At 38.7% G+C, this 72,089-nt stretch overlaps 1 protein-coding gene across 1 annotated transcript; it reads right to left on the bottom strand.

Moving 5' to 3' along the window:
• Positions 1 to 37,097: 37,097 nt before the first annotated feature.
• On the bottom strand, positions 37,098 to 68,241 carry efnb1 (ephrin-B1). The gene is made up of 5 exons (XM_079474780.1): positions 67,161 to 68,241; positions 53,157 to 53,434; positions 41,694 to 41,786; positions 41,144 to 41,293; positions 37,098 to 38,909 (listed from the first exon to the last, which is right to left on the bottom strand). The coding sequence occupies exons 1-5, from the start codon at positions 67,277 to 67,279 to the stop codon at positions 38,524 to 38,526; spliced, it is 1,026 nt and encodes a 341-aa protein (XP_079330906.1). The 5' UTR covers positions 67,280 to 68,241; the 3' UTR covers positions 37,098 to 38,523.
• Between the last annotated feature and the right edge of the window lie 3,848 nt (positions 68,242 to 72,089).

Genomic DNA, 72,089 nt, shown 5'->3' with positions numbered 1-72,089 from the left:
AAGCAGGCGCACGCAGTCTCGACTAGCCCGGCCGGCAGACCGCTCAATTTTGCCAGCATCCTGACTGAGATGTTTGAAGTTTGGGAATTGGTCCAGAAGCAACGAATCAAACGGCAAGGGCCATGCTTCGCATATTTTCTTGTTTGTGTCACTCCTGCGACTGGAAAACGCTGGATACATTCTTAAATGAATCACATCCCTCTTTTAATGTTTTACAGATTTCTGTCACTTTAATTAAACTGTTGCGAGTGATTACTCAAAAGAATCAGTCTTGTTCTCCGTCACCACGGCAACTTCAGTATGTCAAGCTGCCACTCACATTTGAAACTGTCATTTCAAGCTCAAATAAGAGTTTGATGTTCCAGAGATTCTCTCTCTCTCTCGCTTCTCGTTCTCTCTTTTTTCTCATGGTGTGTTTTCTCTTCTCCTGCAGATCAACTCATTGACAAAATTGAAGAATTTCTCTCACTGGCCTGAATTAAGAGGTAAACAGACTGAAGGTGGCATCTGTTAGCTTCTAAAACTCTGTGCTTAGGAATGACATACTCATGAATATGCAAAAAAAACTGAAATTAATTATTAAATGAGCGATGCCATATTGGGTCCCACTCAGGCACGCAAATGAGTGTATTAATATTAATGGGATATGCATTCACCTACAACTGAATGAGCAAAAATGCTCCTGATGGGAAAGTGAGGTAACACACACACATATTTGCACACCTGTATACATACACTGTTGTTTGCCAGGATGCCCAGTAATTAAGGTCTAATGATATGTCCCGGCTGAACGATCTCGCATAAGCAATGACTGGTGAAAAAGAGGTCTGTTTGGTGTGTGTGTGTGTGTGTGTGTGTATGCGTGTGCATGTGCATGTGTGTGTGTATATGTGTGATGTCCCAGCGTCCCTCTAGAGAAAAAGATCAGACTTTGCAAAAGTGTGTCAACTATTCTTACCTCCTCATCATTGCTGCAGGCACAGTATAACATTCCACCAGCACTAATAATGGGGGAGAAACATTTAATTGTTGCAATATATTTAACATATTTAACAAGGTTAAACATATACTTAAAAATATGAAATTCAGAAATACATTTTCAGATGCTCTCTGCAGCTGTATACAGTATATATATATGAATATATGAATAATTATGTTTTTTATTATGTTAACATGTTTTTATTGTGTTTTATTGTTTTATTTAGCTGTATTTTTTTAGTTATTATGGCTCAAAACAAACCAACTGCTGTTTGATTGATATTAATTGGACTGCACAATAAAAAAACTGGATTTTAGAATTTTTTTTATCTCATTTTGGATCCAAACTCTTCATATATAGATTTACATTTTATTATATATTTTAAGAAATAGGCATAAAAAGATGCATTATCTCCTGCGAGCGTTTTATATGTATGTTTTTATTCCCTTTTGCATATTTTGTTCAATATACGGTATGTTAAAATGTTTTGTTTTGTCCATTTTGTGCCATACACTTTTCTTATTTGAGGAATGTATGTACATTTATCTAATACTTTCTGTGCGACTCCGGAAGTTGTTTTAAGTTACACATATTTATCAGTATGTCTGTGTTTTACATATTATTTTCAAATTACATTCAAGAGTTCTAGTGGAAGCTCTTTTTGTCACAAAACGTAAGATTTCTCAGTTCCCAGATCAAAGATATTGGCAGATCTAGTGTAATATTCAACTGAGTTTTGTACAGACTTGACACAGCACGGGCTCCTGTCTGGGGAGCCACATGACAGTGGGTATTTTGTCCTCGTGTCTTTTTCTGGGCTTATTTGTATACTTGTGTGTATTTTGTATTTTGGGCCTAGCGCGTTTGAAGTGAACAGTGGCTCTGGGGTGCAGACAGAAAACTGACACACTCTGCCGACAACACAGTGATGAATATCAAAGCGAACTGTTCCCACATCAGTGAGAGTTCACTTCAGCCCTGACAGGTTCAAATAAAAGACAACAAGGTTTAAATGCTCTGATGAATTCAATGGGTGGCAATGGGTGCAGTCAGTTCACAACTCAAAATGAAATATTCATATCGCGGCACCAGTATAATTACCTGAGGGAGGTCTGGGTGCACTTATTGCACATACTGCAACCTATCGTAAAACTGCCCCACCGATGGAGCTTAACACAGAAAGAGGAAGTCTTTTAACAAAACGGGGTGTTTAGGAATGTCCTTACACGTGTTAGTCCTCTCTGGCCCTGATTAGAAGATGATTTTCGGAAGCTCTGTGTTGGTGAACAACTCTCCGCGCTCATAGTCTGATTTGCTGTGTTTGTGACGTGCTAAAACTGAGCAATTGCAGACTGAACTGAAGCAGGTGTTTGAAAGCCTTTGAATTCTTTATCTCTCTCAGTGGGATACGATGTTTTTGAGCCATCTGCTCGCAGGGTTTTGTGGTTCTCATTACCCACCGTGGCCTTTCATGTGAATTTATTAATGGCTGACTGGGTTAATTCTCTGAGGCAATCTTGCTATCGTCACTTTTCAGCAAAAAAACGGCGTCTTGCTTACTAAGCCACCACAATTTGGGTTAACCAGGCGCTAAATAGCCTTACGATTTACATAAATGCAGTCATTATAATTTTTCCAGTGCCAACATGCCTCCTTTCTATATAAATGAGTCACTGCTACAGTAAGACGATATGGCAGATCGCTGTAGTCTCTGGTATCTTCTATAAGTGAATAGACAGGATGTCCAACAAAAAATCCCAGACGAAAGCACAGATTTTGTGTCGGGGTTTGTGAACCTTAACTTTTGCATTCCTCTAGTAAATTGTTGAAGTTTCATTTTAGGCTACTTTTAATTTGAGATATGAGTGAAGAGACTGAAACTGGGATTCAAAAAAGAGGAATAATGTTCTAGAGTGACAAACCGCTCAATCTGAATGTCATGTGTTGTCATTCGTCACACCACACACAAAAACACATTTCTGCAGTGATGTAAACAAAGTGAAATCTGTAGCAGGCTGAAGTGATGTAAACGGAATTTTGATCAAATCTCTAGCAAGGCCGCAGCATGAATAAAGTAACATGTAAGCGAATTTTACATCACTTCAGCTTGCTACATATTTTATTAAAAGGCTGTAGGAAAATTGGTATCCTCTAAATAAACATTTCCTTTAATAGACTTGTTGAAGTTTAATAACCACATTTAACGAATAACAATTCAAATACTTTAAACTAATTTTCAAAGTAAATGAAGGATTCAAGCTATTTCATACCTTCCCTTGTGTATGTTAGTTCTGCTGTTTCACTAACAGTAAAAACATTGTATTGGTTAGGTCTTCTTCATGCCACAGATGTTTCTAACTTATGCCAGTCTGATTTACACAGAGAATTCATCAAGACGACCTCCTGTGTGTGTGTAAAGTGAGAACCCACTTGTGGGGTGTATCACGTACAGACACACCCCAGGTGTCTTCAGCCGTCACTGCTGTTCTTTAATTTTGCTCACTGTAACTAAGCGGAAACAGATAACCTAGATTTGGATTCGGCTGGCACTTTCAAAGAATTTAAATGCAAATAAAGGGGGCTCGGACAGTTGATTCAAATGTTAGCTCATATAAGGGTTAACAGCTTTAGAGTGTTTTTCAGTTTTTGTGGTACATTTAAGTGTATAACTCCGTCTATTATAAATTGCTTTGGTCGAACAGCTAGTGGCAAATGAAAATGCCAGTAAAAGGCATTACAGATGGAGAAAACATTAACGTTCCTTACAGGGACATCACGCACCTGTATTGTTTTAAGAAGCAGCTAGCTCACTCTCTTTTTTTACTCACAGTAATTATAAATAACCCTTCAGAATGAGGATGATGCTTGTGGTTGTTGACAGGTGTTGACTGGTTGGCAGCCGTTCACTGTTTCATGATAATGCTTGTGCTCTATAGACACAATCAACACCAAACCAAACAAAAGGGCAGCTCAGGTTCGGAATTTCAAACAAGTCATTACAAAGCACAGGGCCGACTTCATCTCTTCTGTTCTCTTTAGAGAACTAATTAGTTAATTGCAGGTTCAGTTAAGACATGTCTGATTAAGAGTCTGAGCGACAAAATGAGCTGTGAGCAATACGATGAGTAATTCATTCCTCTTCACACACACACACACACACACACACCACAAACTCAAACTAAAGACATAATTGTCTCTTCTGACCTGATTTCACTGTTAAAAAAAGTGGTGGCAGCTAGTCTGATCGGTAGAAAATCCCCCTTTTTCAAGGAAGTCACATTAATTCTGAAATAATCATCATCATCATCATCATTAATGAATTGTTTTCGGCGGTCGTGGCCTAATGGTTACAGAGTCAGACTCGTGACAAGAAGGTTGCCGGTTTGATTGTTAGAGCAGGTAACGGCAAGATAGCTGCCCACTGCTCCGGGTGTACGTGTGTTCACTACTTGCTGTATGTGTGTTCACTACTCACTGGATGGGTTAAATTCAGAGGTCACATTTAGGGCATGGGTCACCATATTTGACAAATGGGTCACTTTCTCATATTATTTAATATGCTGTAGATGTTACTATATGAAGCCAATTTATGATGTATCTGATTTTTTACAGGATAATATTTAATAAAACTAATAAATATTTTAACACCAACTTGTGTGTATTTGACACAAACCAACATGTTTTTTTACATGAAAGAGGGCCTGAGTTCAAATTCTTACATGCTGAAAAAATGGATTAACATTCATATGAACAGCTTCAAGGAACATGTTTTACTAAATCAACCTGAATACATAATGGTACACAAAGAAAATGAATTTTTAATTTCAGGATGGCCGGGTTAGTAGAAATATAGCCTCAGGGAAACGATTTTATGTTCATTTAAAAATATATCTATATATAATTTTCATTTTAATAATTTTAATAAACCAAGCAACCACTCGACTTAACCAGTGATCAGAATGCACCCTACGACCTGAGAAAGTTGTTGGTCAGATTTCAAATCACTGGTTGAGCTTGACTGTTCTGCACACAAACGTTGTTCACACGCTTTATTGGACAGAAAACGAAAAGTAAAACATTGAGGTGGCTGGCAAAGCGCTTCAGTATTTCTTAAAAAGAAAAATGAAAATAGCTGACTCGACATACATATGCACAGAGCCTTAGTATCTCTCTCTCTCTCTCTCTCTCTCTTTCTCTTTCTTTCTTTCTCTTGCTCTGTTGATGTTTAAATAACCTCTTCCTCCCTTCTTCTTGTGATATCTAGGAAGATACAAACTGTTGAAGATGAAACGCAAGTGCACACTCTGAGCCCACCAGGCAGGTCAGAGCTGATTGATGTGGTCCTAAAAGAGAGCAGAACATCTCTGAACTCCTATCACACTCACAGAAGGAGAGAGAGAGGTGATGTATTTGATGATGGAGAATGATGAGGGGCATTTATTTTAATTTAGTCTTAACTTATTTCTGCAACGGGTTCTGCGTAGTGTCTGGCAAACAGATGGGTTAAGGTGTGTGTTACACACGCTCATACACAGAACTATGTGACAGTGAAGAGAGCTTCCAGACTTTTTATGTGTGTTTAGAAGCAAAGACTGATATTTCTCACTGCTGTCTCTGCCGGCTGTAGTCAAGGCCAGATCAGTGTGTTTATGTGTGTATGTGAGGCACTGTTAAACTCGGTAAGAGCTCATTATACCGCCACCTCTGCTGCTTTCTACTTGGAAGAGATTAAGATCGAGAGAGAGAGAGAGAGGTGTGATGATTTTGTGCAATGGAGCTCATTTTCTCATTTATTGCCTCTGAGAGTTTCCTCAAATATCGTCACTTTGTCATACTTGTCACCTTGTGTGAGTGAGTGTGTGTGTGAATCATTTCAGAACAGTTCATCTTAAGGTAATCTAAGGTGTATATATACTATATATATATATATATATATATATATATATATATATATATATATATATATATATGTAATAAATTAGCTCATATCTCCATATCTCATAAAACAGCACTGCTGGCCATGCTTCTTGTTTGTTTGTGTACAGAGTAGTACATTCAACATTTAAGAGATCTTGTCAACTTTGACAACAAATTATTCTATTATTTAAAACAAATCCATTATCTGAAAAGAGAAGATTTCTGCCTCTCTCTCTCTATAAAATAAAAATGTTATATGATTTTATTTAATTCTGCTAATCCTTACAAATAAATGTATGAAGATTATTTACAACATTTATTTATTTTTTATATATTTATTCAGTAACAAAGTGTAAAGTAGTGATGTGTCTGTTTGTGTAGTTGATGAATTAATCTTGCCCCATGTGAAAACAGAGATAAAGTACAGTACATTTATATATGCACTAGAAAAAATATTTATTTACACAAAATTGTCATGATTCTGCTGCATCATGTCATGTTTCTCTTAGTATAGTGGCAGGATCATGACAGAACCTCATGTTTGATGTGGAGAGAAGCAATTATTGTTCTTATGGCCTTTGTTCCCATCCTCTCGTTACCCTGTTACTGATTAATGCCCTTCACCTGTTTCCCTCTTGATTTGCTCCCTTAATTAATGCCCTTGTGTCTTCTGTCTTGTGCTGGTTCATTGTGGTTTGTGTGGTGAGTTCACGTGTCTAGTCTAGTCTAGTCTAGTCTAGTCTAGTCTAGTCTAGTCTAGTCTAGTCTAGTCTAGTCTAGTCTTGATGTTCATCTTTAAAGTTTATTTTAGACTTGTTTAAGTGTATTTAGGATTAGTCCTGTCATGTTATTGTATCCCTGTTTTGTTCTGTTACCCCCACGTGGGTCTTTGTTTTATTATTGATTAAATATGTTAACCCCTTACCCGCTGTCTGCACCTGGGTCCTCTGTCTTTGTCTCACCACTCGAGAACCATGACACAAAAAAGCGTGTACCTAGTTGCTAACTTTTGTTACCAAGAGATCCTAAGCGTGTTAAAACAGAGCACAGTTTATGTAGTAAAAGCTCCAGTAATCCAGGTGGCACAGTCATAGTCTTTTGTGGTGATCTTAGTGTTTCCGTCCAAATCATGACTTTGTTTTTATAATTTTTTTCCCACCATACCAGCTTGACGTGACATAATTGTTTTTATTATTTTGTCTCCTCCCAAAGTTGCTCCCCTCATCTATTTAATTATTGTTGGGAGTTTTTCCTTTGGCACGCTCACCGCCGCTATTTTTTCTAAAGCTGCTTTGGAACAAGATGTATTGTGAAAAGCGCTATACAAATAAAATGGAATTGAAAATACAGTTAGATTATAAAAATGGAAGGAAGTAAACGTGGCCATTCGTGATAACATTTCTGTTTGTTGATGTTTTAGACCAGTATAATTACAGTATTAATAAAGTACTGTTGTTTGGTCCATAAACTGCTTACATTAAATGGAAAGCAGTTTTAATAATATTATCATAAAGCCATTTTTCATCCTTTGCCCGTTTTCTTCTAGATGAACAATGACTCACTTGAGACATGAATAATGATTCACTTGAGACGGCTTTGTCTTTTCTCCACTTAGCGCAGGTTTATTGAGATGTTTTTATTCTCATTTTGGAGACACGCACACTTCACAGACAGAAAGGAGTGGATCTTTTGCAATGATCTCCAACAGCTCTGTGGCATGGAGGCCGTGCACTGATGGATGGTGCCCACCGTGGGGTAAACACAACGTTTAGCATCTGTGTCAGATGCACAATCACTGGGTGCCAGCTAGAGTCTTGCCGGCCCTCTCCTGCCTCTCTGATCCTTTGATATGAGCGAAATGCGTCTTTCCCACGTGGGTGTAGTCCGGTATATCAGCCCTTTGTTTAACGATGAATCTATTAAACAAACCCATTGGTAGCTGTTGTATTTTTACACCGAGGGTTACGTCACACCACAGACCCGGTCGGCCTCTCCGTTCTTCTTGTAATCCCGTACAGCTGCATGTTTTGAACTGGGAGAGTGTGAAATCTGTGGAAGATTTAACTGCAGAGGTCTTATGCTATCAAGGCTATGAATCATTGACCCATCTGGAGAACACAAATAAGCAGTTACACCCGTTATGACACCAAATCGAGTGGGGGCTGTAAAGCAGCTAAAGACGCCGCATGAATTTTTCTGTTAGTGCTGAACCGTGCAGACTATAACCGTGGTAGAAAAATAACGAAGAACTCCCCAGACTGTAAGTTTGTGATTTATGGTGTGAGACATGGGGTATGTTCATCTTTTTTGTGGATTGTTGCATTAAAGGTGTTATGACACCTAAGGGCTGATTCACACGATTCAACACGTTTTTATGAGCATCTCGTTTTATATTAAAAAAAGGTAATACTAAACTCTCAGCCAGAGATTTGTCAAGCAAGACATCTGTTGAAGATTCGTATTTATTGCTGACTTGTGAATGAGATATTTGAGTTGTGCTTATTAATCTCATTAAAGATCTTTAATAAACAGATAATAAAAGTATGTGTGATTAGCTTATATAACTTATATAAAAAACTGTAAATACAGTAAAGTATACATAAAATACAGTAATTATATACTTAAAATTAAATAAAAGAGTATGGGCAACTAGGGTGCCAGAATATTACTGTTAAATAACATAACAAATATTTTTGTAAAGTAAAATTATGTTTTTCATGTTATTTTATGCCCAACTTGTAAGTTTGCAGTCTATTTCTGTAATTTGACATATTTGACCATGTTTTAAAAATATAAATAACTCGGTAACAAAAGGTAAAGATATGTAAAGTCACACTTTAATTCAGTGTATAGGTTTAATTACTTGACTTAACGTATACTTTTATTGTTTTTAAATACTGTACAAACAAACACATGTAATTACTAGAAAGCATTCTGGGTTTTTGGTAAAAGAGAAATTTTCAAATCTTTTTATGACTTTGTGGACTAAATTCATCTCTGAAATAGATTCAAGTTATGTTGTTTTATATATGGTTGTATAGTTATTTATATACACTCACCTAAAGGATTATTAGGAACACCATACTAATACTGTGTTTGACCCCCTTTCGCCTTCAGAACTGCCTTAATTCTACTTGGCATTGATTCAACAAGGTGCTGAAAGCATTCTTTAGAAATGTTGGCCCATATTGATAGGATAGCATCTTGCAGTTGATGGAGATTTGTGGGATGCACATCCAGTGCACGAAGCTCCCGTTTCACCACATCCCAAAGATGCTCTACTGGGTTGAGATCTGGTGACTGTGGGGGGGCATTTTAGTTCAGTGAACTCATTGTCATGTTCAAGAAACCAATTTGAAATGATTCGAGCTTTGTGACATGGTGCATTATCCTGCTGGAAGTAGCCATCAGAGGATGGGTACATGGTGGTCATAAAGGGATGGACATGGTCAGAAACAATGCTCAGGTAGGCCGTGGCATTTAAACGGTGCCCAATTGGCACTAAGGGGCCTAAAGTGTGCCAAGAAAACATCCCCCCACACCACTACACCACCACCACCAGCCTGAGCTTGTGCAAATTGTAGCCTCTTTTTCCTATTTGTAGTGGAGATGAGTGGTACCTGGTGGGGTCTTCTGCTGTTGTAGCCCATCTGCCTCAAGGTTGTGCGTGTCGTGGCTTCACAAATGCTTTGCTGCATACCTCGGTTGTAACGAGTGGATATTTCAGTCAAAGTTGCTCTTCTATCAGCTTGAATCAGTCGATCCATTCTCCTCTGACCTCTAGCATCAACAAGGCATTTTCGCCCACAGGACTGCCGCATTACTGGATGTTTTTCCCTTTTCACACCATTCTTTGTAAACCCTAGAAATGGTTGTGCATGAAAATCCCAGTAACTGAGCAGATTGTGAAATACTCAGACCGGCCCGTCTGGCACCAGCAACCATGCCACGCTCAAAATTGCTTAAATCACCTTTCTTTCCCATTCTTCCATTCTGAGTTCAGGAGATTGTCTTGACCAGGACCACACCCCTAAATGCATTGAAGCAACTGCCATGTGATTGGTTGATTAGATAATTGCATTAATGAGAAATTGAACAGGTGTTCCTAATAATCCTTTAGGTGAGTGTATATATCCATAGGCTATATAGGCCTAACGCAAAAGTGAAATGTTATTCTGGTATTTTCTGTAAACTGTTCTAAAATGTAACTTATTTAACAAAATACACAAACTAAAATATACAATTAAACAAAAAATCAAAAATGAAAATATAGACTGAAGATGAAATTATTAAAATTAAAATTATAGATATTAATTAAGATAACAATCCGATTAAAGAAATCTAAAACTGAATTTAAACTTGAATATTGAAATTAGACTGAAAATGTTAGGTTATGTGACAACAGAGTAACAAAACACAACATGGAGTGTGCCTGTGAATAACACTACACCATCAGAGTGCTAAAAGTCGAGGGATGTTCTTGTAATAAGGTTATTCCTTTAAAAAAGGTGAATTATAATTACTTCATCCTCGATTCGTTTTCAAGTACCATATTTTTAAACAAACTATAACCGCAATATAATCGGCTCACATTTCAATTCCATATTTATCTTCATGACTGCACCCCATCAGACACAGGTCAACAAAAGGCACTGTATACCTACCTCCTGCACCCTCCCCCCTGCACATGTGTGTGTAAATGTGTCAGCATACGTGTGTTGGTGGCCATTATTTCCATTACCCTGTTGAAATAACCTCACTGCTTTCAGTAACAGGCTACAGATGTGAGTGTGTCTGTGTCCAGCATTAAACTCGCGCCGAATTCCTGCAGTTTCATGACCGTGCGAGTCCGGATTAAAATTGCGTCTTTCTGTAGTCGAGCATGAAAGAGGGGAAAAATGGCTCTGTTTGTTTTTCATTGGTGTGACACACGTACAGTCACACAGATGTGAACGCTATTAAATCCACTTCTACTGCTTATTTTGGTCAGAAATGATGTAAAAGACTTTCTAAATGATTTCTGGAGGCCAGCAATTGTTCCGCTTGCTTGGACTTTGGCCCCTGAGTGTGTCTATGCTTGTGTGTGTGTGTGTGTCGATGGGTTAGACCAGCAGGGGCTGGTCATGCTGCTGTGTTTGATTTAAGACTGACACATTTAAATATAGTCACATGTGAATATAGGCCGGTGAAGAGATAGACATGTGCCTGGAAGACATCTTAAACTGTTTAAGAAAGTAATCGGAATTGCTCCAACAAACCCAGTATAGACTGTTTCATCGGACAAGTCAACTTCCGGTCTGTGTTTGTTTATCGTTCTGGCTAGTGGCAAATAATTTAACTATTTATATTTTAATTGATTTATATTAACATTAATTTGTATCAATGTTTTATTGTATAATCATTGTTTTAAAATAAACAATTTATTGATGATGGTTGAATGGGTCCTGTAACTTTGTCGCATTTAAGTTTAGCCAAGTGACAGTTCTTCCACTGGTAACCCAAAATAAAGCTGGCTAGACATGCTTTGAACTTGCTAGTTAATTTAATTTACTTATTTCTTTAGCTTGTTGTTCAGAAATAATCTACAGGGACTCTATTCTTTGCGGAGGTGTACCGGAAGTTAAGTTTGTGCTACAAAAAACCGCACATGTGCAGTAACGTGTGTTTATGTTGTTGCTAAATATTGCAAAATGTTTAGCCACTGCAAAGTGAGTAGGCAGTAGAGAAAGCGAGATGCCACTTTGAAACTGTATTTAAAAAAGTTAATAATAAATAATAAAAATAAACAATAAAAATCTGTGCCGTATCGTGAATAAGTCACGGCTGAAGGTCGTGATATAGCTCAATAGAAATATAAAATGCTAAAAATAAGTATCAATGCAACTTTCACAAAGTAAAATCCCCAAAAGCCTTCCTTCCGCTGGAAAAAGCAGTACCTGATCGACTGTAAGCAGGAACAGAATGTTTACATTGTTAAGTGTGGTGGCTTTGAGTGCTGTGTGAAGTGGTCATAGCTGTGCTTTATTGTGAATTATTGTGATTATTGACCTATCCGAATCAATGGCTGGAACTAACTGTTTGTCCTTTAGAAGAGGCATGATCGACCATATAAAAGATCCTCAAGCCACTTTACCAACAGGTGCAAATATTCTGCAGTCAATTCCCTACCTTCGGTTTGTGTGTGTGTGTGTGTGTGTGTGTGTGTGTGTGATAGTAATCTTTGGATACAGAAGAAGAATTTCTGTCTTATCTGGACCGCTAAAATCGTTAAATTTGTGTCTCTGTCTGTTTTCATTTGGTAAAAGGTTTTTCACATTTAAAACAGATTAGATCAAAACACTTTAGCAAGTATTGGTGTACTGGCCAAATTGATTTAGAGTTAGTGCAAACAGAGACGCAGACAAAGTGACAGAACAAATGCACTCGTTACTTGTAATAGAAAAAAGAACAAAAGTGAATAAAAACAGGCAGAGTTACAGAAACTTATGAAAAATTCCCTTCATTAAAGCATATATGACACATATGTGTTTATATAGGTCTGGCTATACTAGTGAGGCAATTTCTCCACAAATATAATAAAACATGTAAAAAAACAGCTTTTAAAGACATTTGAGTTTCTCCTCACTACTTTACTTTAAATCAAATCATCTCAACAGGTTTGTGTGAGGAGTAAAGAACAGAACATATCATTTGCTTGGTATGAAAAACAATGAAAAGTCTATGAGTTATCCTCACAAATACAGTGAAACAAACCCATGTGTGTTTGACTGCCACTTTCATAAAAGCACCGGGCTGTGAAGGGCCTGCTGCGCGCAGGCAGGTTTTCCATTCGGGAGGTGTCTCCATGTCATTAAAGCTGCTTAAATGCGAAACCCCATTAGCAAAATAAAAGGCGAAATTACAGCAGAACCGTAATCTATGAAAGCTAGATTTCATCCACCTACGTGCACACACACATGCACCTCTTTTCACTTACAGCGGTTTATGAGGTGCCAACCTGACCTGGCGCTCTGCCACCCTAACAGTTTAAACGTACCTCGCCGCCAACCTAAAAGAGTTGCTGTGATTCAGATCTGCCTTAAATGGGTCCGGTCTAAAACCGAAAGCCAGATAAACAGCGTGCGTGTGTTCTCTTATCTAAACCCAGGATGTGTTTTGTTATATAAATAGGGTAACAATACTCTTAGTGATCTGCCCTCTGGATCCATTTAAGAGTTTAATCAGAGCAATCGTTTCACACCTCCCCCTTGTTCTCCGCCAGCCAAACCCATATTTTACCCCGCAGACGTGCGCATACGTCTGTACGTGCTCGAGTGTGTGAGTGTTCGTTTTAAAGTTGGTGACTGTGTGTTCTTTTTCGATATGATCCAGATTTTCTCCCCTAGAGCATAGTTCTAGCAGTAGAGCAACAATAGTCTGAACACAGTGCATGACCCGAAGTAATTTCGCCTTCACATTTGCATATCTGCAGAAAATTGCAAACGTATGCGTGATGCTGTGTGTCATCACCTTTTTTAGTTCTGCCTTGAGTAAAGTGTGTAATGATAATGTGCGAGATGCATTTGTGTATGTGTGCATGTACGTGCTTTTCTATACAGTGGGGACTAATTTGTCCACAGAAGTGAGCTAAATCTGAGAAAGATTTTCCTTTAGAGACATTCGGGTTGTCTTCATTTGCAAAAACAGCATGTAAGTAAAAAACATTTTCTCTTGTGGCAATGGTCTAAAACTGGTCCAATAATAAATAGCTGTAGGTAAAAAGACAGTACATTAAAAATCTATGCCACATCGCCATTTACATTGCCTTGCAAAAGTACGTTTCACGATCTAAGCGCAATGGTTTAAGGTGCACTCAGGGTGTGTCCGAATCCACTTTTGTTTAATGGCGGGAAAACGGTCGGTGCGCCTGGGTGCATGTTCTAAACGGGTTGTCCCGATTCTCTTAGTCAGTAATGAGTTGTTTGGGCGTTACGTGCAATAAACCAATCAGAGTGTCATCTTCCATTCCCTTTAAGAGCCAGTTGTGCTTGCGTCATGGTGGAATCGCTATTTACACGGTGGAATTCCTAAGAGCAGATACTTCTCCAGAAAGGAAAGCGCGTCTGCTTGTATGAGAGGTTAAAGAGCACAAGCAGACCATCAATAGGACAAGCCAGATTTGTAACATTATGTCCACAATAATAATCTTTTACAATTATAATTGATTTTTATAAATATTTGGCATTATTGTGTGCTTCTGTGCATCCCTCTGTGTGTAATAAGCAGAATGTACGAGTGCTGTGCACCCGCCTATAGGCGCATATTGCTAACGCGCTCTTTAAATAACAAAAAAACAATATTGCACATTGACTTTAGACCAGGTTTGAGTTGGTCTAGTACAGTCTATTTTCAGTTCCTCAAAATGGCAACGCGCCAACAATGCGCCTGGGCACACCTCTTTTTTAGACCAATGAGTGCACAAATGAGCGCAAATGCATTTGCTATTTAAATAACGCAGATCATGAAGGGAAAATTAGATCTGTGTTGGGCTGAAACTAGCAAAAACACTTGCTCTGCGCCTTACGCCGCATCGCGCCCGGTGTACGATAGGGTCCTTCGAGTGGAGTTAACCTGTGGCAAATCATGTCTGGAGAAAACCAGGCACTGCTCAACACCTGTACAATACCATCCCAACAGTTAAGTGTGGTGGAAACAGCATCATGATGTGGGGGTCTTTCAGCTGCAGGGACTGGGGCATTTGTCAGAGTATAAAAAAGCTCAACGGCACAAAATACAGAGTTTATGATCATGAAGACCTAGCCCAGAACATTCAGAACCTCGGACGGGCAGAGGGTTCATTCTCCAACGTGACAATGATCCTAAGCACACTGCTAAAAGAATGCAAGAGTGGCTTGTGGACAACTCTGTCAATGTCCTTGAGTGGCCCAGCTAGCGCTTGGGCTTGAACCCAATTGAACATCTCTGTAGAAACCTGAAAATGTCTACTGATGATCTCTATCCAACCTGACTAAGATTGAGAGGATCTGAGGAGAAGAATGGCAGAAAATTGCCAAATGCAGATGTGTAAAGCTTGTCACATCATACCCAAAAAGATTTGAGTCTGAAAAGGTGATTTAACCAACTACTGAGTTAAGGGTATGAATACTTATGTAATGATTTTTTATTATTAATAAATTAGTAAAGCTGTCACAAATCTGTTTTTTGTTTTGTCATTATTATGCATGGAGTATAGATTCATGTAAAATATGTATTATTTAAAGTACTTCAAGATAAGGCAGCAGCATAACAAAATGTGAATAAAATAAAGGGGGATGAATACTTTTGCAAGGCACTGTATATAGTTTAGCAATTATGTGTGTGTGTTTGCGTGAGTGTTTGTGTTTTGTGCGGGAGGATGCCAAATGCAGGTCTGTTGTGGGGTTGCACCAGGAGGTAAGTGTAATGGGACTGATCTGTTTCTAAGCTAAAAGTTATTTCCATAAGAAATGCCGTCCACCGTCCCAACGTCGAGAGAGATCTACCATAAAATACACACACTCATCATATCTCTGCTTCTTACACCGTTGAGACGTTCTGCAGTCTCAAGTGTTTTTCCCTCCCTCTCGTACCCACGCAGGCCACAGATAAAGATGTAAAGGGACAAACTCCAGCACGCTCCTCTCCATCATAAAGCCCCACTTCCGTCTTACCATCACAAACCTCGCTCTGATCATTTCCATATGCTCTCTTCCTCTCCTGTGAATGTGTTTTCTGTGAAGGTTTTACAAAGAAGAACATAAATGCACGTCTCGCTGACATTCGCCTCACTTAAACGTGATGGATTTGATTAGTTATTAGCGGAGGCTGTGAAACATTACTACTGCTGTTTATAATAATAAAAGTGCATAGCCCTTTTTTCATTCTGTCATCATTTACTTGCCCTCTTGTAATTTTAAACCTGTATGACTTTTGTTCTTCTGCAGAACACAAAAGAAGATATTTTGAAGAATGTGAGTAACTAAAAAACTTTCGTTGTGTGGACAGAAAACCAAGTCAAAATAATCTCCTTTTGTTTTCTGCAGAAGAAATAAAGTCATACAGGTTTGAAATGACAAACGGGTGCAAACGATGACAGAATTTTTATTTTTGGATGAACTATCCCTTCCTGCAAACCGACTTGCGATTTTGGTTGATGGATGAAAAAAGATAAAAATCCACAAGTCTGAACATTGAATAGAGGCAGCACTTATACTTAAGCACCATAAGCCGTTTTTGACTTGGGCATTAAGCAACTACCGAGTACCAACGCCCTAACAACTGCTCAAAATCTCACAGAAATCAGTCAGCATTGCCCTAACTGCCACCCAGAATACTGTTCAGACAGTTTGGTCCATTTTACAGACAAATGTCTCCATCCTGCAGGTATGTTTTGCATAGATAAGCGCCCTTCCCATCTCTCTAGTTCATATATACTGTAATTGCTCATGTTGATTTTGTTCACAATTATTCTCTGTGCCGTTTCAGTCATGATGTGGCATGCCAGTTACACTTGCATTGGTTCGCACAATAAGAGCAGTCAGCTCAAAAGCATTTAAAAGAAATATTTATGCATCTGACCGAAACTTGTTTGTTCACTGCAGTCACAGAGGTGATTATTTATCTTCCATGTTGGCAGTCTTTCTACTCAGGTTAAAGGAAAGAAAGATACACTCCTCAGATTACATGTCGAAACAGGAACAACCGGAGAAATATTTCACAGAGTTTTAAGTTAAAGGTGTTTCTCGTTTTTAATTACGAAGACTAGACTATGCTCCGGGGGCTTTGTGTATATATACTGTATATGTCTGCTTGTGTATGTGTTGGTTACTGAAAAAAAATGTCCCCTGGGCATTTTTAGAAAAACTGATGGGAACTTTTTGTATGCACAGAGAAGAAATATTTAAAAGAACACTTAGCAGCTTTGCTAATGAGCAGCTAAGCATTTCAGCCTTTAGAGAGCTGTTTCTAAAACATGATTTCTGAATGTCTTAGAGTGAGTTCATGACTACTCTTAGCTGCTGGGAGTTCAGAGATTTTTCATGTGTATACAAGATGGTGACCTAAAACTGTACGTTTGAATTAAAGTAATGTCTGGAGGCTTGCATGTGCTCGCTGCATGGTGACTTTGTGTCATGCACAGTACCACAGTCTGTCTGAATATATCTTTGTTCACAATGGTATTCTGTACTCTATATATTTTTTGAGTATGAAAGCTTCTGTTTAGTGCACATTTTTTTAATAGCTGTTCTTCCGAACGACAACACATATATGAGTTTTTATGATGTTTTGAAAGGTCAGACATGTGTCTTTGGTCTTTATAGGGTCTATGGATTTATGGTGACCACCTCTTCGCTGTAAATAAAAAATTAGAAATCGTCCTCCGAAGTATTGCGAAATCTGACCAAACCACCTTGTGAGGTGTTTCCCCTATGCATAAAGGTTCATAAAAGGTCTAAATTATGTCCTAATTCATATTTTAAAATACTAAAAGTTATTGGTAGGTTAAGTATGTAACTATAATATGCTTATGATTAATGACAATACATATGAATAGATTAAATACATAAAGGAGATAAGACAAATGTGCATGTTTCCCTAAACATGCCCCCATCTGCCATTGGTTGGACAAATTCAATTGTTCCACCTCAAAGTCACCCCATTGGTAAAGCTAGTATTGCTGTGTGGAGATCCGAAGTCCTTAAAAATTGAAGCAGACAGAGTAATTTACTAAATCTGCCTACCTATACTGTAGATTGGGGATTGCAATGGATTAGTCATCTCTGGGTTTTTAACATTGATAAGGTTACACAATTCAGTTTTGTATTTGAAAAACACACATACAATGGCTTTTCCCCTCCACAAGTAATTACAAAAATCTTATTGAATTCTGTTTTAAATCCGGAGTGAATTCAATTGAACATGTGCACGTACTGTCTTTCTAAATTGATATGTTGGGAAAATCCCCTTCCGTTTCCAGGATGTGCATGTGTGTGTGATATCAGCAGTGTCATGGCTTCTACTAATGTGAGTTCTGGTAAAGTCATCACAGCTGATACATGATATCACTTAATCTCAGCCACATGTGTGTGTGTCACCCTCCATAAACTTGAGTCTTACGTGTGTATGTGTGTTTGAATGTACCAAAGAGATTTATCAAAGTGTTCTTCCTTCTGTGTGAGCTTGAGATGCTCTTCGTGGTGTTTAGGCTTTAGGTTCCCCTGCAGAGTGGAAAGATCTCTAATGAAGATACTGTGCCAGAGGGGGCCAAATATGGGGTGGACCTGGGGTACGTGTCCAACGTTGTTAAACGTCATTGTTTGGAAATATTTGAAACATTTAAAAAGTATAGTAAGATAATGTTTTCTATGTGTATTTGTGTGTGTGTGTGCTTTACTCTTCGGGAACAAATTTGTCCCTTGCAAGTTATCTAAACCAAACTCACCCCTTTGGGAAGATTTAGAAAGTCCTGTTTTTCACTTTGTAAATAATGTAATTTTAAAAATTCTTACTCTGCAAATAGTTTCTGTAAAGGTGTGTTTATATTGATTATTATCAGCTGTGTATAAAAATTATAGTCCCTAACTTGTTCATGTTTGACCATTCTTGTACATTCTTGTTTTACCTGATTTGGGTATCATCATTTCAGTATGAAAGCAATACAGTATAAGTGGTCCTCGCTTATAGCTCCTATGGTCTGTGTGTGTTTGTACAGCTTCTGTAGCATAAAGTTGGTTTTACACACGCATGCTGTGAGCATAGTAATAAAAAAATGAAGATGTGGATGGAAAAAGAGAAAAAAATGAAATGGGTTAAACCATAAATCAGACTCCACATTTCACTTTCTCCCTTTCTGTCTTCCTTTCCATTCACAAACGTAATCTTTTTCTTTCTCTTTTGAAGCCTGTGAAGTCTGGACATCATCCATGCACCCATGCCTTCTCACTGCCTACACGTGTTCTCTTTTGATTCTGATCTCTCATGAGTGTGTGTGTTTGCGCGTATTTGTGTGTGCATGTGTTTGTAATTCATAAGGTCAGAGGGTAGCCCATAAATTCGCAGTGTGACTTTGAAAGTGGATTATGGCAGACTAGTTAAACCGCTGTGAACTTTAAAACAGAACAACTGATTCATTTTTAAATTCCACACATTGAACTTCAGCAGATAGCAGATGATGTTATAATGACTTTAACAATACAAGCTGTTATGAAAACTCTCATGAAGTAAAAATATTGAAAGAGTGATGCACAGAGACATCTTCTTTGACCTTGTATTATTTATTATACTAAAATTGTTTATGTATATATTATGGATGGTTAAGATTGATGTTTTGTTCCAAAAGCCACCTTAAACATAATGCAGATCATGGTCTAATTCTTAGCCAATCAAAACACTTTTAGGTGATTTCAATCATTGTGCATTCCCAAAGATCTCCATTCATGGTAAACAGGAAATTGAAAGCATAATATTATCATAAGAGAATGCATTTTTTCTACACAATACCTATACAAGTGTTAATTTGATTATAGGTTGTTTTATTTTTACGTATTTCACTAAGATGACATGCTTCTGGTGTTTTATTATTGCAGTCTCTGTGCATGCATGATATTAGAGGGTGTGGTTTTAGAAATGGGGGGCGTGTCTAATTCAGCAGTTAAGAAAGTCTACGATGGCTAAGATCATTTACGGCACTTTTATTATGAATGTTTGGGAAACTGAACAGTCGAAGCAGAAATGTATGGAGCAATGGATATAGAAATCCTGTTTTTGATTAATGATACCTCTTTATTTTCATCAGCCAGTTAAAAAAATAGTTTTTCTGTTTTGGATCTGTGTTTGTGTGCATATGTCTAAGTGTGTATAACAGCAGTACTCAACCTTAGCCAGTTCAGGAACCGAGTTGACAAACATATTTTAAAATGCCCTCTAAACATGCTCTGAATGTTGGGTGTTTGGTTTCATGGTGTTGCTTTGAATTCAATCTTTTAAATTGCTACATTACGCCACCACAAATCAGACGCATACACTTTCCCACCCATTCAAAATAGAAGCAAAAATCAAGCTCTCACCCCTTGATGAAAAGAAGGCCTAGGATAAAAACAAATGGAAAAGGATGCATAGACAGTGTTCGACATGGAGTATGGTATTTTTACTGAATAATTGAAATGAAGAAAATGATTTATATAATTTGCAAATTAATTAATAATACACACACAGTGTATTTTCCATATTTCCATATTTTACAAAAAGATACAGGATGTGGGCAAAACACACACTGTGGTTTGCTCTCCCATGGTGTTCATGGACAGTTTAATTACAGATGTCATTGTGATAAAATGTTCTGATGTCACTTTTTATGCCTGTTTGTCAACAAAATATTTATGCTTCTCTGCTCTCAGCAGGAATTTTGTTCCTCAAAGACTGTTTATCTTACCAGGGTTCCAGAATCTCAATTCTGCAATACTTACTGTTCACTGACTCATATTTTAGTTTGTAAATCATCATTTCCAGATCTTTTTTTGGGCAAAATAAATTAAACAGATTTATGCCAGGCGATGGACTTTCATTTATATGTGAGGTAGTTTAAGGTCAATGATTTTATATAAACCTCGACTGTCTCAGCGATAGAAAAAGTAAATCCTGCTCTTTGGACAACAGCTGCCCATAGGAAAGGACAGATGGAGGGGACATAGTAGGTGTTTGTGATTGATGCAAAAGGATGAGACACGAATGACATTTTAGTCTTACAGCCATTCGGCCAGTGCGTGTGTATGTGTGCAATAGATACATGGTCTAGTTTATTATAAAATATTATAACAGAAAGTTAACAATGTAGCTAAATTACATCAAATAAATGACAGAGTTTTAGTATTATAAACGACTAACTCACTTATCAAAGTGAAGCAAACTTGTGACCTTGACAATGTTAAATTCTTTGTACAAAATATTGGATTATCTATTTTATATCACTTTAATAATAGCAAGGATCTCAGTCTTTTTTCCACATACATCTGTGTCAGTCTAGAGCATTGCTATTAAAGCAAAATGAGTTTACTACGAAAATTTTACATTTTTAAAATATGTTATTAATCTCTACATTTTTTATTAAATAGCTAAGTATGTCTCAAACTAAATTACAACTGAATTAAAAAAGTTAAATGGACGCTTTGGCATGCTTTCTTGACCTTTACTGTACACAATTTACTAGAAAAATGTTTTTCTCCCTGCACCGCTCTTTCACTTTCTCGCTCTTTCTGTCTTTTTCTTTCTCTCTGTTTGTTTGAGGGGCAATATGCCCTTTGCCGAGGCTATTTGGTTCCTATCAACAGCTTTAGCAGTAGCAGAACTGACAATCCACAGCCCAAATGTAACATCCTATACACAAGCAGTACCCATATGTCTGTGTGTGAGTATGTATTAGAGGTGAGAAAGACACTTCTGGAGCTTGTCATTTATATTTTACAACTGAGTCTTTGACATAAATACTTTTGTGTTATATCGATGGACAGACCTTTCTGTGACTGTTTCCCATATATTGTAAGCAGCTAGTAAGCTGAATGTCACAACATCTCTTGCATTAGTGTGTGAAGTGAAAAGGCAGTAGCAAGTAGTGTTAAGCCATCAAAATATAATATAATATTTGAAGCACTAAAATTTCCTTTCGAGGGCATTAAACTGTAATCACAAAAGAGACCAAAACACTCTATGAGAAAAAAAGCACCTCGGTAGCTGCTCCATTAAGGCCATAAAAACCTGGTCTGTGGGGAACACAGTAGGGGTATCTAATTGTGAACCAGCATCTACTCAGCATCTAGTGCCCATAACCTCTCAGGCTGTTAAAATGAGGCAGAGAATTTTAAGGAGAACAAAGACGGAGGACAAGAGGGATGTTGGTAAAAGAAAAGTGCTTCGGAAATTGTGCCCTGTGGCCTGTATCACGAAGCCGGTTTGGGTGGTAAGTTCATGTTTAGTCTGAACATACTCAAGGAGGTGGATTGGTTTTGATCGTGTTTCGTCGCCATGGTAACCTACGCTACATGGCTAACCTGCTCCGGAGCAGGTTTCATTAAAGATCGCAAACCAAAACTAGACCAATCAGCTCTGAGAAAAGTGACTTCTGACGCAGTGAACCCACCCCCGATGTATCTCTGGCTCCAAATTTTAAAATACTTTGCTGCTTAGTGTTTATTTGTATTGTATATTTACATTTATTGATTATAATAAAAAACATTCATGTAATTATTATATGAGTTGGTAATTATTAATCAGTCTTAAAGATAGCATTTCAATTATTATAACTATATTCATATAAAAACAAACCTTAAAATATAAAGTACTTTTAAGTATTCAAGCATACATATTATCTTTTGATCTTATTGTAAACCTTTATAAATCATTAAATTCAGTTGATTCTGTATTGATATAGTCAGTAGCTGCCTTCTCAATCTTTGACAACAGGAGTTTATTCTTGCCTTATAAATGTGTTTCAATTCATGACATTCTTTCAATATTATCTCTGCATCTTCAACAGAAAAGTGAATTGCGCTGATGAGGCTTTCCATGTTCCGTGTGATTGGCTGTTTGCCGCACGTGTCACACTTTCAGGTGCACGTGCCTCACGAACTCTTGATCAAACCTGAGTTGACAGAGAACATTTACCCAGCGTTGTGCTACAGCTGAACCTGATCTAAACCTGGTTGGGGTTGTCTGGTTTTGTCAACTCAAAACTTTGCAACTCAGTGATTCTTCAGCTCGCTTCGTGAAACAGAGTTAGTGCCCTGGTAATATAATAGTTATAATTTAGTATAAAAGAGTTTATTCGTTTTTCAATGTTTTTGATAAACCGTTTATTGGGAACATTATCTGAATCATTTCTTTGTCCTCATTGCTTTGTCCTCAAATTTCAACTGACATCCTGTTGTCTTTTGTGTTTTTTTGTCAGCATTTGGAGAATTCTGCAATGTGTTGCAATAGTCTTCATTGCCAAGTAACAAGTACCATGAGTTTACAAGGAACTGGTCTTGGTGTACTGATGCATAACAATAACATTAAAAATACAATAAATACTCAAACAAAAAATCTTAATGAGAACATTAATAAAGCTGTAAGTATAAACATAGAAGATATTAAAAAGAGGAAAAATGTTAAAAGTTCTGTAGCTGTAATTGATATCTTGTGATATCTGTAAGCTAACTTTCAGTTTTTCGCTCTCCATCCTGTTAATGTTCCGCCCTGTTAGGCATCCTGTTAATGTTCTTGCTTTTGGGTAAATAAGCTAGTCGAAATTACAGACGAAACTATAATTACACAAGCCTAAGTGCCTGAGCTCGACCACAGTGTATTTCCGGTGTACCCTTATAGAAATACTTCTCTAAATTACAAAACTTTTTTTTAAGTCGAAGAGCACAAATGGTGCTGTATAACGGGCATGACCCACCATTTTCTGTAACAAGGAGTCCCAGACTTTACATTCTTTCCCTCTTTTTCTCAAAATGGCAGCCCCAAACATCTGCCATTTAAAACCCTCTGTGCTAGCCCCCAAACAAGAGCCAAGGGAAAATGTTCTCTGAGGAATCAGTTCTGTAATGTATGTGTCTGGGTTGATTAAAGTAATCAGTTATCGTAAGTCTGTTATGATTATGCAAGCGAAATTATGATTTGTGCGTAATGAGCATTGCATGTTGATTGTGTGTTGAATTGAAATGCCATGTGTTTCCTGTAGGGTTTAGCAGAACGCTGTCACAGCGGGAGTGCTTTGTATTGTTGGAGGACATGTTAAAGATTAAATGTTAACGGTCAGATCAAAGTGGGAGAGCTGTGGCAGAACATGTACCGAGTCTAAATTACATGAAACAAAAGGATAAAAGGATCAGTTGAGGTTTTCTAAAGAGACGCTTTTAACATGTGAGCAGCATTATGCGGCGGACAGCGTCATCATCTTTCTCATGAGCGCCGCTTGTTTTATGTTGTAGCGGATCAGAGCTCATGCATGAGAGCTGCCATGTGTCCTCAGGATAGAAGAGACACAATCAACACATTCACTATATAAAACACTCTCACAGTTTTAATGGGGAGAGCTGTATGTGACTATACAGTCTAAAGCAGTGGTCACCATCGTTTTTAAGCCCATGATCCCCGACCTCAGAATAGATGAAATGCTAGTTCTACCAGGCAAAAAGTTGAAAATAAAAACAACCCAGATTGAAACTGCAGCTTGAGGCCTTTTATTTAGCCTATAAATGTAGTCCTATTTTAATTATCTGAAATTCTTTGTTCCACTTTTCAGATGCAAACTCTGTAACATGTAGAGTAGCCAAAATGAGGTGACAAACACCAGTTCAAGGACTTTAATTCACACATGACAGCTTGACATTAAAGCACGTGGACAAGAAGTGTTTAACAAGACCCTAAATATTTAGATATTTGCTGCATAAAGATTTTGTTTATTTTTATTAAGTAAAGACAGTAGGCCTACATAGATGGAAATGTTATAAATAGGCCCTAATACTAACAACAATGTCAATCATTCATTTTAAATCATCTATCTATTTATTTGTATCCGTCTAGTGCCTGTTTCACAGAATCATAGGCGTAATTTGCGGGTGGGACATGTGGAACATGTTCCCACCACTTTTTGGAAGAAATTAAGAAATGCTTGCAGAAGGAGTGTATTGTTTAGGGGCCATTCAAATCTAAAACTCGTGGAAAACACAGCATGCGCAAATTTCTCGCCATCTCACATTGCTCACCCACGTAAGTTACATTTGGAGAAGACTTCAGAAATACGGCCTGTATAAAAATGCGTGCATCATACGTTCTCACGGTGCTTGCTTGTGCATCCATTGTCCAAACACAAAAACACGTAAACCAATATACAAGTTGCATTTTTTGTCATAGGAATAAACTTTCAAACCAGCTCAACATTAAAATACATGCACGAGTCATTTTACGTGTGATCACCGACATAAGAGAAACACTGAAGAGCGATCACGCACAGTCGTGCATCACACTGAAATGTGATTAATGAGAACGGTCGCATTAAAAACTCACGCAGGGAATCATTATTTACACAGCCATGAAAAGATTAATGCAAAACTGAAAAACATACAACGGCTGAATGAAGAGAAAGAAAGATGCCCTTGGAAAACTGTACATTATTCATGCACAATATATTGTCTATTCATTCTTCTGTTAACCTACTTTCGCGATCAACGGGTTGGTGACAACTGATCTAAAGGCACAAGGCCTGACACTAGATCGAATGGCAAATTAGAAGAAAATGTTATTCCTGAATTAAAGTGTAATGGATGTGCCGATGTTGTTTAATGGCAATGCATATTCCTGCATAGAAACCGTCCTAAGTTTGATTTTACCATCATTTCTCAAAGTGCCCAGGCTATGTGTGATTCATAGATTGAAGGGACGCACAGAAAACGTGTGAACGCCTCTCTATCAGATGTGAAACTGTAAATAGCAAATGATCTTGAAATGGGGCGCAAATCTCTGCCTTTTAATGGCGTCTAATGTCATTGATATATAAAAAGCGCCTGTCAAAGTCCAAATCCTATACAAGTAGCAAGAATGGCTAACATTTCCCAAAACCTGCAGCACTGGGACAAGTAAAAATGCGGACGTCTACTCGGACCCTGACGTCAAAGACTGTTTTTATAAATATGAACATTACCATGGATTTACGAGCAATTCTGTGCATACGCATGGTTTATTAGGCCCCAGGTTTGGTGAAAGCATTTTATATTGTGTTTGATTAAATATTAAAATTGTATATTTGTATTATTATAATTAGTATTGATAATAATATTGTTTATTTATGTATCTTTTATAATAAAGACAATATATATTGTGCTATATTTTATTGACATAATTTCTTTGTGGGTGGATTGGTTTAGCTTACAATATTGCTAACAATGCTTGATTTCTTACAATATTCTCTGCTGGTTAGACTATGATTAACAGGGTAGATAATTTATCACAAAATGAAGCATTAAAAAAACATGATATGGTTTATGGGCTCAAAAATTCTGCTCCAAAAAATTGCGCAATTCATCACATTTCACAGTGGAACTTTAGTAACCTTGTCTCATTTACAGCAGCAGCTTCTCTTGTAGTGAGACACACATTAACAGGACACAGTGGTGACACCTAAACGTTACAGGTCAAAATGCCTGGAAGGTTAATGTCATGGCACCCTGACCTCTTATTAAGTTTATTAGAAGTCGTACCAGCGCTACAACTTCTTACAACCTCCCATAACGTTCATGAGTGTTCAAGATTGTTCAAACATTATCTGCTGGACAGATGATTTGTACCTGAGTGAGACACTAAAGTAACACACTGGCCAAGTTAGCATTAGCAACTCTTTGGCTAAATTGCCTAAAACACAACTTTAAAAAGCTTGGCACATGCTAATGCTATTTATCTCCGCAGATAGGGCTAACACACATGTACCATTCATCATCTTAATTATGATTAATATTCTAATATCCTGGAGTGCTAAATGAGCTCCTCAGTGCAGAGTTTCTGCTTTAAATAAATTCAGCTAGTTTGCCAATTAAAATAATACATAGGATGAGAATAAGGAAAGAGGAAATTTGTGAGGTTTGTAGCCCACAAGGAACTAAAGGTTTGCTAAAATAATAAAAGTGAGTCTGTGTATAGTGCCTTTACCCATAACAAACATCACCAAAGCCAAGAATGCATAACTGTTTGTTTGTTGTAACTTGTGAACAGTGTTTTAATGGTTAAAACATTGTAGTCTGCAAGTTCTGTGTATAAAGGGGTATTGCCAGAGGTTTATTTGGCAGGGTTACAAAAAAATGTTAATTTCATATATCATCATTACGTTTACATTTTCCTGGCAGAGGCTTTCTCGCCAGAAAGACTGAAGAAAGGCCAAATATTTCGATGATTTCATCAGCCTGTAAGAATGGATGAAATTGAAAGACTAAACCATGACGTGCAGACAGGAACTCATGCAGTATGATCATTGTGCTATCAGTGGATTAAATGAAGTGTCAGATTTTCCTTTGTCAACTCCTTGAATTGTCTGTTGTGGACACAAAATCTTTCAAACAAAAACTCTGGAGTGTTTTTTTCCAACAGTGACTTGTGTGTGCGTAAAGGTCTTTGCTAGTTCAACAGCGAAGGAAGTATGTACTGCACTGTAAATTTTGTCGTTTTAGATACTGATTAAATAATCAAATATTTGATATTTTGTCTAGCAAGTTGCTTTTCACTTTGCCATGACATCCGTTTGTCGTTTACTGTTTTCTTGATGGGTGCGTTGAGAGAGAGATAGAATTTGTTTTAGTCAGAACAGATCTGTGTGACAGTTTCAAGCTATCCCAGGAAAAACAAGAAATGTGTTAATTTGGTTAAAACACGTACACAAACATACAAAAATCATGGAATGGCAAGCAATGCGTATTTTAAGAATATAATATCAGGTTTTTCCAAACCTGAAGCAGTGATTCAGTTTGACACGCCCAGGCCACCAGTCCACAGAGAATATGTGTGTGTGTGACACAACTGTGAGATAGATTATATATAAATAATCTTATCTTACTTCATCAAAACTCTAAACACACACGCTCAGCCAAGAAGACCTTATACGTTTCGTCTTATAAGCTTTATAAGTATCATCAACTTATAAGTCTGGTAGTCAGCAGTGCTGCCAAGGTCTCCAGAAACTTGGGTCCCTTAAGAGCTTTAATAACAGCATTAGCATAAATTGGCTGGTGATTGGTGTATTTCAGGATGCATTTTTATTGCTCTTTATTGCGTCCATAGAAAACAGCATTGTTTCATGGTTCATGAACTCATATGTTTAAGGGCACTATTTCAGAAATGAAATCTTCATGACATCAGTTCATTGGCCTTTACAAATTTGAAATTAGTTTTGCCACAACATGGCAATCGCAATAAAAAGACTGACCCTTGAAGAACCTCTCTGAAAGAGAAACAAAGATTAGTTGTTAATGGGGTTTGGTTGCATTTCACATCTTCAATAAATCTGGGATCGCTGAGGGTATGACAAAATTGAACAAATCTGGTTGATTTATAAGGATGTCATTCTCTTGCTTGTTTTTAGGCCCCTTGCACCATGAGAGTTGTTTTTCAAATCGGTCAAACGGGATAGCTCATCCAAAAAAGAAAATGATGTCATTTACTAACCCTCTTTCTTGCTTCTGTGGAACACAAAAGAAGATATTTTGAAGAAACTTGGTAACCAAACAGCGCCGCCACATGGGTACCGTTGCTGTTCAGTTAACATTCCTCTTCAAAATATGACAGCATTTTCTTTTTTCACATTCAACTTAAAAAATTTACATCTGTTGTATTTTTAGTCCAAATAATATATGTATTTATACATTTCAAAAGAGCTAGTTCAATGAAAAATAAACATCTCGTTCTTAATCTGTATGATTTACTTTCTTCTGTGACAACAAGAGTAGACATTTTGAAGAATGTTGATGCTGTTTGTTGCCGTCAATCAATAACATCGGGCCTTACATCTTCTTTTTTGTCCATTCTAGTGTTTTATGAGAACTAGCCCTTTAATGTAATTTAAAATTCTGCGCCAGTGGTTTTTTTGAGGATAAATCCTGATTTAGAGTTTCGAGTTCGCCACCATTATAAAGTGCAGTCAGCAGAACCTCAGGTCTTGCCAAGCCTTTAGTCTGCCAGGCTCTGAGTAAATTATAAGTCACGCAATTTTGGCCTTTTATTTTTGGATAAGAAATGTTAATATTTATGTGTATTTGTGTGTGCTTGTTTTAATCCCATAAGAAGGAAAAATCCTCTAATTATCAGACACACCTTTTTCCAATCTCATAAAGAGAGCAGTCCAGATGGTTGCTGGTTAGATCCATTGCAACTTTAACAGTTTGAGGATCCCCACCACTAATGCAGAGAAACACACACACATGCTTATTAGAGAGATTCTCTGGAAAGTTCACGTGCTCTTTTGTGTTATAAATGTTGTTGGAGCTGAGGGAAGAGCAGGCAGTGTGTATGCGCACAGAGACGCGTTAGTGTGTGTGTGTGTGTGTGTGTGTGACTGTGAGCATGTGGTGAGGTATTTAGGTCACATTTCCAGCAGGCTGGTTTTCCAGTGTCAGACAGAATTTAAGAGAAATATTCTGTGAGTTGTGGATGAGCGTTTCAAGTCTCAGCGTGAGCTACTAAAGCAGGTTCCTCAGTTTCACTATCTTGCAACTTCATCATAAATAAATTAATTTAATGGGCAGAAAAAAATGGCAGCCCCAGACGAACCTTGGTCACTACAGACCCTTCTTTTTCTTACTTTTTCCTAAGAAAATGTTACGCTGCATACATGCTTATTGCGTATTAGTTCTCAGATACACACCCTCCAGATAATTATTAGGAATTACAATTTTGCAATTCATTTTTGCCTGATATCAAGTTTCAGACACTTCTGTGTTTTATTGCTTTACTTCTAAAATGGTAACAGAACAAAATTTTCCTTTTTTTGAGACAAATACAAATTCTTACCAACAATAGAAAATATAGAAATAGTCATATATTCTATACATATACATATATTCATTTAGCAGATGCTTTTATCAAAGCTACTTACAAATGAGATAAACAATGGAAGGAATTGGAACAACATAAGGACAACAAAGAGCATAAGTGCAATAAATCTGGTCTCAGTAGGGTTGTCACGGTACCATAAACATGTCTTACGATACTATACCAGCTGAAGTACCTATGTATGTTCATAATTCAAATCTATACAAAACACAGATTTACATGAAACATTTCGTATTTACTACAGTAAACTGTATTATACTTCGCCCTAGCATATGTTGTTGTATTAACTGTAATTGGATAAATTGTAAAATACTCAAAATGGTAATACTCAAAAACACTAGTGTCTATGAGTTTTAGTTGTTCGCTGTAAATACTAAAGTACACTAGATCATTTTTCACGTGGGAAGTAATTCAAATGTGGGACAAATTTAATTGATACAGCAGTCTTTATAAATTGAAATATTAGGCTTACTTTAAATGCAAAACTAAGACAGCCAGTAGGTGGTGTCAATTTAGTGAATCATTTAACCAACTCATTCAAAACGCTAATGTGAATCATTATCTCGTCCGAGTCATTCAAAACACACATTCATTTAAGTGATAAACACAGCAAAAAGGCAGATGTACGTGTTCAAAAAATATTAATGCGCATATGCAAGATTAACTACGGTACTACGATACAACGTTAAAAAAATAGAGGTATCGCAAAATTTTTGAAGCTTTAGCATCATGATACTACAGTAGCACAGGTACACCCTAATACGGAGCTAAGTTTTTTTTTAGAAAGAGTAGAAAAGAGATAGAAGTCAGAACTGATTGGTCAGATGCTGACGGAAGAGATGTGTTTTCAGCACATTCTTAAAGATGGCTACAGATTCTGCTGTTTGCAGCAGGCATATCATTCCACAAATGTGGAACCGATCCAGAGAAGGTACGTGAGAGCGATTTTTTACCTTTTTGGGATGGCACCACAAGACGTTGTTCGTTTGCATAGGGATCTGGCGGTTACATAAGTCTGCATCTAAGCGAATTAAGATAAGAGGGTGCCGAACCAGTGGTGGTCTTGTAGGCCAGGAATAGAGTCTTGAATTTAATGTGAGCTAATACAGGGAGCCAGTGTAACTTAATGAAGAGAGGAGTGACGTGTGCTATCTTTGGTTCATTGAAGACCACTCTTGGCACTACATTCTGGATCATCTGTAGAGTTTTTTTTGTGCAAGCAGGAAGTCCAACTAGAAGCGCATTGCAATAGACCAGTTTGGAAAAAACAACAGCCTGGACTTGGATTTGCGTAGCATGCTCGGATAGGAAAGGTTTAATTTTCCTATTTTTGTTAAGGATGAATCTACAGGACCGATTGGTGCTGGCAACCTGATCTGTGAAGTTGAGCTGATCATCGATCACCCCTCCCAGGTTTCTGGCCGTTCTGGAAGATGTGATGGTTGATTAGCACAGTTGAATGGAAAAGTTGTGATGAATCTTTGTGTCTGCCGGGATTACAAGCAGTTCGATTTTTGCATGGTTCAGCTGCAGGTGATGGTCCTTCATCCAGAGCGAAATGTTGCTCAGGCATGCTGAATTGGATGAAGAAACAGTTGGATCGTCAGGCTGAAATGATAGGTGGAGTGGTGTATAACCCGCATAGCAGTGATAGGAAAAGCCATGTTTCCGAATGACAGAGTGTAGGGATGTCATGTATACAGAAAATAGCAACGGTCCAAGCAGTAAGCCCTGAGGCACCCCTGTATCAAGATATTGGAACTCAGAGACCTCACCTCTCCAGGATACTCTAAATGACCTACATTAAAGGTAAGACCTGAACCACTGTATCACCATTCCAGAGACACCCATAGCTTTAGGGGTCGACAGGAGGATGTGGTGGTTAACGATCCAATTGCATAAGCACAGATGAGTAAGAGCGGCCCTTGCCAGTCTCAGGTCTCCAATGACAGTCAACAGTGCAGTCTCGGTGAAATGCCCGCTCTTGAAACCAGACTGGTTGCTGTCCAAGAGATTGTTCTGCGTAAGAAAGGAGGAAAGCTGGTTACATACAAAATGCTCAAGAGTTTAAGCAATGAAGGGGAGGAGTGATTCCGATCTGTAGTTATCTAACAGTTCCGGATAAAGAGTGGGTTTCTTCAGTGGGGTAATACGGGCCTCTTTGATGATTGTGGGAAATGTACCAGTGGTGAGAGACGAGTTGATAATTTCGGTCAGAGCGGGAACGACCGATGGACAGATGGCCTGGAGGAGATGAGTTGGGATGGGATCTAATGGGCAGGTAGACATGACCTTGGAAATATCATCTTCAGATTGGAGAGAGTAAGAGGGAAGCGAGTATGTGTCTTGGGTTTGGGCGTGTTCAAGAGGTGGCAGCGTCGAGAACTGACTGCTGATGGTGGTCGTTTAGAAAGAAAGATGCAAAATCATCAGCTGTTAAGTCCAATGGAGGTGAGGGGGCAGGTGGGCAGAGAAGGTTTTAAAGAGAGTACAAGAGTCAGGTGAGATGTTGATTTTAGCGTGGTAGTACTTAGTACTGAGGAGACATCAGCAGAGAAAGAAGAGATGAGAGATTGATAGAGACAGAGGTCACTAGGTTCTTTAGATTTGCACCACTTCCTCTCAGCAGACCTGAGCGTGGCCGATTCTTACAGAGAACATCAGATAACCAGGGGGCAGAAGGGGATGTACGAGATGGCCTAGATGTAAGAGGGCATAAACTGTATAAGCAGGAGTTTAGGGTGGAGCAAAGAGTGTCGGTGTGCTGTTAGTATCCAAGAGAGAGAGCTGTTCAGAGGGAGGGAGCGGGGCAGAGACCGCAGAGGATAAGCGGGAGGGAGAGAATGTTAGTAGGTTGCGCTGGAATGTGACCAGTGGGGAAGCATGTGTAGTGTCTGGAGAAGTGAGGTCGAGATCAAGAGTGCTGAGGAAATGATCCGATGTGTGCAGCAGGGTTACCTGGAAGTGATGAGTGGAGCAGTAGCGTGTGTAGATCAGATCTAGTTGATTACTAGACTTATGGGTTGCTGAAGTGGGAACTCGCTTGAGGCCAAATGACGCAGTCAGGTTGTTGAAGATGGCTGTATAATTCGGCTTTTACCAAATTTAATTCACATTTTAAAACTTCCACCTTAAAGGCAGAGTCTGGCCAAAAATAAAAATTATCATGAATTACTCATCCTCAAATTGTTTCAAACCTGTATAAATTGTATTGTTGTGTATTGTTGAACACACGAAAAATATTTGGACGAATGTTAACAACGGAGATGTCCGGGGCACCATTGAATAGCATAGTATAATTTTTTTATATATATTGTTTAGTTCTGTTAAACACAAAAGAAGAAATTTTGAAGAATTTCGGAAAACAAACAGTTCTGGGGAACCTGTCTACCATTTTTTGACTACCTCAGAAATCTCAGTTTCTAACATTCTTCCAAATGTCTTCTGAAATGTATACAGGCTTGGAAAAGCTTGAGTTTGAGTAATTCATGGCAGAAGTTTCATTTTTGGGTTGAGTATCCCTTTAAAAACACCTAAAAACAGATGTAGCTAAAAACAATTGGTGCAATAGATTATCAAGTGCAGTCCAAAATATGTTACCCCAAAAAGCAATTTTCCTATATTAAGGTGAAAAGGGACAGAGGGAGAACTGCTCCTACTCTATTGACACAGACAAATGAGAAGACATGAATGAAACCACCTAGAACCCCCCCATGGATCATTGGGAATTAAAGTGAGTTAAGGGTTTGAATGAGCATGGAGACAGAGCGAAAGAGACTTCTGCTTCTCCTGCTGGGATCACTGCTAAAAGTGTCCTGCACAGAGACAAGAGTGAAGGAAACAGTGATTTAGGAGGAAAGAATTGTTTCCACAGAGCTCATTAAAACATAATTAACAATTAAACACAAACTAAGAAAGCAAATAGAGGAAGAGAGTGAAATAACTGTTTAATCTGTGAGCCTCCATCTGTCTCTCTCTCACGCTCTATACATTCATCTCTTGCTCTCTCGCTCTTTTACAAGGTAGCAAATGTTCTGGCTTAATATTAATAGTATTCCCTGACTGCAGCTCTTAGCTCTTACAGCGACATATGAACTTTTCCGCATGTGGTCCCGAGTTAACACTTATCCCCTGTAAGAACAATGGTAGGTCACAGTATGTATTTATGTACAAATGTAAGGAATGTGTAGGTGGGTTTAGCTATAGTTTGGTTGGGACACAACTGGTCTTACATGTCACAAGTTGTCATCATTTGTAGAGATACATGAAAAACATTGAGTTTTGCTTTGATCAGTGTACTGGCATTTTTCTAAATTAGCATTCACATCTGCCTAATCGTTTACATTTAAGTTTCACTTAATATGCCTAAAAAATGTCTTCTTTCTTAAATTAAAGTATCATATCAGTTCACTACAGTTGCCTGAATCACATTCTCACCATTTTAAGTAAAGGCATTTTAATTTGTGTTCAACTCAAGTTACATGCATCTGGGATGGAATTAAAGGAGAAGTTTACGTTATGGTGAACTATCCCTTTAATTTATCCCCTCACGTGTGTTCGTAAAATGTTTTTTAACATTTCAAAATTTCAACCTTTTGTTCAAAGTATTTAAAATACAAGGATACATGAACTTTCTTTTTAAATAGTAATTTCTCATGATAATAATCAAGTGCGATCTGCTGGCAGCTGCAGGGAGCAGTTCAGTAGTCTTGAGTCTGATTGGATTACTGATGAGACAAGAGATTTCAGTGCCTGCACTCACAACTCAGCCTTGATTCTTTTTCCATCTAACGCTGAATCATCAAACAGTTGATAAAATAAAATCAATCTTTCACAGATTTGCGTATAATTTTTTCCTTTCACTGTTTCAATTATTTCTACTTATCTGTAATGTTACCCATTTAACTCCCTCCTCTGGTTTTCACTAGATTCTTTTTCCCTCCCTCTGGGTGCCGTAATAGTAGCAGATAGAAGCTCACGGAGCCCACGGCATTTACCCAGAATGCACCGAGGCTGAGTGGGCAGTAAATCTAATATCAGTCTTGTGCAGATTGATCACCTGTCACATGACTTGCTTAATGCTTTCTAAGTCTCTCATTGTCTTTCCTGCACACAAAAAGTCTACGCATTCTTAAATATTAGTGAATATAGTAAATTGTGTGTCACTCCTAAATACAATTATGTCTGCTGTTGTTCATGATCATCTGTAAGCTTGGAACAGCAGAACTACTCAACTCAATCCCAATGGACAAAATAGATTTAAAGAAAAACATAGACGTTTGGATGTGTCCGGATTTCTGTTTTCTGTTGGCATTGTCTTTCTGATGGTGCCTTCTAAAACTTTAAAAGTTCAACCGAATATGTATTTTTTCATTGATAGCCATTGTATGGAAGAGTAAACTACACCTTTAAGGGATAGTTCGCCTAAAAGTATAAATTCTAACTCTCTAGTTGTTCTGAATGTAACCAAACAGTTATTGAACCCCATTGACTAGCATAGTAGTATGTGCCCCAGAACTGTTTGATGTCCTACATTCTTCCAAATATCTTCTTTTGTGTTCAACAGAACAAATAAATTGTAGAGGAATTTTTCAACTCGAAGGTGAGTAAATAAGTGAGTGAATTATCCCTTTAAAATGTCTAAAAAGAGAAATATTTTCAATGAGTTAAAATGAGTAATGCACCATTCCGCACGTATACGACGGAAAACATGACACACATCTTCCACATATAGATTCTAGACAGAAGCATGAGTTTCCTTTTACATGCGGCCCAGCGACCATCCAACACCAGATTCACTCAAACTTTAATGTGCTGAAGTCAAACACTCAGTGTTTGTGTGCGAGCGTTGAGGGACAGATACCCTGAAGCATTATGAAATATTTGTGACACTGAGAACGCCACTCACCGAGACAGCTTGTTGTGTTTGAAATAACAGCACAGCTTGCGTATTCATTCGTATTCAGGGACGAAAAATTGACATGTAGCACAAACACATTCGACAGAAACCCACTCTGCATTCAGGAAGAAACAAGAAGAGCAGCTTCCATAGGAAAAAACTTTATTTATCCTTTTAAAATGCTTTCTGAGGGTTGAGACTTGGCGAAGTGTCATTTATGGGGGAACTCTGAGGACACTGCGTGAATTCTACAGAAATGCTGTTACCAGGGGGGCACCAGCACTGCCAACACATACATCAAAACGTAATAATACTGAAATCTGCAACAAAATCTTAGTAAACGAAAATGATAACAATAATTATGTAGTTGACTGAATAACAGTTAAAACAAAAAAATAGAACTGGGACAGAAGGAGAAAACATTGTGCTGCAAAACAAGCGTTTTTGCAGAAGTCGCTCCGAGGTCCAGGCGATGCACTGACCCTCTCCACGAACAAGTCCATATTGTGAAAGAGGGGATGAACTGTGGTTTGATGGGGATGGATCAAGGCCAGGGAAAAGGTTTTCTCATTAGATTTGTCTTTCTCATAATATTGTGATAATCCTTTAAAGGTCAAAAGTCGCCACCAATCTGTCTCTCTGCCTGAGGGGGAGAGTAAGACAGTGTGTGTATATGTGAGTGTTTGTGCAAATGCTCTGGTTTTAAAGAAGTTCTCCAATGAGTCGACCTCGGTAAACCTCAATGGGTGAAATGGCATTAACAGATGTCAGAAAGATCAGTTTCTTTAGTTCGACCAAGCGCCCAACACCCCAGGTGTCTGACCGCAGAATTAGAGCGGAATCAACCTAAACCTGACGAATGCGATGGCTAAAGGTTTCTCTCCCTCTGTTGTTATGGTACAAGCAAATCAGTCAAGAAACAAAGAGCAACTGCCTCACAACGTCAATGAAACGTAGGTTAAGCTACAGAACATTATTCCCTCCAGCTTAAACAGTCAGTCAGTCACGCTACTGCTGTTCTGTAAAACTACAGGCACAGCAATTCACAGATGATGCTCTGTTCATTTGCTTGAAGGCAAAACCACCGTTATTGCTAAATCTGGGATAAACGGTTTCAAGGCCAAACCACCCCTGCATCTCTAAGGGCGAAAAGTCGTGAATTTCTGCTAAGTGCTCGTCCAATGTAAATGATAAAGAGCTGATCTGTCTTGGACAGCTGTTCAGGCTCACACACACACACACTTAGTTGCGATAGCTGTTGCTGGTTTAGTTCTCTTCATGTACCCTGCTGGTGCTTTTATATGTGTGTGTGTGTGTGTGTTTTCAGGCATCTCTTGTGTAATAATCATCTCTCCTCTTTTCCTCCTTCATGAACCATGGCATGGAATATTTGCCTGGTCACAGCATTCGTAAAAGCAAAATAACAACAAAAATAGTCTTCTTCTCTTGTGCAACAAAGAGGATGAAGTATGTGTGCATGTATGTGTGAAGGGACTTTGCTGCTGCCGCTTTAGGCTGACCTTTTCAAACCCGTTCTACAGGGACCTCTAAGTCTTCTTAATCAAAAACCAACCAAACAAATCAGAAAAAGAAAAAAAGGAAAACCACGAGACAGGAAACATTTTACTTACAAAAAGTCTTTAAAAAAAAAGACTCGTATTTACAAGTTTTTGCATTTTCAAAAATCCTAATTAAATTTTCATTAACAGGGTCTCCAATAAAACTGAGCTTTATATTCAACAATTTTTCCCAACATACATTATTTACATAATCTCGGGTCTAAAATAGCAGAGGGAGGAAAGAAACAACAGCGATAAATCGAAATGAAAGATCTATTACACGAGAAAGCAACAGAGAAACATTGGCTTTCTCCGATTGGCTGCGCTGGAGGCCAGATGCAAATGCATCTAATTTTAAATTAGCATTGGCGTAAACACACCTGCCGCCACTGTTTACTGTTTACCATTTCACGTGCAGTCCGTATAAAAATAGATCTACCGCTAGATTCTCCTTGACGGTACAATGGGCTTGTTTTCCATTTCTGATATTTGTTTTAAAAATAAGTGTGTTTGTATGCTAATAGGGATCACTTATGTGCATATCTAAGAGCAAGGAGAGATGAAGGCATAATTTCTTTATGTACTTCGCATGTTTATGAATATTTGGTTTCTGTGTGGGACTGTTTCATACTGTTCGAGTCCATGACAGTGTGACATGAATTATACACAAAAAAACACATGTTAGTGGACTAAATTATGCAATGAAATACACGTTTTGTGGCTGAAAATAGGTCACAGGCTCATGGTGTCGAGGCAAAACCCCAACAAAATGATTTACAAAACACTTTGGGAAAGAGAAAAAAGAAAGAATAATGACAAAATACAAATATTATTCTGCACTTCACGCATCACTGACAATACACGGCAAATATCTACTTGTATTCTGCAGAGAGGAGTGAGAATTTCAACTGAAACGACTCTCAAATAAACACAATCTAGCAAAGCATTCTGGGAGTTCGGTAAGGCCTGACACAGATTTGTCACTTCCCTGTCACTCACTCTTTTTTCACCGAGAGGCTGTTTGTGGTACTGACCCGTGAACACCAACGTGTGCGAGGGTAGGTTTTATTCAATTGCCTCAAACGTGTAATGGGGGACAAAGGGAAATGAGTTTATAACAGTGTTCAAGAAGTTACTTCCTTGACAGAAACAATCTATGAAAGCTACAAGAATCGAGGTGATACATAAGCAAACACCGTGTGGGATGAGATATGAAAAAGAGACAAAAAAATAAGCGAACACACAAATGCGAGCTTCCTGTATTGTGATATCGATCTAGTGTCCCTCTGTGATTGGTTAAAGGCTGTTTTTCAGCGCTGAAGTCTGTGCCTGAGTGCCACACACACTGCGGGGGGTTCTCTGCTGTTTCGCATAAATATGCAGAGACCTGCAGACACACATACACACAGTGCAGTGTTCAGAAAGGAGGAAATTCGAGAGGCGCTTTATCCGCGCAGTCTTTTCTCGCTGCTCGTTTCCTCATCTCCAACATGTAGCAAACGGGGCAGGGTAGTGAAAAAAAGATTCAGGATACCTTACAAAAACATGTTCTTATTGCCGTTACTTCTCTCCCTTTTCCCTCAGACTTTGTAGTAGATATTGGCTGGGCTCTGGGGGGGCATTTCCTGAACAATGTAGACAGGGTGCCCATAGTCCCCGCTCACTTTTTCATAGTGCGGACAGTAGTTATTCTCTGATGTCCTCAGGGGGATGATGATGTCACTTGGTTCTGAGCCGGACTGGGTGGCTCCTTTGGGCGTGGCCAGAGTGCTGAGGGACAGGGATGTCGCGCCCCTGGGCTGCGAGTGCTTGCGGGTTCTCTTGCGAAGCTTGAGGAGTAGGACGATAAGGATGATGATGATGAGTAGGAAGATGACACAGCCCGCTCCGATGGCAGCGAAGAGCGCAGGTTTAGAGCCAAAAATACCTTCCACTGTACCAGAATTGTTCTCCTGGTTTCTCGTGCCTGAGAGAGAACGAAAGACGTTGTGAACACCATATTTTCTTATTTCATTCCATCCCTGTCTCCTCACATTTATTTATTACTTCGAACAAAAGATTAGCTACACACTTGAGCACACGCTTCATTAACAGTGTTTAGAGTCGCTCTCCGTTGTCCGAGACAAAGACAACTGACCATAGTAAATTAGATAGAAACAAACCTCCGTGTTTGTTAACACTGGCACTAAGCTACTCCTAAAGTAAATAAAACTTGTTATAGGTAGAATGAGTTTATTGTTGCCCTGCCAGCTGAACCGGCTACCGAATGTAGCTGTTATAGTCCTGTAGCTAACTACACATTATCCACAGGCGCATTTTTGACTGACAATAATATCTGCTATGTCAAAGTATATTTAACAAGTGCGTCGGAGCTAAATAACAGGACCGGATTGAAATTACCCTGTCAGACTGTAGTACAGCAATGAACGGTGATTTATGAACAATTTTACTGAGCTCAGCACTGCTAGCATTGGATAGTCGAACGTGTTGACATGTACCTCAGTGACATAGGCACAACACTAAAGGCTGTAGTATACGTGCTTATATTAAATTGATAGAATAGTAATCTGACCTCAAGAGTCATGAGTCATTCAAATCACAGACAATAAAATGCTCAACAAAAGAAAATATCCTGGTTTTATTCAGTCGAAAAATAACCAGAAAATGATGAAATGAAAAATATCAAATGACAATCATAGTGTAGTAATCCGTTTTTTTCTTTTTTACGACAGGTGCTGTTTCTAGATGAAACCCCATTTGGTTACACAAGATACACAATTGACCTGCACTGTTTGCCATTCATATGAAACAAGAAACGACACCGTGATCCCTAAACATATTTTTTTGCATTTCCGGTTACAATGGGTTAATGGGTTTTTGGGTAACAAACACATTTTATTCTATGACATAAAACCAGTTATTACCAGCTGGTGATTTTAAAAGCTTTATCGTGTCTTAAAAACAGCGGTTACTAACAAGCTGCTAAAAGCTACTACATCCTTTGGGATATTAGACGTCATCGTGCATATAAATCTCATATAACATGGACACGGATGTCAAAAAACTTGGATATTTATTTCACGTTTTTAGTCAACTTTGAAAAAGTTGTGTAAGGCTTGGTGGCGGTGTTTTTGATATTGAGTGACCGTTGTGTAGTTTGTTAACTTAGGTTTCAAAAATAGCAAATATTATGTTATTCACAAAGATTAAAAAGTTAAATTTTTGCAATCTTCCAAAGGTCTATGGGAAAAGTCCATAGGCTTTCGGTCAAGGGAACCGGTGTGGCGCTACCTTTCGGATTGGCCTACAAAAATACATCATCTCTGCGGTACTCTAGCTGTTGGAAAATTGTTTCAAAGTCATGTCTGACAAAAAGCTTGTTTAAAACTTCATTAAGCAGATAGTTCACACTCGGATTGGATTAGCCCCCTTCTGAATCGGTTGTAAACTTACTATAAACGCTCACCTGTGACCTGATCTTTTATATTATTGCGGTAAGTTGCTACGTTGCTAAGCAACAGCCCGCCGTTAGAACAATAAACAATATTGCTTGGCTGAGGAAATGTTTATTCTGGTAATTATTAATAATAAATGTAACTCTTTATTGAACATCCCTGTGTTTTATCATAATGCGGAAGGCATTTTCTAAAAGCAATAAGCTACTCGAGTTCACGCACAGTGATTTTATCTTGAGAAAGGAGTGTTCTTAAACCGCCACAATCCAACTTATTGTGGTAAAATCACTGTAATGAATGACCTCTCAAGGCTTATTGCTATATATTGTATCCTGGCTGAGTGTAATATTTCTTCTCTGAGCAGAACAATCCGACCTCAAGCTGACGCAGTGTGTGTCTTTCTGTTCTTCTGTTTTTTCCTAATGATCGGGGAAAGCATCCCTCTCTCTTTCTCTCTTAATGAAGTTTAGACCTCCCGTAGGTTAATGGCTGCTAGGACGTGATAAAGACATGCTACATTAACCTCTGTCTCACTCATTCCGTCGCTCGCTCTCCTGCAAAAACGCAGCTGCCTGAGGGAGGCAGTAGCTCTGCATTGCTGCTTTTCGGTGAAATGCTGTTGTTTGGTTATTGTGTCAGAGCTTTTCTGATACGATGCTGAACTCAGATTTGGAATATTTAATGCCATTTATAGGAACATGTCACAATTCCGATCTAAGAGCACAGAAGATTTGTATTTGCTCACCTCTCCCGGGCATTATTGAGCCGTTGTCCTCTATATCTCGATCTCTGTCTCGGTCTCTCTTGCGGGAGGGGCTTGTTGTGGGGTCCTTGATCTCATTGTCCTGGTCTCGGTCTGGGAGGTCTGTTAAATCTGGATCTGGTGCATTGGGGTCTGGAAACATAGAAATCACACACATAACAAATTAAGACTTAAAAACCTCCAAGAAAATGTCAGTGGTGTTTAAAAACATAAGGAGAAATGACATAGGTTTGACGTATTCAGATTTTCGTGTTAGGGTCTGTATTCTTTTTATGTCAAATAACTTCCTCATTCAGACAGTCAAAGTCCATTAAGAGTGTGTGTGTGTGTGTGTGCTCCGTGTACACGTGTAACAAACAGTATGTATACGTGCGAGGACGTTATGAGGTAATGTATCTTGGATAATGTTTAACTGCAATGTAATTGGCTGTTAATGAGTCAGCTGACTCGATGATCCACTAAATGGGGCTTAATGACTTTACCTTTGGACATACTGGAGATAAAGAATGAGCGTGTGGGGTGTGTAACTCACCTTGGCCCACTTTCATGATGATCTTCATTGATCTCGTGCTACAAACCCCACCTTCTCTGTTTTCCAACCCTTCCCGTGTTCCATTAGAAGTGGCTGGAGAAAGAGAGACACAGAGAGGGAGAGTTTTGTGATTGTCTGGACGAATTAGGGTTTGATTTATAGGACTTTTGATTGTACTTCTTGCTGCACGACAGAAGCAGGAACAGGAAACCCTCATTTACCTCTATACATCACACACAAACACAACCACACGCAAAAATGTACACACGGCCTCTGCCTGAGGAAATGCTGATTCCGCCCCTAAATCAAATGTACTTACTTTGCAACCTAATATCACGTTTGGAACATCCAAAAACAAACTTACATTTGTGTTTGTGTGTATGTGTGTTTGTGTGCGCGTGTGTCTCTCAGGATATGGACGAGATGAAAAAGCTCCAGTGTATTCTCCTGTTACTAGTCCCTATGATAGTAATCTGATCTCATGGGAATGCACAAACACACACACGGCAATGCAGTAAGAGAAGCCATGTGTATGAATTTTCTCTTCGTGTGTAGGCCCTGAAGCATGGACCTTTCCAACAAAATAATCCTCAGGATGTGTGAGTGATGGGACCACAGACAGGCGTAAAACACATCGCACTGTATTGAGAGCCATATCGCTTTTCCGCTGTGTGTCTGAGAAAAGTGTGAGAACGTGAACTTAAACTGAATAATGACACGAACGCACATATATACGCACTGCCATTATGAGGTTAAATAAACTGATATTGTCACAGCGGGTGATCCACCTTCATTCAATTTAACCACCAATTACACCCACATAAGCTCTTTCATACACACACACACACATTATTAGATCCCATCAGTTTTGTGCTCATTATGAGCTGTGAGTGAGAAGTGCTGAGAGCGCAAGTGTGTGAGTGTAAGCGCACACAACTAATGAGGTCTTCTTTATATGTAAAGAAAAAAGCTCTGTCATTTATTCACCCTATGTTGTTCAAAACCTGTAAGTTACTCTTTCTTCTGTGAAACACAAAAGAAGATATTTTGAGAAATACTTGAGTAGCATTGAGGGACAATGTTATTCAAAATGTCGTCTTGTGTGTTCTGCAGAAGAAAGAAAGTCATATAGGGTTTGGAATAACATGATTTAGACGAATTACACGAGTAAATGGTGAATACCAATACAACTACCCTTAACTTCCCTTTATTTTCCACCGTTCAGTCAAGACTAAACTCTTTCGTTTCTTTTCTTAGGTAATAATTAACTACTAATGGTTTTATTGAACTTGACTGAGAGTATGACGATTTGTGTTCATAAAGAGACTCCGGTAAGAGTGAAAAGGCCACAGGGTAGGGTGGTTGTGAATGGCCCATTGTGGGCGTGTATGGGGGAGGGGTGATGTGTGTGGTTGCTAGGAGCTGCTATGATGTCATGCAGATTGAGATGTATGGAGGTAGGCAGAGTGCCAGTCTCCTTACGGCAGCGCCATGCCAACCTGTCACCGTGCCAACCACCAAATAGCATCACACAGCATGGCTCTGAAGACAAGACACACACACCGGCATACACAGACACACACCCTCCAGACTCCTGCGCACAGGACACAATCTAAAAAACAGCACACACTCCGGGCTAAAACACAACACACATTCCAGACAGGCAGGGTAATCCCGCCTGTGTACTGTTAGCAAAGGGATGGATTTGCTCTAAAGCATTTTTGCGGCCACATTCTGTTGTCACTGCATCATTGCTGGATTTCAACCGGTCAGAACATTTCGGTATTAATAGGTTCCTGCCCCTGCACACTAAAAAATGATGGTCTCAACTTTATTGAAATTCCTCGTTTTCAGTTGGATTCTTGTTGAAAAGAAATTCCAAGTATTTCTTTTAAAAAATCTCTTGTAAACATGCCAACACTTATACTCAATGACCACGTAGGGAGATTCAACTGATTGGGATTTATAAAAAGGTGTTAACACACATTTTGTGAAAAGAAAAACACAGGAGCTGGGGATTTACCATCTGTGAAAGCCTCTATGTGTGCGTGTGTTTGAACAGTATGTGTGAAAGAGAAAATTCAGTGTCATCACAATAATTATAGTGTTGTCCCGGTTAGCATCACTTGTTGACGGACATGTAGCTTTTTTACTTTGTGTGTGGATGTGTTTATGTCAGTATTTTGTTTGTAGCTGTACACTTATTGACACCATTGATCTGTCTCATGTCTGCCTCATTTGTTTACATATTTGTACATAGACACACTCACAAAGAAGACACAGCATTACAACGTGTTTTTGTTTAGTAGCGTATTTTGGAACATAAATCGTATTTTACAACGAGCTGTAATAAATTGTAATAGCCTTTTAAAATGGGCCGTGACAAATAATCAGATAATAATCGGAGTCAGTTTGATGTTAAGATACGTTTGTTTACTTTTTCCTGAAAAACATGTTGGTAGGGTTTTGGCTTACGAATCGTGTAGACTGGATTGAAGGACAGTTAGATTTTGAAAAGCATTGAATATACATATCTCTGTAAACCGTTGACCAGATTGTGTAACACATTTTGGAGATCATAATACCGAACAACACGACAAGCCCTAACCGGGCTAAATGTTCTCACTACACGTCTCAATAAACAGACTTAAAACATTCATCACCATAGCCGAATATTAAGACATAACATTTTACATAACAGCCAGCAGATCTCAGCGCTGTTCCTGTTGAGTCTCTGACTGAAGAGCTCCTAAAACAAAGAGGTTCTGAAAAACAGCTCTGTGTGAGACGTATAATGTGCTTCCTGTAGTTACCAAACATTTTCAATCATTCTGTGGATGTGCATGTGTGTGTTTGTCAGTGAGATTTGGGTCAGCGATCATTCTTAATGCAGTCGACACATCACAGAGCCATTGACAGGTCAACAACACACACACACACACACACACACACATGCACGTACACAACTCATCAGATCAGACACAGCTAGATTAGATCTTCTTTAGCGTCCGAGAGCTCGTCCAATCAGATCGCTACACTGGTCCAGCAGTCACATAACGGCCGACCTTTAAATCCGCAGGAGCGAGCAGCTCAATGGGAGCATGTGTATGTGTGTCAGTGTCGTGGAGGAAAATTAAAATGCAATATCCACACCAGCTTCGCTTCTCTTCGACAACCACGAGCTGAACATGAATACAGAAGAACAGATCTGTCATCTCTGCCAGCAGGTTCAGAGCGACCGTGTTTGTTTGAGTGGGTACATAATAATAGTATGTGTGTGTGTTTAGGGGTCATTATTTGTTATCTTAAAACAAAGCTTATATTGTTCCAGTAGAAAATCCTTCAGAATGAACTAACACACTCGTGAGGTTTCATGAAGAGAGGAATGAAACTAGAGGAGACCTGGCCTGAGATTTCGCTCTCTCTCTTTCTCCCTGTGCATGGATCACTGGACTGATGGAATTCAACACTTCTATCGTGTAACCACTTTCATTCTTTCTTTGCTCATTTCATTCTTTATTTCTCTTTCTTTGCCTCTTTATTTCATTGCTTTCTTCCTCCATCGTTATTTCCTATCTTTCATCTTTGTTTTCCATCCTTTTTGTATCTTTATTTTGTTTTCTTGGCTTCCTTCCCTTCTTGATTTGCCTTTAGTTCATTCTTTGCTTCCTTCCTTCTTTATTTCACTTCATTTCTTTGCTTCCTTCTTCACTTTTTCTTCTGTTGCTTTCTTTATTTTTCCATCCTTATTTCACTTTTAATTTTTCCTTCTTTACATCCTTCCTTTCTTTATTCGTTGCTTACTTGTTTCTTCCTTCCAAAATTTTCCTCTTCTTCTTTCCCTCATTTTGTGTTTATTCCATTCCTTCATTTTTATGTATCTTTTTGTATGTATTCATTTATTTTCCCTTTCTTTCATGGCCCTCTTTCTTTCTCTCTTCTTTTTTATTTCTTTTTCTGTATTCTCCCTCCTCCTTTTTTTCCTTCTTTCGTTGCTTCTTTCTTTCTCCATCTCTGCTGATATAACCACTGCCACCCATTCGCTCAAATGACCTGTAAGTGAACAAAATGGCCAGCACACACTGTTACTGGTCGCAGATGCATATCTGTGTGCAGACAAATTAGGGCATTTTAAACAACAGCACAAGCCATTATCCTTATTATATTCAGACCATATTAGAGGCATTTCTGGGTAAAGCATCGGGCGATTAATGAAGCAGAGGGGAAAGTTCAGACGGATTTGGTGAAAGGATGGAGTCAGCAGCACTGTGTGTGTGTTCTCAACGGCAGTAATCCAGATCTCCCAGAATTCCACATGTACAGGAGCACGTTTCTTTCAGGATCACCGGATACTGACCTTCAAGACCCGGTTGCCCTTGTCACATATTTAACCTGTGCGTGTTAGCAAGGGAAACACAGAGGCCGCGCACAATGGGGACGTCAATTAGTCTCTGTTCCCATGTAGCTCACACATTTGCCATCTCTAGCACAGACAAACACTCATTACGTGCATTAGCTCCATGGGAAGTGTGACCCATCATGCATCGCTGACCTTCGGCGCCCACTGGGACATTCGCATGGGCATCTCTACAGTAACGGTGACCATTACTACAGCAACCGCATCCATACGCATGCTGATTGTAAGATGGAGTAACATCACACACACAAACACACACACACACACACACACACACACAAGCTAAGAGCAGATATCCGGCTCGCTTTGGTGCACCTGGTGCTCGATGTCCCATAAGACAGAGAAAGATGATCCTGTGTTTTATATTGCTTTCTTTCTCTTTCTCACACACGCTTTTGCCTCAAAGGGACGAAAAAGTTGTTTAGCTGACTATGTCTTTTTGTAGTTGTACTTGCCAAGGAGGGAGGATATACTGCACAACAAACACTACACTAAAAATACAGCCAAAGTTTGATTTGGGGTGTTTTCTGTGTTACACGTCTGTAATGAGGAGTGTTAGCAATAGGTGTGTTCACAGTCGTTGAAAAGCTATTTATTACAGCTGAACCCATTTTGTTATCAGTATCGACCTGTAAACTTCAAATATGAACCCTTTATTGCCCATTAGGAACGCAATGTTAAACGGATCATATGATTAAGAATCAAATTTTCATTGATATTCTAAGATAACTGCTAATACAAAAAGATAACATACTGTAGCTTGAAACTCGAAACTTCCTTACCAGTCCAAAGTGCATTTATTGAATCCAAGCTGCTAAAACAGCTCATTGCACTTTCGAAATTGTATGATGTAATTCACACATTAACTGGACATTAGAAACATGGCCCACCCAGTCACAGTGTGTGTCACACAGTCAAACAGAAGATGTAGGTTAGATGCTATAATTCTTTACCATAAAAATTTTATTTGAGCAAGGTCCCTGGTCATTTCTGATCTTAAGGGTTTGTGCCTCATATTTTAGCCTGAACTAGTCTGTGATCCTGTCAGAGGGTTGTGTGTTATTCGAGGAGTCTGTTATTGAATGATGAGGCAGTTAAAAACCATATTGGACTCGAGAGCAAAACCGGCGAGCACATAATGCGGCAAAGCCCTGTATCTCATTTCACATGCGAAGATAATGTTAGTGCAGAAGTCTTACGTGTCACCACGCATAATTTTAAGGTTGAAATAGAGGGTAAAAATGGTCATAAAACTAAATGATGACTGGTTTTGGACAAAGGAAACTCGGTTGACATTTAAGTGGACCCCAGGGAGAAACAATCAAGAAAGATTAGGTAACCCGATTCACTTTAGGTTAGTTTATTATTAAAGCTGCAGTCACTAAGTTTTTTGGCTAAAAATAAACAAAAATATGTGGTTGAGAAAGTACTGTACGTACAAAATGGGTTAAAATGATAAGCTTATGGTAAGCTTTAATTTTCATGTAACCTTCGATTGTAAATGTTCTTTTAAGTATTTGTATTGCTGTATAGAAAACTTTGCAAGATGGAAATAGCGGCACAATGTTTTCTGGTTTTAAAAAACTGAAACCTTTTTTACGTTTTCCGAAGAGGTCAATAAGAACAACTTTGTGATACAATGGAAAGAAATTAATGCGTTTCATTTATTTAAATATTTGTTATGATCAGGGCTGTAATTTTACTTTTATTTAAACATAGAGGTTTGAAGTTTTGTACCACACATTGCAGTACAGTGTTTTCTTCCGTCTATCAACTTACTACAAGGGCACTACAATTTTCTATAGCAAATACTATAGTACACTTCTGTATTTTGTGACCTGAGTGTTCAAGTTAATTTCATACTATATGATGTATAGGTTTAGTGTGTGTTTGACGATAGTTTTATTCAAACAGTTAACTGTGCAGATAATTCCCTCAGACATGCAGAACCTGCGCGTTTCAGAGAAGCGGAGCAAAGAGGAGATAAACATGCACAGTATGTGGAAAATACAGCGTGTTTTAACCTTAAATCTTGTTTACACATTGCATTACATCTAAAACAAACAATAAAATTAGTTTTAGCCGTGTCATATGACCCCTTTAAAATACAACGTGACAGTTCTAAGAGTAGAAGTCAACGTACACTACTCTGACTCTGAGCACAAACCTGACACAATGACATCTTAAATATGCTAATCAGTACATCAAGAATATATTCTGAATCGAATCGTGACCCTAAGAATCGATTAAGGATCTAATCGTGACGGACCAAACGATTCCCACCATTAAGTTTTCGTTTTTTTCTGTGCGTGTTGGAGGAGACGTTTATATCAGGCATCTAACACACACACAGAGCTCTATGTGATATTTGACCTCTCTCGCCCCGGAGCGACCACAATGAAATGAAGCCACTCATTTTCATACTTTGGCTGTGGCCTGGGAGACAGTTATGGTGAGAGGTTACAAAAAGACACACAAAACACACACACTCTCATCGTTTTGGTGCAGCGGTTTGGTCAGAATTACTTCAAAGTTGGACTGTCTCAAATCAGAATCATATGTTGCTGACACAGCCTTACACAAAAATACACACAGTACCAAACTCACACAAACACACACACACATGGAAGAGAAGCTGACCCGAAAGAACCTTTAATTTATCATTCTAATCCTGCAAACATCTCAGAAACCATTAGAGCCTTTCAGGCAGCTTCACACATCTACTCATCTGGTCATTAGGTCCATTTCATGCAGTGATAATCACAAAATCTTCTGACTGCTTGCCACTTTTTTTTTTGCTCCCCCTAACCCGCTTATTCCATTTCCATCATATTTAGCACTCCCTCAACTCAATGACGGTACTATTTCCATTGTCATGCTTTTCAGATTAGCCTCTTACACACACACACACACACACATCTATTTTGACAATTTGATATCTTTCAGCAAAATACTTTATGGAGGAAAACCCTTGATGAATGGTAAAATGGATCTCAAACAATCCAAAGAATACCTAAAATCGTGGGGGTACATTTTAAGATTAAGTGTCTAAAATTCTTTAGAAATGCGTCTAAAAGGATCCATTGCAAACCTGGAGCTCTTTATTAACACACACAAGAGTGAATAAGATGATCAGACAAGGAAAGAGAGACGTTCTGGAACAACTACTGGGATTAAATCAGGCACTAAAAAGTTCGAGAATTCTCAGAATAACTCTTCACAATTAGAAACAGAATCTGACCAAGGACAGACTCAGTGACCCCATTCCAGAGGGAAATCTTTAAACCATAAAACACATGCACAGCTAAACATGTGAATCAGAGCAATATAAATGCATCTTAATTTATTTATTTAGAATCTTAATTTATTTATTTAGAAAAGAGTTTTTACTGTAAAAGCAAAAACGTAAAAGATGGTAAAACTTGAATCTTAAATTAAAATTCGTTCTGTGGTTATAGTGACAAGCAACAGAGAAGACTGTAAATAAAGAACATATTGTTTGCACAAAACGGGAAGTATAAACATTCAGGGTTGTGGGGGTCTGGACACATCGCAGGTCAAACCTGAACCTGCATTACCCCTATAAGCAGCATTTGTGCCAACCACTGTGCCACGGGTCGACAGAATGGAAGTGGACATGTATGGCTCGATGGCTGGGACAGAGCTGCGTAAGCAGACTCAGCTTAGTTCAAAGAACTTCTGCAGACAGACTGGAGACCATTTGACACATAGTTACACGGATAAACCAGAGGAGATTTCAGTGCTTGGATTGGCCTCTGGAGTCAATGCTCTGAATATCTGTAGCGACAAGTCTACAGATTGACTTCATAATGAATGACCAGATAATTCATCTGAATTATCTCTAAGAGTTCAGGCTTAAATTGTAACCAGTAGGGTCTGAAAATTGAATAGTACAAGAAGCCAAAATGTACTTTGTTTTGTTTTTATACATTCAAACATAAGCCCATCATGTACATGAAGTCCAGTACCTATTCATCAAGTAAACATTATAATATTATATATGCAATGCAACTGTATGTTTGCATACACATGTTGCATTTAGCTGTTTTTATCATCTTGCCCTAACAAAATTGACTTGCCCTATTGACTTACAATAGAATTGAATAGGTAGCGCTGTTGCACGGTTGCCAGCGTTCTTCAAAATAGCGTCTTTTATGTTCTGCAGACTATAGAAAGTTATACATTTTCTATTTGTCTGTGAACTATCCCTTTAAAAACAATTAGAAACTTTAAAAACCCTTTGCGGTCGTTTCTGTTCTGCTGAGTCCTACTGCAGACTTTCTCAATATACGTGAAGATCAGGAGGAACAGATAACGGCATTAAAGTTTCATTATGTTATTTTTTTACATAATTAATCGCACTAGATTAAAATGTTAAATTGACAGCGCGAGCAAATTGACAAGTAATTTGAAAATGCAGATGAAGCTGAATCTGGCGAACTAGACAAAAATCGAACAGCTCTGCAGTTTTTTCTAAAACAGACTTGAGAGGTGATTGGGTACAACGTGGGTGGCATGATGATATGATGACTGGTGAGCGTCACCAAAAAAAAGAAGAAAAAATACACAGCAGTGTGGCAAAATCAACACAGTCGCATCACTCAGAGGATAGAGGACAGAAACAACACACAATAAGAGGGAAATATAGTGACAGGAGAAACAGCCGATTCCGGCGTGTAGAAAAACATGTACAATATAGCAACTGAACAAGCGTTTTCAAGCCTGACAGACAGGCTGAAGGTGGGTAGGAGGAGCGACGCATATTGATTTGTCAGTTTTAGGGCCTGTTACATGCATCCTGCGGCGTGTGACAGAAGCAACAGCGCAGCCTCACCATGGTTAACTTCTGCTGCAAAACTACTGCAACTATATAAAAAAACACAAGGATTTCTGGATTTAAGGATATCTTTTAGTAACGGCTGGTAATTGGGTTGGACCGTTAAATATTATTACTAATCTAATTTACATGAGGCGGTCGGTCACATTTACACCCGGATGGTTATAAATATATATGGAGTAGAACCCAAACTCTAAAGTGTAGCAATATGCTTAATTCATCTGGATTTAGTCAGAAAGTTTAGAAAGTTTGTGTGCCTGTAACTGTGTGTGTGTAGCTTGCATCAAGCGCAACATACTTCTTTTATCAATAAACGGCTAAGTATTTCATTTCATTCCTGTCTATTTGCACGGCATCATAAAAGCCTGCATTGCAAAAGACTGCATGGATCTAATTTTTCAAATCTTTTCTACGATTTGTGACAAAAATGTCCTCTGTGTAAAGACTGCGTGCAACTATACAAACTGCATAGTAGATGCAGTTTGTGAGAAACAGGCCTGCTAGAGTTGCCAGCTGTTCCGCGATCAGCTTTAAAATCCAAATGTTATGTGCTAAACACGCATTAAAATACACATATTTTATATTTAAAAACACTTTTAATTGAGAGAGGCTGTAATGATAACAAAAAATGTCATGTTATAAATAAAACATGTCATAAACTCTTGCCGCAAGCCCTGCAACCAAACTAGAAAAAAAAGACGGACAAACCCAAGTAAAAACGACACAGTACAATTCTTTGCTTGTATTTTAACTTGGGGAATTTTGAGAAGGTAATTAGTTCAACATGCTTTCGTTGAAAAGTCTGAGTTTTTGTGTGTTTTAAAGGGATTCTAGTTAGTGGTCAGTTTAGATGACTGGAAACATCTTGCTTACATTAAACACACACACAAGCTGGAGGTTTATATTAAACTGCATCTATACCGATGCCAAACTACAATCAGTTCAGCAACTCACTGTATGTAAACAATGTAAGTGCACAACAATGCGACATACCAAAAGCGCACAGTTGGAAAAACTGTCTGAGGAGCTTTTGCTGAAGAGATATAGATGTGTGTGAGTGTGTGAAACCGCTGTTTCTTGTTGAGTTATTAACTCAGATAACCAGTGAAAAACGAGATGACCAGACAAAAATCTCTCAACCAAAACATACACTTTTCAGCTAAATTAATTTAACCAGACTCCTCCTGTTTACCAGAGCAAGATAAAGGAACGGGTTGCTAGGGAGTCTCTCTCTGTATGTGTGTGTGTTTTACTGGATCTAATAGCAGCCCCACTGGTTGCTGGGAGTGTAGTGGCGATGGGTCAGAAGAGGTGAAGTGGATTATGGGACATGTCTGGGCGTCATGGCCAAGAGACCGAAAACTCAGTGAGGCAAGACATCCAATGACACATGCCTGACTGAAACTGTCCTCCCTCTCTCGCGCTCTATCTCTCTCGGTCTCTCTCTCCTTGGAGAGAGAGTTAAAAAAAAGCGAGAGAAATAAAGGCGCTGCTCACAGTGAGCGATAGAGAAAGGCAGGGAGAGAGAATGTGTTACATTTCCCATGCTGTTCCCTGCTGTCTGCATCTCATATTCGAATGGTTAAGCCTGCATTATACTGCACTATAAAGACGTTTCAAATGTTTTCAATTTGCCATTAATGATTAATTAGGGCTTCTTTTTTATTATCTTCTTAGACGTATTTGTCAGGGTATGAAATGATTTACATTATCACAACCGACAAGCAAAGATTTATCGAGAAAAACACGAAAGATACTAAGCCAAAGATAATAATATAAGATGAACTGTATGTATGTAAAGTATATCTAGCAAAGTGATTCGATTTTATAAGGAATGTATCATCAATCTAACAAAGATCAGAGTGCTGCTACTTTTTGTGTCTGGAATATCAGTCGGGCTCACCGTGAATATCTTTCACATATTACACATATGCTTGACTTACCATTTCACAGACACACACATCCTCCCACTTAATCTACTCCTTACACGCAGCTTTCTGCATTGTTAGGTTTCATTTCATCATTATTTAGAAGGATTGTTAAGCATTTTTCTACATTTGGGACTGTTGGCTGTTCCCCGCAATGGAGTGAATTCATGTTTAATTCTCCATATGGGTCGTTTGGTCCCGATACATACATTGCAAGTTCACACAAACACATTCTACACAGAGAAGCTGGGGTTACTTACAGGTGATGTAATAGTTTGTGAAACGCTTGAACTCGAGTCCCATGTAGTTGGGACTGAACTCCTGGAACTTGATGGTGAACTTGATGTCTTTCTCTGGCTTGTTGCACGTCACCAGGACATTTGGGTCCAGTATAGTGCTGCAGGACTCCGCCTGCTCTTTCTTCACCAAGTAGAGTTTATAATACTCATACGGCCGACCCATGTCCCCCTTGGGGCAGATAATGTCCAGTTTATCCCCAATCTCTGGGTAGATCACCAAGCCCTTCCCAGACACAAACCTAAAAACACAAAATGTACAAAGTTACAATAAATCACACACACTCAATATGAGTCTGACTGTCGGTAAAACCGGCATCCCTATGGAGCTCACGCTCACGAGTGGAAAAACTTGGGTTCAAACACCCCCCCAGACTGCCAAAACTCTCCGCAAACCACTCCAGAGGGACTATCACCATTCCTTTCCCCTCTAAATAACATATTTCAAAATAAAAAACAATTTAAAGAAAGAAAGAGACTGAAGGAAGATGCAGAAATGCGGCGCATGGCGAGTTCTGCTGACTTTGATTTATCGAACGGGGAAGGCAAGAATCTTACGTCATTTATTAAAATGTATAATTTATCGTACGCCGCACACATATTGTGTACCGATTCTTTCTCAGAAATACTGATTTGTGTGTGTGTTATTGTGCACATCAGTAGGCGTCTGTAAGGGGATATAATTGCAACGTAGCCCTTTACACGTTTTACTGCTAACCACAGACACACACACACACAAGAACAAATGCAAACACACAGACCTCTCCTAAAACTATAAACACATACGCACGGACAAAAACACACACAAACATACACAATCCTTTAATAAGACTACAAGTAACATAGCACAGACTCAGAGTGAACACACGCACACCCTATAATCAAAGAAAAGCACACACATACTGAAGAAAAGCAGACACACAAGTCTCTTAAATTAGAAAAACACATAAATGTAGCTCAGGGAAATGTGGTGTTGTCTTGATATATGGTCCAGATCAAACTTAAAATATTGGTTCTGTTGTTGATGATAATGTAATTCTAATGCTTTGACGTGGTTTGCTGCAGGCTGTTTACTGGTGTAACAGCACAAACAATCTTTAACAGATGAATTAGTAACAAAAACTTTACTGGTGCATGGACTTCAGTCTCTATTACTAAAGGTGTGTGAGGTGTATACAGTGCTGACTCTACAGTAGCTAACATGAACTAACAATGAGCAAAAAGATTTTTGCATTTCTTAATGTTAGTTAATCGTGCACTATTGTGCAGAAATGTATACAAAACGTAAATGCCATGAAATAAAATGCTTTGTTCATGCTGGCTAATGCATTAACTTATGTTAAACAATACAACCTAAATAAAATCAGTCAGATGTTAAAACAATAAACTAATATTGTAAGAAAAGTCAGCAAAATGCAAACTGAAATGAAAAACAAACCAGAGCAAACGGTAACCAGCACGTAAAGAATTCAGGCGCGTCATTTAACATCCTCACTCCTCAGCCTCCCAGACAATGAGTAAATATGAGAGCTTAATGACTTCAGGCCGATCTCACAGCGCTTCATGAAAGACGATCTGGAGCATTCACACGCAGAACCAGAGACCGTCCGTGTGTGCCCGTGAGAGAACGAGAGATTTGCATGACTGAAGGGCTTCTCCAGGGTTAAACTCTTTGTGTGACATTTGCCTTCAACGTCTGCGGCCTCTTCTCTGTTTCTGTCTGCCGTGCCTTTATCCCTCTGTTTCTAGATCTCTCTTTTCATCCCTCTCTTTTTTCCTCATCAATGAAGATGTCAAACTCGTGCCCTTCTTCTGACGGCTGCCTATGACTGAACAAATCAGAAACAGAGCGAGATACCGGGGCGAGGAGAAGGAAGAATCTGACCTTCTCAACTCTGAACAAAAGACTTCATCGCTTCCTGTCAAATCAGCAGCTGCTGCAAAACTGCGAATCTTGGAAACAGGACCTGTGAGGGGAATGCGTGTGCGGTTGGTGGACGGAGGATTAATAATAGGTAGCCCGCTCCCTAAAATACACAAACATGCACATTACTGATTTTGACAAGGCTGGTAAAAGAATTTAGAGAACCACTTGTGTTCCTGCAGAGATCTGTGTCTGTGTGTGTGAGGGTGTCATATTAATATGTTTTCTGTGTTTGTCAGGCAGGTCAGACAAAAATTGTTGAACCCTCTAAAGGCTTTCAAATAACTGTATAATTATTTCGGGTTATACTTTATCATTTAAAATAATTACGTATTTGATGAGTCATTATTAAGTTATTAACAGCACCTAAAAGATCAACAGTTCAGGGACGTTCAGATCTGAACATATAAATGAAGACAAGGTTGAATGTTTTTTTTTTTTAGAAAGAAGGTTGTCATTTACACATCACATAAACCTGTTTGCAAACAGGTTTCCTCAACAGTCTGCCATTGGGCAGACAAACAGATAATCCGGCCCAAAACTCATGACTTGAATCAATATTATGGGTAAATACATGGTTTGTTGTCAGGCTGGTTTGGTTGCACAAAAAAATGACTGTGCCACACAACCACAACGTTTACACTTTTCATGAAAATCTTTTAAACGGTCAAGAGAAAAAAATGACATACTCTGTCTGCGCTAATGACCTGTTAAGCGGTACATGTAATAATCTCATTAATGTTATTAATGAAAGTGACTTGTAAGTGTTACGTGACTCAGTGTTATCAAACGTAATTAAGGAACGCGGTCAGATAAACTGAATTTTAGAAGGACCGAGCTGAGATCATAAACAACTTTGGCATAATTTCCAGCTTAAAACTGAATTCATTCAGTATCGCACGGAGTGGGGGAGATGTCTTAATTTTAATTGTAATTATTCACACACGCATGCGCGCACGCACACACACACACACACACACACTTGAGTTTCCGTGTGACACACACACACTCAATAAGAAGCCTCCTCGTTTTTTTTTAAACAAGCGAACACGGGATTAGACCAGGACTGAATGGCTCCAATTAAATACTGAATACAGCAGCCATGCAAATCAGTCTCATTCACAAGAGAGAGAGGGAGAGAGAGAGAGAGAGAGAGAGACCTTCATCACATAATATCCTAAATTCTAAGAGGACCTCTGTAATCACATATCTTGGCATTGCTTCTAACATCTACAATAGACTGACAATGGCAGCACTTTTAAATACACATCACACACAACTTTTTTAAATAATTGAATCACTGGAATCTTTAGGTATGAAATAAATCCTTGTGAGAGCAAATGGAAAATGCAGTCATCACTATTTCTCTCTCTCTCTGTCAGTCTGAATGGACACAAACCCACACACACTCAATGCGGAGATGCCGGGTGTATGTATAGAGTGCGTTGGTCATGTGATTGTCCACTCTCAAGGCAGAGCTCCTACAAGTGGCTCTTTGTCTAAGAGAGAGAGAGAGTGTTGGAGAGAGAGAGCAACAGCTTACACATATCCCACTCACAATAACAACTGCACACAAACTCACACACCAAAAAAAAACACAGAGCCTTGGGCATCTTGTTGAGAATCAGAGACATGAGTGAATGGATTCTAGAGATCAGGAATCTCCATAGCGGAAAACCCCCCACCACAACCCACACGATTTCTCACACGCGCTACCTAGTCACATAGGAACCTACCATAGGTTTCAATTGTCTAAAACTAAAACTAATTATAGCTGACCAAACTACACCTTTTTTATCCAAATGAAAAAAAGTGTAATTCCTTTTTAAAACGTTTTTAACAATGTCCTCACAAGCGTGTCATATTTAGCTAATTTCTATTCATCATTTAGGCAATTTGGTCGCTTGATTTTAGATCATATCCCTACATTGCTTTCATTAACAAAGATAAATACGCTTCATGGTTCGTAATAATATATTTAGCATATCCTTGCTGGCACATTTCAGCTAATCCTTTTATGTCCCATTTGACATAAAAACAGAAAGAAGAGATTTTTTGTCCATGGGGAATAGTGCACCAGATTTGATCTCTGTCAGCTTTGGTGGGATATGATGACTCTCCTTCACACAAACAGACAGACATACATTCTTTCATTCGTTTCCTGTTCTCTTTTTAGCCAACCTGTTTCAATGATATTACTTTCATCAGTTCAAAGAAAAGCTAAAGGTCAAGGTATACAGTTCCCAACTAAACTCAAGATCCGCAAGTATAGCATGTTAACAGGTTGAGTTCTTAAGAAGTTTTGCATTTCTGTTGAGAAGTGTCATAACATTTCCATGTGTCCTGATCCCAACGTAGGTCCCAGAAAAAGAATATCACCATATTAACTTTGTTGCGTTAGCAGTGCCATTGGTGGTTGGTTTATTGTTTTAATTGAATTTCGGTACAGTTTTATTATGACATCTCGGAGTTTCACATAAAGCTTAACTGGTGTGTGGAGACATCTTACATTTGTTCCGCTCTGGCAAAACAACTTTACCCATCAAGGTTTTCTGAACTCTGTAGTCATATGAAAGAAAGAAAATGAAAAACACATTTGACCTACAGCTTATTATATATGAAGCATTAAAATATTATTTAAAAATGCATTTAATTTTAAAATGTTACAAACTTGAGTTGCTTATTTTATTACCAATACCAAAGTTTAAACACCAAATAATAATAATAGTAATAGCATAACATTGTATATTCATATTTAAAATATTAAATACTTTGTTTTTCTAAATATGTTCATCTTCCAGACCCTTATTCAAAGTTTTATGCTATGACCTTTTTGTGATCCTCACTTTTTTGTGCTAGAAAAACAGTGTTGCATGCCTTAACTAAATGCAATTATATTAAATGCATATGTGTTTGAGATATAGTTTAAAAGTAATTGCCATCCTTAACTAGCCTTAATGACTTATCTGCTTTAGTTTTTACATGGTTAGCTTGACAATGGTTTAAAAACTAAGCAAACCGTTTCAAAGTAGCTTCCCACATTGGTGTTGCTTTTTGTCTTCTAACTTGTAATGGGTGTATAAAATAAAAATTAAGCGTGGGTGGAAACACCTATACCAATTTGTTTTATTTCTCAATAGTAAGCGAACACTAATGTCATATTAATTCACATTTAATAGTATGGGTGCATTACTTAAGTTAATAGTATTAATGACTAACACTTAAATCCAACTCCTTGTGCTTCACATGAACTGACACTGTAGTAACTGTTGCTTTGATAGAAAACATATATATTTAGGGTGTAAAGGGAAAAACATGTACACTTAGAAATGGTCAAATTCTCTCTCTTTCGTCTTCTCACACACACACTCACATATTTGCTCTCCCACTCACTGTCAGGAGTATTGTGTTTGTCTGAGTGTGAGATGAAAGGTATGAATTCCACCGGAGCTCCTCTAGGATACCAGCTTTTCACACACACACACACACATGCATCTTCATTTTGTGCGAGTGTGTGTGTGCAACTCACAAGAAACAGTTTCTGTGTGTTTTCTTTCTCATAGACACTCACATTACAAAGCAATTAAAGCCACTGTAAAAACACACACTCACACACATATACACACACACACAAACAAGTTATACTTGGCTGACAGCTCAGCCTGAAATGCCTGAGAGAAAATAGCAGCAGATATCACACACTCAAACACACGTAAGAAAAATGCAATTGTGCTAATAGCAATATCTATGCAGAGGAGGTTATCTATTACACATCAATTACAGATGATTACACCTGTGAGAAATATAATACAAGAGACAGAAAGACGGGGAAATAAAGATAAAGAAAGGGGAAAGAGAGACTCTTGGGAATCAAAACAAACAAGCGAACAATGAAAAAGTTGTCATTAGAAACTAGACATCTCTGTCATCACACTTGTGTGTCTTTGTGTGTGTGTGTTTCAGCTTGTCTGTCATGGTAATCTGGACTAGAATAAGTGTAAAAACCCATGCCCTCATTTGTTTTTCTAACATAAACGGAAACTTGTTACACCATTAAGTTGAAAGCAAAACATAAAGTGGCTGATTGAAGGTTTTATGAACCTTTTAAACAGTGAGAATCACTTATAAAAAAAGTTTGTTATATTTCACTCTGATTGTGGGACCATTTTAAAATATTTAGCGGTCACAAGTATTGCCAAATCTGACATAGCACACACAGTCTCTCTGTGAGGACATATTGTAAAAACACACTTCTCTCTTGTTCTTTGTGAACTCGTCTATGTGTTTAAGAGAGAGAGAGTTGAGTGTGTTTTCTGCATTGTTTTATAATTAGATTTTCCATTTGTTCTGTCCAGCTGCAGGCGGAGATCACTGTCTCACCAATAATGGCTCTAAACTCCTTCTCCCCTCCATTTTAAATAATAATGAGACTTTAAAATGGCTGATTCAGACATATCCCTAAAAGCAGCTTTCCACAGTTCCTGGATCAGTAAACAGGCTTTTAGCCTGATCTATCCGTGGGCGTCCCGGGCCTCGTATTTGAGTGTTTTCAACCGAACCAAAGATCAGCGAGGAGAATTTGATCTCCCAGTGTGTGCTGAGGAGCAGGTCTTCTATACGGCAGGTACCCTAAGCAGCTTAAAACTGCTGCGTGCTAGATCTGTTCTCAGGTCAGTTAAAGTCAATAAAGGTTATTGTGATTTGGTCCTGCATGCAGAGATGACTGAGCTCAGATCAGCTGGAGATGAAAGCGCACTGGAGACTCCAGCTTCTCTGATGCTTTATGGCAGCATTTAGCTGACTGAAAGCGTGACCATTTCTTCGGACACACACACACGGGCAAGGAATGATGGGTTTAGTGAGTGTGATGGTTTGAGCTGTCGACTGGAAAGTGGATAAAAAGGATGGTCCAGCTTTGAACTAAGAGTGTGACTGATGGCCCACTGTGTGTGTGTGTGTGTGCGTGCGTGCGTGCGTGTGTGTGTTTGTTTGTCTGTATACCGAGCAGGTTCTCAATTGCTTGACTCGCAATGCCTCTCTTTGTTCATGAATGGGAGCATAAATGTGTTAAGTGTAGATATTTACTCTCAATCCCTCAGCGTGTACCGTTATGCGCAGTCCGTGCATAAAGTAAACCTGAGAGCGTGACAAACAGAGGTGTAGAAAACAACGGATCGCAAACGTCTCTTTACAATGAACGCTAACAGTTTCCCACCTCGCACCCGTGTGTTTGTTGTGTGTGTATTTGTGACAGGCCCAAGTATCCAAAGTAGGGATGTTGCGGCGATGGAATTTTCCCACCCATGTAAAAACACCGGTTGTACCGGTGACACCGGGGGTGGGGGGTCGAAGATGCAGACCTGCGCATTTTACGTTCTGTTTTAAAATGGCAGCAATTCGGGAACAGCAATTGCATGAATTAATGGTGGGTTCAAAATCTTTCTTAATACAAACACACAAAAATATAAAAAAGTACAATGACATTTGCTTATCTTAAACACAGACCTTACAAAACGAATAATCACAGCACACAATAAATAAAAAACATGTAAGTAAGATAAGTTGCCTTTATTAACTGAACAATTGTGCAACAAATACTACTACGAAGGGAATACGAAACGAAAAACGTTTATGTTTAATAAATGGCAAAGCACCGGCTTTTGAAAATTAGAACAAAAAGAAAGTTAAACCTTAACCGGCTCTTGACAACAGTGCTTACATATTCTACAACATGTTCTTTGCCTCCGCCATCGTCTTGTCAGTCAGCACTTCACTCGCCTCAGATGATGAATAAAATCTTACTCTTGCTGCTGATCTTTGCCGGGACACTTGTTCCACTTGTAAAAAATTACAAATGACAGTGAGGGTCTGTGCCGCGGTGTACAAGTGATGTAATCGGTAGGCGGGTGGACACCGGTGACACAGACTATCGCAACAATCCTAATCCAAAATCGCTTTGCAAGGAGAACTGCAGCTGTTGTACAAAGGAAAGCATGTTTGTGTTTGTTGTTATGAAGAGACAGATTATAGTCATGTCTTGCATGAGATAGATTACTTGAAAATGTAGTGCCTCTGTTCTTTTAAAAGAAAAATGGAGAAACTAGTGTCTAACATCTGGGGTTTACTTGACGTTTTAGGGTCTTACAAGATATTTGCATAATGAGTGATCAAAAGATGGAGGAAACAAAAGGGGCTCTAACAGTGAACAATAAATTTTTCTTAATTTCTGTTTATGTTACTTAATGTCCGTGTAATTTATGTTTATTAATTGTGCATTAACTATTGTTAACAAGCATAATTATTTTATTTAAAATTAGTAAATGTTACATTTAGGGATCTAAGATTAATAAATGCTTTATTTAAAATTAAGAGTTTGGTTCCAAAATGAGATAAATGTTTTTATTATGTCATCATGTATTTCTTGTGTTGTATTGTGTTAGTTAGCTGTATTGAGTTATTATGGCTTAAATCAAAACCAACCAACTGCAGTTTGATTGATATTAATTGGAATGCACAATAAAAAAAACATAATTCTTGAAAATATTTAAACGGACTTAGCACATTTTGGAACCAAATTCTTCAAATATTGTTCGTTGTTCGTGTTATTTACTTATGTTAACAAATACAACCTTATTGTAAAGTTTTATCATGATCGCTATAGTGGATTTTCCTGCGCTATAGTGGTTTTTTCCTGCTATAATGGCTTTTCCTGCAAATTTGTGTCTTTCTCCACTTCCGAAGATTCTGTCAAAATGTCAGAAAACTTCATGTATTACCATGTCTGAGTGACACAATACAAAACATGAATTCAATTACAATATCATATATTATATTCATAACCAAACAATATCCTTTGAGATAAAGCAAAGAAGATACAAACAATGTGACTGCTTCTATGCATTTCCCAGGGTACAGTGATGTTATCAGATTGTACTTTGATAAATACCAAAACATCATTATAATCAAGTCTGTGAAATCCCCTAAAAACCTGCCTGTTTACATACACACACACACATTTTCTTAGCTATATAAACAAAAGACATACCACAGGCTTCTGTTGTTTTTAGATGAAGCTTATTTTTATGACACTTCATACACTTCCCCAACCCTAAAAAAATGCGTTTTTAAATAACAAACACGATTTACTTTATTTATAAACCACTTTGACCTTTACGGAAATCCACCGGATGTCCCTAAGGGGCAGTTGTGTCAGATCTCACTAACTTCTGGTGACAGTTTTGTTCCCAAAGTCCAGCTAAGTAAACCCACACAAACACGCGCACGCACATACAGCAGCTGCCGCTGCTTCTCTTCTGTCGTGTGCTCCAGCAGACCCTACAACTACAAACATTACAGTCCTTAAAACAACACGAGACTCGGCGGACTCGGAGCGCGTTTGTGCGTGTGAGAGGCGTTTAAGGAGGCTGTGAGGGCCCAGTGGTCATGCTTGGTCAGGGACAGACAATGTGTGTTTGTTACTCAAGCGCTGTTGCTAATGAAGCACTCCCTGCATGCGCGCACACGCAGACGTACTATAAAAATTAAGTTTCATGCAAGCGCCCGTCTCTTTCGCTTTTAGTTATATTGCATGTGCTGACATGTCTCTCGTATAATGTCTACAGATATACAGTTTTATACAGATATACGCCGCAAAAATAAGTCATAGACATCTGAAGGAAACTCTGAGGATATAACGCTTGCAGCAGAACCCAACACACACTGGCAAACACACACAACACCGTGAAATGTTATCAACGACTGAACAAAAGCCACTTCACACACACTTCAGACAGAAACAGGTCTGTTGTGGAAATGCTGGCTGAGACAGAGGGATGTGTGTGTGTGTGTCGGCGTGAGTCCTCTCTTGCTGTTCAACATATTGAAACTCTGACAGAGTTAATCTCCTCACTGTCAACTCCTATTATAACACCACTGATCATGACACACACACACACTAACTCATGCATGCACAAACACATATACACATTCAGGCGTACACAATTGCAAATGCACACAGTCGCATGATTAAAGGTAAAAAGACTCAAAGAAGAATTTATATTACCGTGGATGACTGAATGTGCACATGAATGCATCTTAAACTGTGTACGAATTCGGTCTCACATGCATCCGGCAATTGCTATAGAAATGTATAACTTAGATCACAAGTTGAGACTGACATGATCCCTCAACAGGTCAAAGGTCACTGACATCTTTTCGTGAAATAATCAGAACGCATACATTCTTCAGACCCGAACAACTGCTGCGTACCAACCATTACAATTACTTTTTGAAAAATCTGTGTTTTGGGAACTATTGCGAATCGGTTACTGCATGTGCTCGCAACACTTACAGGAACGAAGTTTGTCTCATGAATAAATCTTATTTTCAAGTTTTAAACTTTTAGGGGCAGCTTCCCAGACAGGGATTCAATTAAACTAGGACTAGGCCTTTGTTAAACTAGGACATTTTAGGGTTTCTTTTTTACTAAATACTTTACAAAAATATATTTCTTGAGACAAAACAGTCGGACTGATATATTTTAAGATATGTTAAGATGTCACGAACATTTAACTTAGTCTGGGACTAAACCTAAGCCCTGTCCGGGAAACCGCCCCATAGGTATTTAGCTTAACTCTATAATAAGTTACCCTTTGAAGAAAATAATCAAAACAAACGTCATTTGTAATCATTTCTTTTAAAGACCTAAAGTTTCCCTCAAAAATTGTTCCTGTGTAGAGAAATGATAATAGGCTCCTATAAGCTTACTCTCATTAACACACACTACATCAGTCTAAAAACTTGCAGAAACTCGCAAAATAACAGTGTATTTATGAAAGCATTAAACAGGCAATTTGTGTTGGATTTTTACCATTCCAAAGCACGATCATGAGCTACGCAGGAAGCTGCTGCTTGCAGGCAGCCGAACACGCACATAGAATTTGCTGATTAAGACTAATTGTGTAGCACGGCGTGTTGAGCAAATGAACGAACACGTACGCATCAATACAGTCACTCACACACACCAAAACATAAGCAAGGTACTTCAGTAGCATTTTTTCAACTAATGAGAAACAGATTTCCAATTAGCTCCTCATCTCCTCTCTAACCCCTAGAATATGTCCAAAACACACACACATGCAAACATAGATCACGCATTCCCTGCTTTGTTCCTTAAAAACCCAATAGAAATGTGCATCATTGGCAGCAATTCATCACAAAATAGTTTCAGATTAGCGTGTATTCCTGATAAATCAGCGTCTACCAAGAACTCAAATGTAAATGCATTGTAACCAAGAAAACTATTTGATGACATAACTAGAAAGTAAACAGAGTTTCTCTGTTGTTTATTTGTTTCTGGGTGTAAAGTCTGTGACGTATGATGAAGGCAGCATGTTATAGCCAGAAATCGGTGTTTCAATGTGATAATTGTCCCAATGATTAGCTAATCTATTCGTCTGTCTCGAATTGTGGTCTCTATTCCCACTAGGGCGATACTTCTCTTTTCTTCCCTCGGGGGGAGAGGGGTGTCGTTTTTCAAATTTTTCTCAGTCCAAATTTTAACTGTGAACCATGCAGATAGAAACAGAACTATACATTGTAAACCAGCGGTAAGTGCGTGTGTGTCTGTGTAGTTGCATCTAGAAGTTATTAAATTTACATAATTGTGTCAACAGAATAAATCAATAAAGCTCTTGTTCCACCAAATGTTTTTTCCAGAGAAAACGCAGCAGTGGCTTCGGCGTTCCGTAAACTTTATGTTGATATAAATATCAGACTCCAAAGGGGTGGAGGACACAGCCAGTGTTTTTCTAATTTTACAGTCCTTCAATTATATTTTGCATTCAGTCTGACCTAAACACAAATGGCACATTATTACGGGTAAGCGAGCTGTGTGTGCGTGATAGACTCACTGTCGAGAGTCTGGTAAGAGGTTTAAAGAGTGACTTAGTGTTGGATGCTCCCATATGTCCGCTGCAGAGCTGTTCGCCCTGAGACCCATATGTCCTCATGAGAGTACTTAGGATAAGCTTTGCATTCAACAATCAATTGAAATCACAAGTATGTATTCGGTTGGTGCAGTGTGACGTTGTAATGAGATGATGTGGTGTTGCGTGTTCGAGATACGAGTCTGATCTTCTCTAAAACTCACAAACACACAAATTCTCATACTCTTACATTCTTGTCCCCATGTAAGACTCACCGAGAGCCCCACACACGCTCGTGCACAGGTGCATAGACACACACTGAAAAAAGCTAAAGAAAACATTAGGCACTTAAAAAAACAAGCACCAACTGTGGTTAAAAGTGCAGGCTGGTTTGAGCATTTGTTCCAGTGGACTTCAGACCCTCTCATTAAATGAGAAAAACAATTCACACACAAAACTCGATGATTCAGAGGGGTTCCGGTCACTGTTGAAAATGTTTCCCTAATACAGGAAAGTCCAACACCATTCTTTGCAATCCTTGCCGTTTTCTCAAACTTCTCTAAAATTAAAACTAACAGCAATTCAAATGAATGCGCCGGATCCAAGATGCTTGTGGGCCTCAAAATGTTTTTATTTAATTTTTCCACACAGGCCTATAAAAACAACTGATAAGTGCCCTTAAATAAAACCTTTAAAAATGTAAGTCTGAATTAAATAACTTTTTATACCTTTTATCAGTTTCATTAGATTTTTTAATTAAATGTCAAAAATGCCTATTTAATGTAATGTTTGTAATGTAAACTTTACTAACGCTTTTATGAATTGTTGTCCATTTTAAACAGGTTAACAATGTAACTGTTGTTTTTACATTTTTATCTTAATCTCCTCTCCCACTAAAGTCTTTTTACAGTTAACGCATATGAACAGTTTAAATAAAAAAAAGTGAATTTGCAATTTATGATGCTGTTATAATTTTACACGTGCAATTTATGTTTTCACGTCTTTCCAAATGCTCGAGTTTATTGTTCATCTTTTACAAGCCTTTTTGAGAGACTCCTTAATTAAAATATTTCCCCAGACTTCAGCCCAGATTAAAAACACATGTGCACTATTCCTGTCCCCGTTTACGCGCATAACTCGGTGGCTGTGTCTGATGCCTTATTCAGATGCCTACCTAGACAGCGTTTTTGCTCCACCGCATACGATGCTCGATATGCCCTCTGGTTTACCAAATCCTGTCCAGGTAGGGAGCTCACTAGGTTTTGATTCACTGCCTCTGCTCTACGCAATGCACAAAGAGCCCATAACAGTGTAAAACCATCATGTTTGTCAACTGACGCGCTAATTGAATCGCAACTTTATAACCGGGGTATATATTATCAAAAGTAAAAAGCGTTATTACTACTTCTGCATGCAAAACTCGACTTTTCCGCATTATTCTGCGGAGTCAAGCTTCGGTGGCGTCTCGAGCCATTATTCAGGTTAAGTAAACATGTTGGACGTTCCCTTGAACGTTTTATGAGCAGCAATCAGGGAGATTTTATGACCGTCTAGGAAACCCCTGCTTAAAAACCTATTAACTCTCTCTCCCCACTGACGCGCTACGACGCGACTCTGATTTGATCAATATGACAGGGGCAAATAGACGCCGGGCCGCCGGGATTTGGGCAGGCCGGTGGCGGACAGTCAGTTCGCATCTCCTGGGAGAAGCAGAAAAGATCAGCACGCGCGAGATGCTTGCGTAACCCACAAACTAATCAAGCTGATCTCGGGCTATTTTTTAAGTGTGTTGGGAAGGGTCAAGGCCCTTGATAAGGCCACTGAGACAAACTATTTATCCAAACTGTTCTTAAATTATGTTTTTCGTATCAACATTAAAAAAATACGCTGTACTAGCAAATACTGCTATCTAGAGATTTAGAGAGTTGATGGTGGTGTGTGATAGCTTGTATCCCCGAGAGTCATTTCGAGCTCGAGATGAACCCCAACACGAACGCGAGGTTCATGTCATCTTACCAGGGATCGAGATCTCAATGAGTAAACGTGATGAACTTGAAAACGTATATGCGTATATATAATATATATATATTACAAAATGTAACGCACACGAGCACTTACTTAGAATGTTGTGAATTCCACACGACCGACTCCAATGATTTGGCTGCGGGTAACGCGTATCTGCACATGACTGTCACAATCCAGAGATAATATTTCCACGAGCCGTCACTTCCAGCCATCTTACACGGTGCACGGAGAGACACAGCCCCGCAAGAAGATAAGATCCTTTCGATCGACTGTACTCCGGATTCCCGAACCACATTCAACAGAGTGGCGTGTAGGTCAGGCGTCCTGGCGGAGGGTCTCCATGTAAACTTCCAGATCCAAATTGTTACTAGTGTTGCCTCGAGAAAGGTGTCGCACGATGTAGCACGACGGCTTCGGGGCCAGCGTGTCTCTGCGTTACCGAAATCACCTCGTTTTCGTCTATTTGTTAAGTTTCTAATGCCGACCTTAAAAAGGTCAAATCACGCCCGATAGATTGCGAGAGACGTACAGCCAGGTAAAAGGGTCTTTCCCTGCTTAGGACCGTCAGTCCCGCGTTGGGGTTCGGCTTGGTGCACAAATCCGGTCCTGATCATGTGTCAGATATAAAATTAGACTCCTCACGCTTTTGATCCTCGTTCTTAGAGATGATCGTAAATCCCAAGTTAGTAACACTTTTTGTCTGAAATCTATCGACCTATATCCATGTTCAAAGTGTCCGAGGACAACGCTCAACTTTCAGTCACAGGACTGACAAAATACCTGTCCGGTTCCATTTGAACGTTCGCTGAAACAACGCGTGAAAAGAAAACCTCTCGCTATGCAGCTTCTTTGATTGTTGGAGATTTTGCCAAGGCGTTTCAATTCATGCTTCCCTTTGATAGACGGGATATCGGCTACTGTCCGCTCCTGGTAGCGATGCCAAAAGGAGCGAGCGATTCCATCCCGGCAATATAAACAGATGGGGAAACTCCAGCGGCTCGGTGCTTTTTCAGAGAGTTAATGGAGCGTCTTCCAGTGTCTGGTGGTGTTTGAAGTTGTTCGGCGCTTGACCGTGGATCCGGTGCGCCCACAGTCAGTCCCGTACACCGTACAACGCGCAGTGGCTCGCGATCCATCACCTCCACTCCCACCGAGCTGGAAAACCCCGCCCAACTGGGAAAAGGACCAATCACATTGTGTATATAAGGTGACGTCTCAACATGGTGTCCCTCTGTGCACAGATGCACGGCGGGTTTCGGAGAAGTTGAGCTTGCAAACACGTTTATTTACACAGATGTATAGCGATTTTTACAGATAAGATGGTTAAGAACATGCAAACCGTGCTTTAAATGCAAACTGTTACCAGCCATTCGCACATACACTATGCTGTAAGTTATTTTTTATTGTATATGAAGTTTCACCGTTAATTCATGTTTAGTCTTTTATGTCTTTAGTTTGTGCTGTATTTTTGATTACTCTAGTTTGGCTCATTATATCCGCCAAAATGTTAATATCCGAAAATTTAATTTCAAAACTCTCGTCCGTTTTAAAATGTGTTGGAATTCGTAAGGCATCACAATCACAGCTAAAAAAATAAATCGAGTCTTCGCAGTGTGTTTAATAACAGATTTAACATCATTATCCCAAAGACATCCAAGAGAGTGACACTAATGATATTTGATGGTCAAACAACGATAACGCTAATCCTTTCCGTAGTCAATACCGCCCCCTATCGGTTGTCAAAATCAGCCCACGCCGCCTCCATCTCAAACTCATTTCATTTTAGCTTTTTTAAATAAGTTTGACTTTATAATATAGTATGATTCGTTTAAAAAACAATGCCCACTTTGCTACATACTTATACAAATTATATATCATAAATAACAACATAATTATAAAAACACATTCAGAATTGAATTGGTCAGTATAGTTGGGATTCATTCTTTATCATTTAAATTGCACATATGTTTTGGCAATCCAATCTGCAAAGTTGTGAATTAATTTGTGGGTACTTCTTCTTCAGTAAGATATTCTGAGTGACATATGGTGCTGTGTCATTCTACAATACCACCAGTGTGTGTGGTTCTTGAGAGGGCCATATGTCTTCAGGATGGTTTGTTCTCCGGCGTGTGTTTAGATAACATAAGTGTGCTTTAGCTTTTTTCTTTTTGAGCTCTTGTGTGTGAAATGTCAGTTTATTCAATGCCCACATTAAATCAGGTCTGAAAGGCAGAGCACACATTTCGAAATGATATATGTGGAGCCGTGCGATCTGTTTAAAGAACTCATCAGCACTGGAAGAAAGTGCAGTGTGTGTTCTGGGACATGTTTTAGTTTGCTGGTGTCTGAATGTAAAAGTTATTGGAGCTTTGGAGACATGCTGCTTTTGTGTGTTTTGACTCCTTACTTGTCTCCAGCTTTGTGTTATTTGTGCATTTCCTTTCGCTCAAGCACAAATACCTGAACATTCCTTATTACACCAGTACTTGCAATGTATAGCTCTCCATGCCAACCTGAGAATTTCTGGCAGTTTTAGCCCCTGTTTTGAATGGTGTTTTTTTGAATTTCAGTTGCATTTGGCAGAAATGATAAAGATGTTGCAAAAAAAGTTCAGAAAAAGAAAAACCACACACACAAACACACGTACACATCGACAAGTTGTAATTACTGTAGTGCATTTGTCTTCACTAATATGTCCACACTTTGAACTTGCATTTGTTGCATACTTTAACATGTGTTTGATTTGTTTATCTTTCATTGTAATATTTCAAAATCATTTAGATTACGTGTTCGATCTGACATCACATGTTAGGTAAACACAGATGTTTTTCGAAGCCAAAAAACTTTCTCATGAAAAACGCTTTACTAAGACCTTTCACTTCCATTCAAGACTATTATGGTCATTTAATTTCCTAGAAAAAAAGCATACTGGCTATAATGTTTACTTTTTTGTACTTTCATAATGTTTACTTTTCCATTTTCAAACTAAATATAAAAGATTCCCAGCATAGAGAGCACAATGTGTGTAGTACAAACATACAGTGAGTGTATATTCGCACATACATTAGTATGCCATGTATGCATTTTTTAAGCATAAGCATTTCTTTCCAGACAAAAAGAAGGCAGGTGTTAATAAGGATCGGACGTAGTTTGGGTTGTGAGGACGGTTTGACAAAACTCCACCCTCTTTCTATTCCTTCCTACCTTTTGTGCATGAGAGAGGGCATTATTTGGGTTTGGTCCAAAATACAGTAGATTCATTAAACAGTGCTTTTCAATACTTTCACTAGTTTGTCACAAGTGTGTGTGTGTATGTGATGGGGTTGAGGAATGGATGAAATGGAGGAACTCAGGAGGGTGTTGATGGAATATTCAGCCAGATAATAGACCGATTTCACACACACACACCACCCCCCACCCCAGCACACACACTTCTCTCTCTCCCACACTCAGTCAGTAGGGATTCATGAATGACAATCCAATGGTGCCCCACCCAGAAAGCCCCCCGATAAACCCAGCTCAACACACACTCAGCAGAACACAGCAATCACAAAAAAACATTTGCACACAGCGAAAGCATCACATTCCTACACTCCCACATACAGACAGAGTTGAAAAAGCACTTGTTAATATTGCACAAGCAAAAACGGAGACACCTACACACAAGTATGTACCAGCACACAGTGTGCCAGTCTTCTAAGAGCATGTGCATCTGGGAATGTGGCCATAAGCAGACGATCTGGTTGTCACGGTGAGCAGTGGGCTTGGAAAACTTCAGTGTCTCAGTATGTGTGAATCAGTGCGTGTGTGTGAGTGTGTGCGTGCATGTCTGAACCAGTAAACTTGGCGTGAAATTGTGGTGGCGACTGTGACCGATCTTCATTTCCACCCTGACAGTGGTGCTTACACACACATATTACTGCCTTTGTTCCTATACACCAGGTTGGGGAGAGAGAATGTGTGTGTGTGTGTGTGTGTGTGTGTGTCCACAAGTTGATTGGCTGCACTTGTGAGGGAGGAAAACTAGGAGTAAGGGAACTTTATGAGTGGTGTGTGGACTAATCTAAATGGTGTGTCCATTGTTTGACCAAATCTTTTTTAATCCAATAATATCAACAGGTGTAATTAAGTTTATCGAAGTCTATAAAATTGTTCTCATTAATATAGTCAAACATATCTACACATGTGCTTGTATCGAATAATACATAAAAGTGGTGTTAAGTGCCCTTAATGATTGTTAAAGCAACCCATTATGTTCGGCAAATGGATCCAATATTGATTTCATGTCATTGAGCGGGTGTCCGTGTCTTAGGTTTGATCGTCTTTCCTCACTCTTGAATAATGTATTTCTAATGGACTCAACGCTGCACTTACATAGTCCATTTAACGTGACAGGATTACGATCAATCACCGATCAATAACCTTTAACCTCTGTGCAGGTTGTTCTTTAACCACAGTTCTGAATTCAGTTCAGATGCAGAGTTGGCCTAGGAGTTGCTTTACATCTCAACAGGAAGATTTTTGTGGAATTGGGTCATGGCTAAACTCACATGCAAGCCCTCCGGTCATTTTTCCCCGAGTTATAGCATAATTTGCTCTATTTATGGTTTCCTTGTAAATGCTGTTAGTGAAAACAACAACAGATATTGGTGAATAAGGTTGAGGATTATATTTACGCGATAATAAAAATAATTTCCGTAGTCAAAAAAATATATATATTCACTTAGAGAGATAATTAACATAAATAAAATAAATGATTAAAAGGGATACTTCAAAATAAAATAAATAAACCCCAAAATTTAATTAATTTGTTTCACCCATATGTCATTCCAAACTTTATGTAGTAAAAATATACATCAAGAAATTAAAGGAACTGTTCACCCAAAATTGAAAATTCTGTCATCATTTACTCACCATGGAGTTGTTCCAAATCGGTATAAATTTCTTTGTTCTGATGAACACAGGGAAAGATATTTGGAAGACGGTGAGCAAGAACAGTTCTTGGCCACCATAGACTACCAT

The sequence above is a fragment of the Barbatula barbatula genome, assembly GCF_947034865.1.
Source record: "Barbatula barbatula genome assembly, chromosome: 2".
NCBI lineage: Eukaryota > Metazoa > Chordata > Actinopteri > Cypriniformes > Nemacheilidae > Barbatula > Barbatula barbatula.
The sequence above is the reverse complement of the archived record's forward strand: the minus strand, read 5'-3'. Positions and strand labels throughout refer to the sequence as shown.

What these genes read in the sequence shown, in the direction of transcription:
- efnb1 (XM_079474780.1), bottom strand. Translation starts at nt 67,279, where the DNA reads ATGGCTGGAAGTGACGGCTCGTGGAAATATTATCTCTGGATTGTGACA. An exon ending in TGGAATTCACAACATTCTAA is followed by an intron (nt 53,435 to 67,160) that starts GTAAGTGCTCGT and finishes TTGTGTTTTTAG; the next exon opens with GTTTGTGTCTGGGAAGGGCT. An exon ending in CTCAATAATGCCCGGGAGAG is followed by an intron (nt 38,910 to 41,143) that starts GTGAGCAAATAC and finishes GTTCTCTCTCAG; the next exon opens with GCACGAGAAACCAGGAGAAC.